The 72089-nt window shown below is 35.9% G+C and overlaps 6 protein-coding genes and 1 pseudogene across 6 annotated transcripts in view; all 7 read left to right on the plus strand.

Annotated features, from left to right (window-relative positions):
- Nucleotides 1-8421: 8421 nt before the first annotated feature.
- On the plus strand, nucleotides 8422-9360 carry LOC125131716 (olfactory receptor 6C2-like; annotated as a pseudogene).
- Nucleotides 9361-19198: 9838 nt separating this feature from the next.
- Nucleotides 19199-20143, plus strand: LOC125130367 (olfactory receptor 6C2-like). The gene has a single exon (XM_047785736.1). The coding sequence runs from the start codon at nucleotides 19199-19201 to the stop codon at nucleotides 20141-20143; it is 945 nt and encodes a 314-aa protein (XP_047641692.1).
- Nucleotides 20144-27907: 7764 nt separating this feature from the next.
- LOC125131715 (olfactory receptor 6C2-like) lies at nucleotides 27908-28846 on the plus strand. The gene has a single exon (XM_047788485.1). The coding sequence runs from the start codon at nucleotides 27908-27910 to the stop codon at nucleotides 28844-28846; it is 939 nt and encodes a 312-aa protein (XP_047644441.1).
- An 8580-nt stretch (nucleotides 28847-37426) lies between these two features.
- On the plus strand, nucleotides 37427-38361 carry LOC125131717 (olfactory receptor 6C2-like). Its single transcript, XM_047788486.1, is given in 2 exon segments — nucleotides 37427-37757; nucleotides 37760-38361. Coding segments are annotated over 2 exon segments (933 nt in total).
- A 9331-nt stretch (nucleotides 38362-47692) lies between these two features.
- Nucleotides 47693-48216, plus strand: LOC125130369 (olfactory receptor 6C2-like). Its single transcript, XM_047785737.1, is given in 2 exon segments — nucleotides 47693-47771; nucleotides 47774-48216. Coding segments are annotated over 2 exon segments (522 nt in total).
- A 9033-nt stretch (nucleotides 48217-57249) lies between these two features.
- On the plus strand, nucleotides 57250-58184 carry LOC125131755 (olfactory receptor 6C2-like). The gene is given in 2 exon segments (XM_047788524.1): nucleotides 57250-57541; nucleotides 57544-58184. Coding segments are annotated over 2 exon segments (933 nt in total).
- Nucleotides 58185-71911: 13727 nt separating this feature from the next.
- The window catches only part of LOC125130370 (olfactory receptor 6C2-like), a 924-nt gene continuing 746 nt past the window's right edge, over nucleotides 71912-72089 (plus strand). The window contains exon 1 of the mRNA XM_047785738.1: nucleotides 71912-72089. This exon is cut by the window's right edge and continues 746 nt beyond it. Coding sequence (XP_047641694.1) covers nucleotides 71912-72089 — 178 coding nt within the window.

A 72089-nucleotide genomic window follows, 5' to 3' on the forward strand; every position in this document is an offset into this window, starting at 1 on the left:
CTGGGATAATGTAAAGAGGCCTACTCTATACATAATAGGGATTCCTAGAGGAGATGAAAAATAAAAGGGTAGTGAAAATATATTTGGGGATTTCCCTTTGTGGCTCAGCAGAAACAAATCTGACCAGCATCCATGAGGACACAGGTTTGATCCCTGGCCTTGCTCAGTGGGGTCAGGATCTGGCATTTCTGTGAGTTGTGGTGGTGTAAGTGGCAGGTGTGGCTCAGATCCATCTTTGCTGTGGCTGTGGTGTAGGGTAGCGGCTATAGCTGTGATTCAGCCCCTAGCCTGGGAACCTCCATATGCTGCAGATATGGTCCTAACAGATGGACAAAGAAGAAGGAAGGAAGGAAGGAAGGAAGGAAGGAAGGAAGGAAGGAAAGAAAGAAAGAAAGAAAGAAAGAAAGAAAGAGAAAGAAAGAAAGAAAATATATTTGAAGAAATTATGGCTGAAAACTTGCCAAATCTAAAGGAAACAGATAGGAAGGTCTAGGAAGCACGGACGGCCCCAAGCAAGTTGAACCCAAACAGGCCAACATCAAGATATATTATAATAAAAATGCCAAACGTTAAATACAAAGAGAGGATTCTAAAGGCAAAAAGAGAAAAACAACGAGTTAATTATAAGGGGGCCCCCCATAAGGCAATCAGGTGATTTCTCTACAGAAACACTACAGCCCAGAAGAGAGTGGCAAGATATTTTCAAAGTTCTAAAATGGAAAACTTTGCAGCCTAGAATACTCTGCCCCGCATGAATATCATTTAAAATAGAAGGAGAAATGAAGAATTTCTCCAACAAACAAACAAACAAACTAAAAGAACACCAATACTAACTCATGCTAAAAGATACCGAAAGGGGTGCTCTGAATATAAAAGAAGGAAGAAGAAATGACATGGAGGAAATCACAACGGGAAAGCAATCACTTCAAGAAACCAGTATACAGATCTAAAAGAAAAAAAAAACAAAACACCTATTGTAAAGGTGAAAGTAAACACAGGGGAACAGCAAAGGGACAAACATAGACATGTTAAATAAGGACTTCAAAATCATAAAATTTGGGGAAGGAAGGCAAGAACATCTACACTCTTTTTTTTTTTTTTTCAGAATGTGTCTGAGCCTATGTGACTATCAGACTAAAGGAAGCAGATATAAGAAGGGGTTAACATACTTGACAAACAGAACAACCACAAATCAAAACCAAACACTACATTCATGAAACCTAAAAAGAAGAGGACACAAACAGAAAATAAAAGGAAATCATCCAACCAAAACAAGAAAGGAACGAAGGAGGCCAACAGGTCAAAGAGGAAATGAACATGGAAATTAAAAAATACCTAGAGACAAATGATAATGAAAACACAACCATTCAAAGTCCATAGGAGGCTGCAAAAGAGGGAATTCAGAGCAATACAAACCTTCTCCACAAAAGAAAAAACTCTCAAATCAACAACTTAATCTACCACCAAAAAGAATTAGAAAAAGAACAACAAACAAAACCTAGAGTCAGCAGAAGGAAATCATAAAGATTAGAGAGGAAATCAATAAAATAGAGGTTCGAAACACAATAGAAAAAAAAATCAATACAACCAAGAGCTGTGTCTTTGGAAGGAAAAGCAAAATTGATAAACCTCTGGACAGACTCAACACCAAGAACAGGAGAGAAAGAACTCAAATAAGAATGAAAAAGGAGAAATCACAATGGATACTGCAGAAATACAAAAAAAAAATATATATATACTATGAAGAATTCTATGCCAACAAATTTGACAACCTAGAAGCAATGGACAACTTTCTAGAGAATTACGGCCCACCAAAATTGAATCAAGAAGAAGTAGATCAACTGAACATAGCAATCAATAAATGAAATTGAATATGTTATAAAAGCACACCCTACAAAAGTCTAGGGCCAGATGGCTTCACAGAAAAATTCCACAAAACACACAAAGAACTTATACCCATCCTTCTAAAACTTTCCCAAAAGGCTGAAGAAGAAGGAACACTCCCAAACCCTAGCCAAAGATGCTGGCTGTCAAGCCACCACCACTCTAATACCAAAACCAGACAAAGACACTACCAACAAGGAAAATTACAGGCCAATATCTTTGATGAAAATGATGCAAAGATTCTCAATTCCATTTTAGTCAAATGAATCCAACAACATATCAAAAGATCCTATACCACCACCACGTGGGATTCATCCCAAATTCACAAGGATGGTTCGACTCAGGCAAATCAATCAATGCCATACACCACATTAACAAGAGAAAAGTCAAAAACCACATGATCATCTCCGTAGATGCAGAAAAAGCACTTGACCAAATCCAACATCCATTTATGATAAAAATTCTTATCAAAGTGTGTATAGCGGGAAACATACCTTAACCTAATCAAAGCCATTCTGGCCAAACCCACAGCTAGAATTACACTCAATGGAGAAAAGCTGAAAGCCTTCCTGCCAAAATCCAGAACAAGACAAGGATACCCACTCTCACCACTTTTGTTCAACATAATATTGTTAGTCCTAGCCACAGCAGTCACACAAACAAAATAAATAAAATGTATCCAAATTGGAAGAAGAGGTAAGAGGTAGTTCTATGCAGATGATATGCTATTATATATACAAAATCCTAAGGACTCCACACCATAAGTACTCAAGCTGATCAATGAATTCAGCAAAGTAGCAGGATACAAGATTATCATTCAAAAATCGGCTGCATTTCTGTATACTAATAATGAAATACTAGAAAAGAAAGATAAAAATACAACACCTTTTAAAATCGCACCCCCAAAAATTAAATACCTAGAAGTTAACTGACTAAGCTTGTGAAACACTTATATGCTGAGCAGTAGAAAACATTAATCAAGGCAATTAAAGAAGATTCAAAGAAATGGAAAGATAGTCCATGCTCTTGAGTTGGTAGAATTAATACTGTTAAAATGGCCATATTCCTAAAGCAATCTACAGATTAGATGTGACCCCTATCAAATTACCCATATCTTTCACAGAACTAGAACAAACAATCCAAACATTTATATGGAACCATAAATGATCCAGAACTGCCAAAGCTATCCCAAGGAACAACAACAAAAAAATAGAAGCCATAATTCTCCCAAACCCCAGGCACTATTACAAAGCTACAATAATCAAAGCAGGGTGGCACTGGTACCCAAACAGACCTACAGACCAAAAGAACAGAATAGACAACCCAGAAATTGACCCAGATACCTATGGTCAATTAATCTTCGACAAAGAGGCAAGAACATAAAATGGCAAAAAAGACGATCTCTTCAACAAGTGGTGCTGGGAACACTGCACAGCTGCATGTAAATGAATGAAACTGGAACACATCGTCACACCATGCACAAACATAAACTCAAAATGGCCTGAAGACTTAAACATAAGCAAGAAACCATATAGAATATATATGAGTGGGTCACTCTATGTACAGCAGAAATTGACAGAACATTGTAAATTAACTAGAATAGAAACAATAAAAATCTTATAAAAAAAATCCTATTAACACCCCCACCAAAAAATACGAAAACTCCACATAGACATACTGAAATCAAGTCAAAGAAAAAGCATCTAAACCCGTGCGTATAAAACAAATAAATATACGAACATGAATAAATATAAAATATATGTAAATATAAATGCAAAAATACATGTTAACATTTTAATGTAATAGAATAGGATCATATATAAATTTAGCAATAAAAAGGCCCATGAAATATACAAACCGAAGGGATGTAAAAATCTGGGCGGTATTTCTGAAAAATATCAACATTAAGTTATCACTTTGCCTGTTCTTTGGATAAAGTCTTTTTCCTCTACTATTATTGGAATATGTTATGTTTATACTAAGCGTGAATTATACATTTTACAGGATTAACAAATTTGACAAATTGTCTTTATCTTCCTACAAATGCCTAACATGATACTGAAATACAAGAAGCGAAGTTTGATTTCGGCCTGGTCACCTGATAGTTATTATTGCCTGGCCTGATTCTGATGCTAGTATTTACAGCTGGGTCCCTGAGGACATTTTCCCCAGTTCTCTCTTTCTCTATCCCCAAGGTCCATTACACAAGGGATTCATTCGTTATTTTAAGTCAGGGCCATGGCACCAAGGTCATGTTTGTTTGTTTCACTTAACTGAAAACGGGGTCAATTCTTTTTCAAAAGGGAAATTCTGTCAGTTTAGAAATATGGCCCTCTGCCAGAAGTAGCAGAACAGCAATTTTCCCAGCAACAGAGAGAGATGCCTACCTGGCCATTTTAACTACTGTTAGCTTTGCAGTTACAGAGTAAAGAAAAGAGCACTTGGGCTCAGGAGGAGGAAGGCTTTGTGTTGGAAAACTCTTTATTTTGTATGGGTGGTGGAAGACTTGGTGAAAATTCTCCAACTGCAGGGCCCTCTGTGAGTATGCATTTGCTCCTAAAAACAAGCAGCCCCCCTGCCCCTCTGCCACCTCTCCCCACCAGAAGAAGACATTCCTGAATGACTTTTTTCTCCCTTTGCAACTTTGTGGTTCAGCAAACAGCTGAGGCTACAACTACCAGAGAAGTATTTTTTACCACTTTTTTTTTTTCATTCTCTGAGGTCTAGAATGATGCTCTCCTCTGATGAAAGTGTCTATAGCAAAATAACTGATTGTTTTTATATTTTATGAAATGTTCCAACAACTGCTTATGATGTGTGTCTTTACAATATGAGTGGCAAGTACATGGCAGTCACTGATAAGCTGTTGTTAACGTATCACTACATTGAAATTCAACTAAATGTAGTGGAATGTTAGAGGGACACTCCTGCGTATTCTATACCATAACCTCACCCTCACTTGAAACAAAAACTGGGTATAAAATAAGTCAATTATATCTCCATTCAGTGACCCACTTGCTCACGTTTTATCAGTTGGAGACCCCATCCTCTAACAGTCTTTTGCATTTTAATGGAAACTCAATTTTTTCATCTCTGTATCATATCGAGGTCAATTAATTTCATGACAGTATCCTGGAGACTGTGGAATATGAAGGACTGGAGAAAACAGTGGTATTTTGGGAAGAAAAAATGCTCTCCTCAGTACATACAAGCTGCTTGAGGTGCTTGAGAGGGAGTCAGATATCTGGAGCTGTGGTGACGACCTGAAGGGACGTATCAGGGCTGCACATACAATTCATTTTTACCCCCACGGGAAATGCCGGGTTATCCCTTTATGACCTTGAACCTGGTGTTGAGGTGGGGAGGCTAACTTTCAAGCAAACCATTCCCTGTTCTTCCCTTCTGCTCTTCTATAAACGCTTTAGCCTAAACTATGAGACTAGGCACAAAGGTGGAGCAGATATCTGCCTTTCCTAAGGATTAGCAAGGAAATTTTTAAACCAAGGGAAACTTCATGTAACTATTGAGCTGAAGCCTCTAAGGCAAATGCCTTTTGATTCAACAACTCAGGAAAGTGACAAAGACTGAAGGACAGGAAATACTTGAGCTAGCTGTTATGTAAGTAATCAGAGAAAAGACCAAATATATTACACTTTTGGACCCAAGCAAAACATTTCAAATGACGGGTTTTTTTTTTTCATTCTAGGGCTATATCAGACATGTAGCCTTTTTTTTCTACCGCCAGGGAGCAAAGCATGATTTTTATGTTTTAAAGAGCTCATTAAAAAAAAAAAAAATGAAGGAGAATAGGTAAAAGAGACAATATATGGCATATATGTTAAATATGTGCAATTCTGATGTCAATTACACCTCAATAAAGCTAGGACAGAATTGATAAAATTGGGGACCCCATCTAGGATTACATATTTATATTGTAGAATGCGACATTCTCTCTTCCATAAAACAGAATTGAAATTTCACTAAATGAGAAACAGACTGCTTGGTCTGAGTCTGGAGAATACACACATTTTTTTTTCTTTTTTTCCCTCTTTTGTCTTTTTAGGGCCGGCACTGCAGGCATATGGAGGTTTCCAAGCTAGGGGTGGAACATGAGCTACAGCTGCTGGCCTACACCACAGTCACCGCAATTCAGGATCTTAGCTGTGCCTGAGACCTTTACCACACCTCACCAGCAACACAGGATGCTTCACCTACACAGCAAGGCCAGGGATCGAACCCGCTTCCTCCTGGATCCTAGGTGGGTTCATTCACCGCTGAGCCACGTTGGGAACTCCAATTTTTTCACTTTAAAACATCATGTTTATCGAGCTCTTAGCAAACTTTGACTAGGGCCAGCTGCTGTGGAATCTCAGGGAACAAGACTATGAACGGCCCGGTGTTAACAAAATTACACGCACAGATTTAGTGATAGAGAGATGAGCACTATGCGCTGGAGAGGCAAAAACGAGAGGCATGTAATTTAGACAATGAAGTCTCAAGAAAATGTTTACTCAGGAAGTGACATCAGCCCAAACTTAGTATCTCCGCAGGGGTGGGAAGCTCCTCAAGAGCAGAGGAACAGGAAAGAGACTCCACCCAAAGTACAAACATTTTGCTCTGCTTGGTGGAAAGCGAATGTCCCTCTTCGGTGGACACTTTCTGAAGAGCTGTTTCACAGGGAACATTCTTTCTAAATACAGACACCTTCCTCACACGAGTGTATCCTCAGGGGTCAAAAGCCTCATGCACTTCGCGTCTTAGGAGTCGATGCTACAATTTGACTTGGCGGTAGAGGCCGAATCCATGAAACAACTCAGGTGTTTCTCATTAGTATCAATCCACATTTTCAACTGTAAACGTTAACTTCAAATAATATCCCACCTACTCATAAACAGAATAAAATCGACATCACTGCAAAAACACAGCTGAGGCACAGACAAGTGGATTATAAAGTGTAAATCCTAGACAAATAACCCATGTGAAGACTTGCCCCCAGCAAACCGCCTGGCACACACAACGTGCTCAGCAACTGCGGTCAGCTTTTCCGGTTTTCTTTTTTTTTTTAAAGAAACTTCGAGTTGGTAATTTTTTAATCGGGAAGTAATTTTGTACTTACAGAGGAGTTGACAAAACGGTGCAGCTAGTTCTCAGAGAGCCTTCCCCGGGCTCCTCCGAACGGTAGCATCCTGCATAATCATAGTGTGATTATTAACTGTCAGGAATGAAACCTGTACACAAATACTAATAACTAAAATACGCATTTAAGGACGGCTCGGTGTCCTGGCCAGGCCCGGGCAGGCGGGGAGAAGGCTTCTTCCATCGCTGGTGCTGCGCCTGCTACTGCCTCCCGGGCAAGGAGCGTCGCGCGCTCTCTTAGCGCCACCTGCCGGTTCGGCGGCATCAGGCCACACACACATTTCCGGACTCGATCTGGCGCCCAGGGGCTGAGCAGGCACAGCGCCTGGTCTGACCGCCAGGAGGTCTGTGAGCCCCCAGAGGTCCAGGAGGGCTAGGCTTGCGGCTTAGGCTTGGGTTGGCCCTGGGGGGAAGGCTCCTTGAGGAGCGAAAGAGTAATTGAAAAATTAATTTAATTAAGTGCACACGTTATTTGGATTTTTCCCAGTTTTTCCACTAACGTCTCTTTTCTGTTGCAGGATCCCCAACAAGTTACTACTTGACAAGAAAGGGTCATGAGTGGTTGGTCTCCTCCTCCAACTCCTGTCTCATTCTTTCTTCCCTTGGCCCTCATGACCTCAGAAGTATAAACAATTAAGGTTAAATTCTTTTTTTTTTCTTCCATTTATACTAATTTCTTTACCCAACACTGTAGTAGGTAACTTCCTATTGCAGTACTTATGAAATAGGATGTTCTGTCAGAGGGAAAATGGAAGGAAAATTGCATATTCATTTAGAAATTTAGAGACAACAGCAAAACTGAAAAACACTGGGTGTTATTTGCATGACAATTGTGACACCAAAGGTTTAAAAAAAACCGAAGTAACTACTTTGGTCAGTGCAGTAAAAGCAAACCTTCCAGTACGGCACACACAGCCTGTAGATAATGTCAAGCTCAGCCGTTTTTGAACATTTAATAGGAACCAACACTTCCAAGGAACTTCTGAGTCCATTCAACCTGATGAGTAGTGAAGAATTATTAGGAGCAAAAGGACATTGTAATATCCACAAAATTGTATCACATGGATAATGCTTTCTAATTCCATAGCTAAAAACACTTCAGAGAATAAATGGCAGGATTTAGATGAATTGAAAAATGGAGATGTAAGAACATACAAGAGGGTATAAAGATATGGACTGCAGTACAAACTGATGTCAGAAAAACACGATCTTGAGGAGACTTATTATGCACAGCAAAGAGAAGAGAATTCCTAACTTTTGATGCATTATCAAGTCAAAGAAGAAAATGACTATCATTATATTGATTGGTTTTTTTACGCAATGGTCATGGCCTCATAATTTCACACAAGTTTTCTCAGTTCAGTCACTTGAGTTGGTGAGGAGTTTGAGAACAAGTCAATGATGAGAAACCATACATCACTATCTTCATTCATACTTCTGGGACTGACAGGTGATCCTCAAATGCAGCTTCGCATTTTTCTATTTCTGTTTGTCTCCTACACGCTGAGTATAACTGGGAACATGACCATCATTATACTCACTTTGGTAGATTCTCGCCTTAAAACTGCCATGTACTTCTTCCTCAAACACTTCTCCTTTTTAGAAACCTTCTTCACTACGGTCTGCATCCCCAGGTTCCTATACAGCTTGTCAACTGGGGACAAAACTATCTCCTATAATGCCTGTATGGCTCAATTATTTTTTGTCTTCCTTTTTGGGGCCACAGAATTTTTTCTTCTGGCCGCCATGTCCTATGACCGCTACGTGGCCATCTGCAAACCCTTACATTATGCGACCATCATGAACAGCAGAGTCTGTGGATGGCTTGTCAGCTGCTGCTGGATAGCGGGTTGGTTGGTCATATTTCCACCACTGTGCCTGGGCTTAAACCTGGAATTCTGTGACTCTAATATCATGATCATTTTGCCTGTGATGCTTCTCCTCTGCTGAAGAAAATCTTGTTCAGACACACGGTTCTTAGGACAGATGGCTGTGGCCCCTGCTGTGCTGACTGACATCATGACACTTCTGTGTGTAGTTATGTCCTACACCTGCATCATCAAGACCATCACAAAGTTCCCTTCTGCCCAGCAAAAGACGAAGGCCTTCTCTACCTGCTCTTCTCACTTGATAGTGGTTTCTCTCACCTATGGCAGTTGTATCTTCATCTATGCCTAACCTTCAGCAAAGGATGAAGTCGCAATTAATAAGTGTGTGTCCGTGCTCACTACTTCAGTTTCCCCCATGTTAAACCCATTTATTTATACCCTGAGGAACAAGCAAGTGAAACGAGCTTTCACAGACTTAATCAAAAGAATTTCATTGATCTCAAAGAAATAAAGTTGAAAGTCTCATAAAATATAAATATAAATATATGAGTAGTACACCTTAAAGTCATAATTTTCATTTTTTTTTCTTTTTCAGTCACACTTGCAGCCTATGGAAGTTCCCAGGCCAGGCATTGAATCCAGGCTGCGGCTGAAGCCTAAAGCAGTTGCAGCAATGCTGGATCTTAAACCTGCTGCACCACAGCAGGAACTCCATAATCTTCAATCTTAACCATTATACTCTGTTCTATTATCTGTTCATAGCGAAAGCTTATAACACTGTTACTCCTAAATCTTTACTAGCAAGTCATCATTTCAATGCTTGTCAAAATAAACAAGATGAGTCATTTCAAGTCTTATTGTAAATAAATTTTCTCCAAAATAACATCTCATATCAAGAGAGCATGAAATTAAATTTCCAGGAAAAGGGCCTTACCTAAACTCTAACCTGGCTCCGATCAGTAAAAGAACTATTAAATCTTATGTGTAAAAAAAGCAAATTGAACTCTTGAACTAACAGGAATATAATGGAGCTATAGCATCCATTGCTTTCTTTAAAACCAAACATCCAAAAAGTTTATGTACGATTACAGCTACTCTTCTCAAGAAGGAATAAGATAATTTTTCAAAATATTAATGAGTTAGTTTGAGCAAAAAGGAATGGATACTTTTAACACTATCAGTTTAGACAGCTGGCGATCCATGTCTACCTTGTAAAAGAAACTTTAAAACCCAAAGATTTCCAGTTTAGAGTCTCTGGATTCTCCCTAAAGTGAAAGAACAGAGCCTCTACAGTAATTCATCACCTAGGTGGCCGTGATCTGATAAAACCTGCTGAGACATTAAAACCATCTTTATGATGACAAAGCAAGACCTAGTGCTGAAAAACAATACAATGCAAGTTCTAAAAACAGCTAAGTTAAGCCAACAGGAGCCAGCAAATCTCAGCGAATTAAAGTGCTAAACATCAGTAAAAGTAAACCAGCAAAATACATGGAAGCCTTGGGTTATAGGCAAGGGATCCCATATGAAGTCATAACTGTTTCCTCAAAGATTTTCTTCAACATTGAGAAAACCTGAAGTGTGACCTTCACTAATATTTCCCAAAGAAAAATTCTCTACATGTGGTTATTTTATTCCTTACAGTCTTTCACACTTCTCACCATAAACCTCAGTGGTCCAGACTGGAGTGTTTTTGACTGTCATTTCTAGACCTGTGCACAGGGTGTCACCTCTTATAAAGTTTTTCTTCCCTGCATCCCCCTCTAACCCACTTAGTACTTTAGTCCTGTGTTTGGAACCCCGCATGTATGTACCTGTCAAATGCTACAGTTAGTTCTTTTGAAATAACTAATCATCACAAAACCAGTGGTTTAAAACTTGAGTTTCTGGGCCCACGGGGTGTTTCTGCCTATTTGAGGAGACATCATCTGATCTTAGCCGAGGTTTGTTCATAGGATTGTGACTGTGGATGATTGGGTCTTGCTGTCCAGTAAGGCCTCATTCACAGCTGTAGATGCTGAATGTCTCCTTACTAATATAACTGAACTCTCTTCCAGATAGTTTTATCCTTTGGTTAACACTTGGTCACATGGTAGGATCCTGGGGCTCCAGGAGAGACAGTGGAAGCACACACGGGCTCTGACGTCCTAGACACAACATCCCTTCCACCCACAGTTCAATGAGCCAAGCAGGTCACAGGACCAGTCGAGGTTCAAGGGAGAGAAATGAAATTACTTACGTGTGAATGAGTCTAGAGAGACACGTTGCAGAGGGTGTGGCTGGGGAGAGAGGTAGCCATTTTTGCCCCCCCTCTTCCACAGACACTGTGTCCCCCTTATATTTCATAATTCCCTAACATTTTCTCTCAAGTATACTACTATGTCTTTAGTGTGCTTATGATGCCCTGGGAAGTCAACGATGATTAATGCTGCTTTTCAAATTAATCTTTAATAAATAACAGTTGAATAAATCCCATAGGAAACAATAAGAGTAATCTTGTAGAGAGGTAATACCTATAATAACTCTTAAGTGATCCGGAACCATACAGAGAGAAATAAGGTGGGTGTAATTTATGTGGAATTAAAAGGAATTTGATTCTTAACAAAGTGCTCTGAAAATCTTTTACTTTAATTTTAAAATATTTTCACATTTTTCACTCATTATAGCAGTGATAATCATATAAGGAGAGCAATAACCTTTTCTACCAGAAAAATGTACTTGCTAATTCTGCAACAACTCCCCAAAGGAAATTTTTGAAGAAGGGCAAAATTGAAATTTTATGATTCCCATTTCCTTCTCATACGTAAAGCATTGATAATCATATCTCTTGGTCCTTGCTTTATTACAATTATGTTTAATTGTTCTGACTCCTTTATTTTGCTTTTTTATTTTTCTCTTGTATCTCCATTTCTCATTCCCATTCCTCACACCTCCATAGTGTTTTTAAAGTTTTGGTTTTATTTGTGCTTTTTTGTACAAAATATATTTGAATAGATCTAGCAAAGCTATGTATTGCTAGTAATTGCTAAAAAATATTATTTGCTCCCAGCAACACTTACCTCCAAGATGTATGTCCATTCCAGTATATGGTACAGCCTTCCAGTATAATAGCAGTGTGACTTCAAGGAATCCCTTTAAAAAATATGCATGTATTATTTTTTAAAGCATCAGTTAAGACACTAATGCATAAAAATCTTCAAGAGTGATAAATCATTTTATTAACAATGACAAAATTTAATTCTATAATATAGTAGAGAATTTTCATGGAAAAGGGTACAATGCATTATTTAGCAATACATGATTACACCATGAATATACAGAAATTATCATGAACTTTTGTTTTAGGGCTGCACCTGCAGTATATGGAAATTACAAGGCTACGGTCTATTTGGAAATACAGCTGTCAGACTACACCACAGCCACAGCAACACCAGATCTGAGCCGCGTCTCTGACCTACACCACAGCTCATGGCAACACAGGATCCTTAACCCACTGAGAGAGGCCAGGGATCAAACCCACAACCTCATGGTTCAGGGTCGGATTTGTTTCCACTGCGCCACAATGGGAACTCCTATCACGAACTTCTAAAACATACAAGAATGCTTCAGAAAAAAAATAAGGCAATACAAATTGAGTGGAAATAGAGAACATGAAGCCAGTCATATATCACCACTCTCTTACATTTTATGTCAAATTGGAATTTACTCAAAGTTGATTTAAGATATATGGACATTCAATTTGAGGTTATGTTTTTCCCAAGCCCAGCCTATAAGTTATAGATTTAGAAGAGAAAAAAAATTTTTTAAATCACCCATGGGTGATTGATTCTAAAGATGGCAGAACTCTGTGGTACCTCTTCAGATTAACTCACTAGTGTCTTTTAATTAGTTCTTAAGTTTTTGCTATTGCTTATTTATTTCATTTTTTCCCCTCTACTTAGCCCAAGCACAGATTGACCAAGGTTCTATAAATCTGACTTGCTCTTACTCTTTTCTTTCCTTAACAGCAGCATTCAAACCCTTGCTTGTTAAATTTCAATTATGTTTTACTCTTAAGCCTGTGTAGATGCTGACTGAATAAAAATAGACGTGAAAAAAACACATTTTTTCACATTGAAGTTAAAAAATGACAAAACAGATCTAGACATAGGGACTATCAAGATTGCAGTAAATCTTTCTCACTTGCGAAGCTCACACAAACCTCTAGACAAGTCCAGTGTCTTTGGTCAAACTGGGAAGGAATTATACAAAGAAGAAATAAGTCATTTTTCTGGGCAGGTATAAATTGTGAAATGATGTAAACTGAGAAAAATAACAAAACTCCCAAAGGTAAGTGTTTTTGTATAAAATAGATTTTAAAAACAGCTGAAAGAGGGAACAAATTGAGAAACAGAGTCATCAATAGCAGTAGAAGATTTCACAGACCAAGTTAAACATAAAGAAGGGAAAAGAGTTTGGGATTTTTTTTTTTTCTAATGAAGCACTCTTATAAAGAAAAAATCTCGTTATAGGTCTTAAAAACAAGGCAGCTTATTTCTACAATCTGTTTGGGAGACTGAAAGCTATTGTTTCATATACGGTTGTAATAGTTTGCATGTTTTTTGTATTCGCAGAAAGATGTCATTCTTAAGTTTACCTCCTCAAATTTATTTTCTTCCCAAGTAATACTAATTATTAATTCAATCTTAAAGTGCTAGATAAATAGACATCTAAATTTTGTGGAGGAGACTTTAGCTTTGTGTAAAAGATTGGACTAAATTGTCCGAAATCTTTTACCTGTAAGCTACTGCGATTATGTTCTACCATTTGTAGATCTTGTCTTCAGCTTCCAGATGGACCCTGGTATTGTCGTGGGCTACGAATATTGTTGTTATCATTGTGATTCTCGAAGTGACATCTATTCATGTATGTAGATATGTGGTTATCAATTCTTAAACACTTTGGGTTCATGTGCCTTTATTAAAAAAATAGAGAAGGAGAAGTAAAGAGTGGATTGGTCAGAATAGGTACTAACTGTAAGAAGAAATACAGTTCAAGAAGAGGAAAAATGGGGTAAACACAGAAAAGTAGGCTTATGGACCCTATTTCAACATTCCTCTAATTCCTTGAATACAGTATAACATTTTGTCAATGACTGTCAGTGCACCTGAGGTCTTCCAGGCAGTGCTTTCATTCACTCTGTTCCCTCTCTTTCTAAGATATTCTCCTAAATAATGTGACTTCAAACAGTCTGATTATTCTCACATTTATATATATGTAGGGTAAATCCATTTACAGTTTTCTGACTTCAATAATCCACTTACCCTGGGACATCAAGGTCAAATTTACAGTGTACAAATTCAAATCTGCCGTCATCTACCTGAGTGTTCTTGGGCAATTTGCCTGAATTCTCTACTTTTCTCATGTGCAAAATTCAGGAAAAAATAGTATGTACATCTTATGACTGTAGTGATTAATTTAGATAACTGAGGTTAAGTATCTAAAACTCTATCTGTAGAAGAATAATATCCACCACTATTTACTTTATTGAATATTCTTATTTTCTTATCTAATCATTTTCCCTTGAGGATAAACTAGATATGTGTATAGAGTTTTTATTTTATTTTTTTTGTCTTTTTGCCAATTCTTGGGCTGCTCCCCCACGGCATATGGAGGTTCCCAGGCTAGGGGTCGAATTGGAGCTGTAGCCACCGGCCTATGCCAGAGCCACAGCAACGCGGGATCCGAGCCGAATCTGCAACCTATACCACAGCTCACGGCAACGCCGGATCGTTAACCCACTGAGCAAGGGCAGGGATCGAACCCGCAACCTCATGGTTCCTAGTTGGATTCGTTAACCACTGTGCCACGATGGGAACTCTTGTATAGAGATTTAAAATGTGGCACCACTATTTTCACTCCCTCCCTGTTAATCCTAAATTTCTTAGAGTCACATTCTATATTTCTTCTTTTTCTCCCCCATTTTTCTTTATCACCAGGTTCTGTCATATTTGTATCCCTAACACCTTATTAATTTAATCCTTTTCTACTCTCACAGCACTGATTTACTTTGAATGTCTTTATCTCATTGTTGAAATATTGAAAAAGCCTATTGATATACTCAACATATATCTTTCCTGCCCCCACTCAGCCTTTTAAAATCAATGCCATCAAAATAATTTTCAGAAAGCCCAGATATGGTTAATACATCCCAATGTTTTGGGAGAGGGGGACAAAAGTTTTTAAAATATTTATAACTAACCTTCTTTCCATGCTTGATCTTTCCTCGAACCCCTGATACCATCCCTCATTTAGACAGAGATAAATTTTAGCTTTCCTTGATGAATAGAGGAAAGAGCACATTCTTGGGCTTTGTGTTTCAAATTCATGAAGCAATAAGATTATATTATACATAAGATTGTGTTTGTGTGTGTACATATGTATACAATGGAATATTAGCCATAAAACAGAATGAAATCTTGCCATTTGTGACAACATGCATGGACTTAGGTAGAAGACATTATGCTAAGTGAAACAAAACAGATAAAGACACATATTGTATGATTTCATTTATATTTGGAATCTAAAAAAAAAGGAACAATCATAACAGAATAGAACAGACTCACAGAAAACAAACAGGTGTTTACCAGAGAGATAGGAGATGAAAAGGAAAAAACAAACAAACAAACAAAAAACCAAATGGTGACTGTTTGAGGTAATGAAGTCTAATGAGCTTCCCTGTGGTGGCTATTTCTCAATGTACATTTATACAAACCATATGATTTTACACCTTAAATACATTTAATTTTTGTCATTTGTACCTCAGTAAAGGTGAAAAAAAAATTTTAAATGAATAGATACTGTATAATTCCATTCAAAGAATATTCTAGAGAAGGCAAACTAGTCTCTAATGACAGAGAACAGGTGGGTGATTGGCTGTGAGCAGCACCAGTAAGGGATGGACAGGAAGGAGGGAGTAAAAAGGAAACTTCATGAAACAATGGATATTTATTAGTGTGACTGTGGTGTTACTTTCTTGGGCATATACATATAAAAACATCAACTGTACTCCTTAAATAGTGCAGTTCATTGAATGTTGATTGTATCTCAATACTACAGTTAAAAATTAAAGAGCAAAAACATTAGACTTGACTGCATGAAACTCTGAATTATATGCCAAAAATCAGTCATGACACTTTTAAAGACTGCTAATCTTAAAAAACATATATAACATATTTAAAAGAACAAGATATGAATAGGTATAAGATAATTTCTATTAAAATTTAATTATACTGGCAAATGTTTGATATAAAACAATTTTATGGTTAATATACAAATTTTCAAAGTGAAATTACACTTCTACAAATATTCTCACACTTGAAAAAATATTTCTATGAACATAATTTCGATAGAAAGGTTGGTAATTTTGAAAAATAAAAATAATTATACATTTAATTAGGATATTTGTTTTAAAATTTTAAAAATATTCATAGAGCCAATGTTATTATCAGTGAATAATTGGAAAAAAAATCATAAATTTAAGATATGCTTAAATATATAGGTATTTTTTTCTTGTGGTGAAGTGTACATAACAAAATTTAGCATTTTGACAGTTTTTAAGTGTAAAATTCAGTGACTGTAGGTAAATTCATATTGTTATGCAACCATGAAAGCATATTTTGTATCCAATTACAAGATATGATTGCATATTTTTATGTATTCAGTAATAACATTTATGCAATAGTGTATTCAGAGAAAGAAATGTCAGGAAAGACAGGATCTATAATGTAAGCAGTACTCTCGTGTAATTATAAACTTCCTTTTTGTTGTCTGATTAAAATGGTCCAATGATAACAAAACTACTATAATAAAGCAATTTATTAATATAAAAAGAATTACAATCTTCAAAATGTCTTTCTAGATGTGAAAGATTTTTTTTTTCTCTTTTTAGGGCCACACCCGTGGCATACAGAGGTTCCCAGACTAGGGGTCTAATCCGAGCTACAGCTGCCAGCCTACACCCCAGCCACAGCAACACCAGATCCAAGCTTTGTCTGCAACCTACACCACAGCTCACGGCAATGTCAGATCCTTAACCCACAGAGCGAGGCCAGGGACCAAACCCACAACCTCATGATTCCTAGTTGGATTCCTATCCACTGTACCACTAGGGAACGCTAAGATGTGAAAGTTTTATTTTAATGAGCCGTGTAACTGAAATGACACAGTTGCCCTCCTGACCTGTGTCAAGTGCTGCTATAACATCCTCCTCTCTCCAAGGACACTGTCCCCATTGAAATCTGTGTTCCTTGTTTTTCCCAAACTTCATTACTCATGAAACTAAGTAACAACTCTTAATTATAGGTCAGCAAGGACCATTTGCTTTTTTTCACTAAGCGGCATTTTCTGCAAATTAAAAAGGAGATTCACATTTGGCACTATAAAAGCATTTCTTTCTGTCCTGATGATTTAAAATTTATCCCCTCCACCAATGGAGAGAGCTCCAAAACTCTTATTAGAATTTATTTTTGTTTCAATGATGGAGATAGTAAAGAAATATTTGGAGGTTTATAGAAGTGCTAAAACCGGCATCATAAGCAAGTCTTCCCAATTTGTTGCAGAGGGTGAACAAAGGAAGTTCTGTGCACTCCCAGACATGCCAATGAACGTGAAGACATAAATAGCTTTATTAAAATATAATATTTAACATTATAGTTGTAATGTTGCTCTGTTCCAACAACCAACAGAAGCTCTGATTTACAAACAGAAGAGTAAGTGTGATAAAGTTTGTCTCTTTGATTGTAATTCCCTTTGTAGGATCTAGGTTACATTTTCTTCCAGAAAGAAAAAAATGGGTTGTAATAATTTATATTTTTAATGTATTTAAGGTATATTTTCAGATGTCAATTTTTAGAACAAATTTCCCTTATATAGATAAATGTCATTTCCTGGGAGTTTTCTACGCATAAGATATGTAAAAAAAATCTGTATCTAACTTACTGTAAGAAATATTCAGGGTAACTTTGAATAGCTATCCAAACTCGAATTAAAAATACTGTCTTCCTGTATATTGAGGTATATAAGCCTATCCTTGCATTCCTCTCCCTATACCCCCCCAAAATAACATAATGACTGAAATGACTCATCACATCACAGATCCCTGTGTTCATACCGAACATTTGTTTAAAAGACAGAATAATCAGAAATCATGTACTTAAACTTTACTGTCAACCTGTTTTTTTCTAGTATAAAATACATTGTAATGTCTGTGATGAAAACAGATATATTTGGAGAATTGTGTAATGGTCAAAGTTTGAAGGGCAGAGTGAGATTTCATAACGATGCATACAACATCTGAGAGATCAGGAGAAAAGATGAAAGGAAGGTAGGTGGGCTGCAATTATATATGTATGTATGCGTATCCCTTCTATATCTTAATGTGATATAAATACGTGATAGTTGTTGAATGGGAGGGTAAATTTCCTAAGAAGATTTTTAACTTTTGAGTAAGCCATAATCCTCTGTTCATGATTTTTTTTTTTTTGTATGCTGGAAACAGTCACAGTCAACCCTGCCCAACGTCAGCAAGAAGAGCATGTGATAAATTAAACAAGAAAGTAAATATACTGATAAAACATGAGGGGGGAATATTTAATTAATTGATGTCAGGAAATCTCAAGACATGAAATAATATACACTAACTTTATATTAGAAAATTTGAGTTCCTACTGGGGTAGCATCAATGAAGATGATTCCGCGACTGGAAGATGCTGGAGGGAAGAGAAGGCAGTCATCACTGTATCAGCAGTAAAAAGTAACACAGAAAAGAGCATGTGGACTGTGAAACGGGGGGTTGTGGGCAAGCAACAGTGTGTGGGTTGTTTGTGAGAATTATGCACACTGAAACTAAAAGCAAACCGGCAAGTGAAATTTTATTTTGAAACAAAGACCTCAACTTTTGCTCTTGAGTCTATAGAGTGAATCCAAGTTCTATTAGCACACTTTACTCAAAAGTGTCAAGAAAATACATGAAATAAGAATGCAAATTTTTTCCCTTTCCCTTTTTTCTTTACAGAAGTATTATTGACTTCATGATATCATTTCTGAATAGGGAAAAATTCTTAAGAGTCAAAAGACACTATTACTACCCATAAAAGTGCACCTCCTCAGCATCTCCTTAGTCACAATGGAAAATTCTAAGGACGTGATAGACATAAAACGTAAGTGTTCATATTTACATATAATATTATATATAATTAAATATAAAAGCTCAAATACATTAAATTTGAAGTCAGTTAAAATGGTCTGTAATCTCTAAGCAAACTTCTCTGAATTTCATCTACAGACTGAAGAGAAGTCAGAAGTCAGTGATGAGAAACCGAACAATAACAACATTCATCCTGCTGGGACTGACAGACGACCCCAAGCTACAGGTTCTGATTTTTATCTTTCTATTTGTAGCCTACATGCTGAGTGTAACCGGAAACATGACCATCATCGCACTCACCTTTGTGGATTCCCACCTGAAAACACCCATGTACTTTTTCTTAAAAAATTTCTCCTTCTTGGAGATCTCATTCATATCTTCTTGCATCCCCAGATACCTATATAGCATAGCAACAGGTGACAAGGTCATTACCTATAATGCTTGTGTCATTCAAGTGTGTTTCACTGACCTCTGTGGAGTAACAGAGTTTTTTCTCCTGGCCGCCATGTCCTATGACCGCTACGTGGCCATCTGCAAACCCCTGCATTATGTGACCATCATGAGCAGCAGAGTCTGTGGGATTCTCATCAGCTCTTGTTGGATGGCTGGTCTGTGTGTTTTAATCCCACCACTTAGCCTGGGTTTAAATCTGAAATTCTGTGACTCTAACAGGCTTGATCATTTTGGCTGTGATGCGTTTCCCTTAGTGAAAATCTCATGCTCAGACACATGGCTCATGGAACAGACGGTTATAATCTGTGCTGTGCTGACCCTGAATATGACTCTCACTTGTGTAGTTCTGTCCTATGCCTACATCATCAAGACAATTTTTAGGTTCCCTTCTGTTCAGCAAAGGAAAAAAGCCTTTTCGACCTGCTCTTCCCACATGATTGTGGTTTCCATCACCTATGGAACGTGCATTTTCATCTACATGAATCCTACAGCAAAGGGAGAAGTGACTATTAAAAAAGTGGTTTCACTGCTCATTTTTTCTGTTTCACCTACTTTGAATCCGTTTATTTATACTTTGAGAAATAATCAAGTTAAGAAAGCCTTTAAGGACTCAATCAAAAGAATTGCCTTGCTCTCAACAAAGCAAAAGAAATAATGTTTTTAAACCATCACCTCAAAACCAAGACCAAACAGTCAAAATGCTTATTTTTGGAGTTTGTAATCTTGTTTGCTTTTTAATAATATACATGTTAGTCACATTAATTTTCTCAGCATTTCTTTAGCCTAGCTTCTATTGAGCCCCAATCAAGCCATTTTTGCGTCTTCTTTTTCAAATCAATATCTAACAGTTTTGCATGTCAACTTCTAAAAAGAATCATTTTGAAAAGATTGCTTTAATATATAATAAAAGCCATTACTCTGGAAAATGGAGGATAAAATTTTTTGTAGATCTTCTCAATATATTCAACGATGATATGAAAGACATATAATAGGAGTAATTTTACATAAATGTCTAAAACAAATGGTCACATAATTTAAAATGAATGTAAAAGAGAATAACAGCACTTCCAATACTGAAAATAAAGAAGAATACATACTATTCAATGAACACACATAAAGAGTGGAAAAATATAATAAATATTCCTTGGAATACATAGCTGAAAGTTGTAAATAGAATGTATCAGAAACAATAATGTAGTTAAAAATAGAGCAACAATCTATGAAAGGAAGGGGTGCTCACAAGAACATAGACTGAAGTTATGGGCGCATGGGTCACACTATGGATCACAGCCACTTAGGTCTGAAGTCTCAGGATTAGTGCTATGGGAGCACCTGGTGACACAAGAGCTGCACATTCAATGAAATTTGAATTGGAAAACCATGCCCGGAGTTCCTGTCCTGGTGCAGAGGAAGTGAATCTGACTAGGAACCATGAGGTTGTGGGTTCAGTCCCTGGCCTCGTTCAGTGGGTTAAGGATCTGGTGTTGCCATGAGCTGCAGTGTAGGTCGCAGACGTGGCTTGGCTCTGATGTTGCTGTGGCTGAGGTGTAGACAGGCAGCTACAGCTCCAGTTCGACCCCTAGCCTGGGAACCTCCATATGCTACAGGTGCAGCCCTAAAAAGACAGAAAAAAAAAAAGGAAAGGAAAAGAAAACCATGCTCATTTTCACAGAAAGATTACATTTTTTTCTGGTAAGTATTGTCTGCTGCTTATAGAGCTGTGAGTCAAGGGAAAAACATTCCCTAGTGTGTTTGATACCTGTGCCAACATCTTACACAAATTATGCTTTTATTAGTCTAAATTCTGTCACAATAATCTAAAGTATTACATACAATGAGTTGAGAAACCCACACAAATATAATTCCTTAGAAACAATGGCATTTACACCAAATATACTAACTGCTATCTGGAAGGCAATAAAATGCAAACATATCACAAATTATTTGGAACACCAAAAAAGCTGTTGTCGATAGGAATTCTCTTATCTTAAATGTATTCATTACATACAAAAATGTAAACTAGCCCAAAAGAGAACTTACACTCATCCTAATAAATTTGAAAAAATTAAAAAATTAACAAAGTAAATGGAAATGTAACTTACTGTGGGTAGAAAATGAAATCAATGAAGTCAGCTAAAGAGATTCAAAAGGCAGTTCTTTGAAAAGTCCAACAGCGTAGAAAAACCCCACCCCAATGATGAGTAAGAAAATGAAAATGTTCAATATTTTACTGGAAGATCTGATATGAGAAAAACATCATCAGGATAAATCTGAGTGAGAAGAAATAAAACTATTGCATTTAATTGATTTCAAAGTCTCATTCACATTTTGCTTCTCCGAAATGGAGTTATGTCATACAAATGAATGATATCTACAATTGCTCACAGTTTATTCAACAATAATCTAGAGATAGAAAATAATCTAGAGATAGAAAATGATCTAGAGAAAGAAAACTCAGGAAACCTCCACCTGCGAGTGTGAGTGTGGACTTATAAAAATGGGTGATTGGCAGTGCACCCGCTATTTCCATGGACACATTTGTGGTCGCTTTTTGTCACACTCAGGAATTTGGGGTGAAATGAGTCTCTGAAGCTATGATGACCAAAGAGTAAGTATGTTCACCTTGGTCACTTGCCTCACCTTGACACAGAGATAGAATGATGCTTGCCTCTGAAAACTAAGATGATTTGATTTTTTATGAAAGGGTCTTTTTAAGAAATTAAAGAAGGCAATTTTTTATAGTGATGAAATAAACCCATTACATTCAAATGTCAGCCTGCTTAGGCATTAGTAAAATTATCCCAGTGTAGCATGATCTTTTGAACATCCAGAAGCAACCTTTCTCAATATCTCATTCACTCATGCAAATGATAAATATATAGACACACGCATTGCAGAGAGATGTGTGTGTATTTATGTCCAATAGTAATTACCCCACCCACTTGTAAATTTTACAACAAAAAGCATGTCTTAAGAATAATTAAAGATTATGACCCTGTCCTTCACTATAAATTAGTTTGTTAAACTTGTATCTAGGCACGATAATGATCATACTGGGAGAAAAAAAAAATATGTTTGCAACAAAGAACACTGCTCTGCCAACAGTGTGCCAGCAGAGGGAGGATACGTGTGAACAGGTACATTTCATTCCTATAACTTCAGGTGATCTATGATGTTTGGTCCCTTTATGGTCTTTAAATACCACCTCTCAGGAATTAACTTAGTTCCATTTCTTTAATATGGTGTTTTACACATGAGGTGCTGAACAGTAGAATCTGGGCACAAAGTGGGGGCTGCTTCCTGCCTTCACCTCAGTAGGGAAAAAAGGAAAGACCCAGATGAAACTATTCATAAGGCCTCCAAGGGATGCTTTTCAGTTAGCAATGTAGGAAAATGACAGCCTTTGAGATACACTTGCCAATTGGAAATATTTGAGTAGCATCAGGGGTAAGTGATTTAGGTCCAAAGAGGAAACAGCTAGAAATGGACATAGAGAATTACAAATTATTGATCTCAGTTTGTAATTTCTCAGTGAGGTGTGTTGAGAGGTAGTAAGTGACATCAAAAAAGAGAAAACTCTGAATAGCAAATTGGACAGAAAGAGGAAGGCAGCTATCACTGTGGTCATCAGTATGAGCTCTCTCAACAACAACAACAACAAAAAAGACAAAAAAAAAAGAAGAAAAAAAAAGTATGAGCTCTCAGCATCCACAGGTCATGGCCTAGAGTAATGCCAGAGGGATTAGCAGTAACTCCTCCACCAAAATGAGCTATAGCAATAGCTCCCATGTTCAAAGTTATGGGAAACATCTGTTAAAGACATTTTTAAAAGGAATGCCAATTGCATTGAATGAGGAAGCCAAAAGTGTGTTTGAGGTTAGTAGGTTAAATGTGGGATGTGTACGTTTTAGAGTGAAATTTTTTTTGAATATTTGATTATAAATCTGAAATTCCACTGATTGCATGATATAATTTGAATGAAGCATAGTCTTGAATCTCAACAAAATTATTTCCTCCTTCTGAATGCTAAGATAGTAATAAGCAGAGGGTTGCTAGGGGAACGAAAGGCATTTAACCCAGACAAAGGTGGCTCAAGATAATTTCTCAAAGGAATTCATGTTGAAATGGAGTTTTAACTAAAGAACAACCCCCCTTGACTAAGAAGGCAGCTGCAAGTCTTTCCAGCTGTGCTAGTCACTATGCCACCCTTCTTGTAATAATGTAACAACTGTGTGCTCTCTGTCCAAGCCAGCAGCCCTGCTAATTAGGTACCCGGCATTGCTTATCAGTTCTGCTTCTGTAACCTTGCCTGCTCAGTTTCTTAGGGAGGAACACTGTCTGCTTGGGGATGGGGGAGGTTCGAGATGCTTACATGGGAAAATCAAGACCTTGTAGAGTATAAAAGTTACTGAGAACAAAGACCTGGTGCTCAGACTCTGGAGGTGACTCCTCTGAGCCCGCACCAGTGCTGAATAAACCTTGCTTTTCCATATCTCCGAGTGCTGTTTGTCTCCTTCCGTTCCCACAGTTTTTGCGATTTCCGCAACAATGTAACCCCCTACATGAGTGAAGGATATGTCAGTTAGCCACTGGAGACAGTAGAAGGGAATCTAACCAGACAAACCACTGCAGTGAGATGTACCAATAAATCATTTCAGTTTATGGCAAGCAAATGCTATCACTAGTGGAATGATCACAAAACATTGAGGCACATGTCATCTTCGATATGAGATATTCCACTTAGAAACATAAAAGTAGTGTATTGTTGGGGATCAAATGTTCATATAAACTCTTCTATACATCATTACTGCATGGCCAGTTTTGACTTTTAGAAAGATTGCCTGAAATTTGATGAAATTCCATGCAAACTCATCCTTGAATCTGGTTATACACATTTCGAATAAGGGTTTCTCCAAGGGTAAATGGTTACAAAGCAGGAGTGATGATATATTCATAAGATAAGATCGAGAAGGAAACACAAACAATTGAAGGAGAGAGAGTTCCAGACAAGAATCCATATAAGGCATGTTACAATGCTCAATAATTATTAGTGTTTTTTTATTATTTTTAATTTTTAACAGCCGCATGTGTGGCATATGACAGATCCCAGGCTAGGGGTCGGATTGGAGCTGCAACCAGTGGCCTACACGATAGCCATAGCAACCACAGGATCTGAGCTGCATCTGTGACCTGCACCACAGCTCAAGGCTACTCTGGATACTTAACCCATTGAACCTGGCTGGAAACCGAACCTGCACCCTCCTGGTTACTTGTCGGGTTCGTTATCGCTGAGCCAAAACTGGAACTCAGTATTAGCTGTTTTTTTAGGAAATACACATGAACACTCTAAAATAGGCTATGAAAACTTTTGAGCCATTCAAACAGGTGCCGAGTAGCCATTTGGCCCTGTGCCTAGAAATACAAGGACATAGTTATAATTAGAGATAGAGACTTAGAAATCAGAAGCATATAGATGTTAATTGATGTCAGGGGGTTTGATAAATGAGGATAGCAAGCAAAGAAGTGCTTACTTCTTTAAAGATTTCTAAATGTATCAACGCTATTAAGCAGACAGCAGAATAAATTCCAGAGAATGTGATCTTTGAAAGAAGAAATTCAAAATTTTGTCTTGAAAGACAGGTATGTGACTTAAGCATTGTGAATTGTGTTTACATGCAACAAGATTCATAGCAAACATTATTTATAATAATCCAAATTGGAAGCACAGATAACAATCAATAGAGGAGCACATTAATAAATTAGGGTGTATTCATAATGCAATTCTCAGATTCCAAAAAAGAAAAGAACCACTTCTACAAATAAAAACATGAATGAATTTCTAGAATGTAAAGTTGACAAAAGCTAGACAGAAAAGACTATATTGAGCACACTTCTATTTTTTTTGTCTTATATCTTTTTTTTTTAGGGCCACACCCACGGCATATGGAGGTTCCCAGGCTAGGGGTCCAATCGGAGCTGAAGCCAACAGCCTATGCAATAGCCACAGCAATGCAGGATCCGAGCCACCTCTGCAATCCTACACCACAGCTTATGGCAACGCCGGATCCTTAACTCATTGAGCAAGGCCAGGGATCGAACCTTCATCCTCATGGATGCCAGTTAGGTTTGCTAACTGCTGAGCCACAGTGGGAACTCCTACACTTCCGTTTATATGCAGTTTAAAATAGCTAAAATAAATTGCAAGCATGGGGATAATACTAAAAAGCTCTAAAGAACAGAATGTCATTATCGCATAATTGAAACTTCCCTTAGCTCTAGGAGGCTGAGAGGCAAAAAAAAGGAGGCTAAGAGGCAGTGGTAATCAGGAAACCCCCCCAAGGGCTTCTGGGGTGATCTATTCTTGTTTCTTCAATACATATTATTTAAGCTCCAGCCATTTTTATGTACTCTCCTTTGTTATATTTACTAATAAAAATACTTCCTGACTAAAAACTGCTATAGGGGATTGTGAGCCACAGGGCAGGGCAGTTCTGGGTTTCCTTACCCTGGTGCTCTCTGCCCAGGCGCCCCTGCCCAATACAGTCTCTGGCTTTGTCAGCACCCCTTTCTCCTTGGATTACTCATGTCTGAGGGTTAGGCAAGAGCCCATTCTAGGGGCCTTGAAGGGGTCCCCCTTCCTGCAACAGTAGCATTATTGCCACCATCCATGGTGGATAGTATTGGTAGTTTTTAAACATATTTTTATACTTAACAAATAGTACACAATTGTAAGGAAGACGAAAAGAAGGAAGTAAATTAAAGATGCAGCCCAACAGAAAGGTCAAGCATTAGGTTGATCTGTCCTTTAAATATGTAAAAACAGTAAGTACACACAGTTCAACCCAACAAAAGGAGTATATTGTATTTAGACAGAAGGCCATTAGAGATGACCTCCTTAAAAGCAGTCTCACTAAAACATGCCTGCAGAATCCACATTAGAACTGGCAGAGACTTATTAAGCTCTTATATTTTATGGGAAATCTTGGTGAATGAGAAGAAACAAAGCAGTGAGTTAAAAGCGACAGAGCCCTTGCAGAATGGATTTGTTATTTTAAAGAGAATTTGAACCTGTCACCTAGATATTAAGACAATTGGCAGGATTTCAGCTTTATCACATTGTAAATGTAATAGGAAGTAATAGCAGTTACATTATACGGTATGTATAGATTAATGGCCAAAGAAAGTGGTTCTCAAATTTTGATGTTTCTGAATCACCTAGAGAGATAAAGAATTCAGATGCCAAAGCTCATTAAAGTGGGATAAAGCCTGGGCCTTTGAATTTTTACCACCTTCCCAGGTGGTATATTACTTATATTAGTGCATCAAGACACTGCTTTACTGCAGAATGAACAAGAGTAGAGATTGGGTTCATCTTGGAAATTTATAGATTGTTAGCAGAGAAGATCAGAAAGGTGGTGTCTGTAAGAATCTCTTTTCTTTTTTGTTAAAAATTCTCTTATGAGTTCCCATTGTGGCTCAGCCATAATGAACAGGACTAGCATCTGTGAGGACACAGGTTTGATCCCTGGCCTCATTCAGTGGGTTAAGGTTCTGGCGCTGCTGTGAGCTGAGGTGTGGGTCATAGATGGAGCTCAGATCCTGCGTTGCTGTGGCTGTGGTTATTGTCCAGCAGCTTCAGCCCCCATTCAACCCCTAGCCTGGGAAGTTCCCTATGCCAGGGCTTCGGCCCTAAAAAGACCAAAAAAAAAAATTTTTTTTTACACATAGCAGTGTCAAATTTTACCAACTTCTATTACAAAGACCCATAGAGACAAGATGATTAAGTTCTGTAAGTGCATTAAATAAATAGTAAGAACTCCAAGCAATGAACAGTTGTAATTGTTTTAATTCAACTGGTGATTACCAAAGAATTATTGGAAGAAAAAGGATATCAGACTACCAGTGAAATCACCACTTTGTCAACAATCTCTTCTGCTCTTGTGACTAAAGTTGGATTTAAAAACAAAGGCATTCACAATGTCAAAAGCAATTGGAAAAAAAAATGGAGAAAGGGGGAGAGCTATAAAAATAAGGTCTCTAGGAAGTACCCACTGTGGTGCCGTGGATTAAGAATCTGGCATTGCCATAGCTGTAGCTTAGGTCATAGTTGCAGCTCAGAGTTGACCCCAGACCAGGGAACTCCATATGTCCTGGATGCAGCTAGGGGGAAAAAAAAAAAAAAGATCCCTAGTGCAGTAAAAACAATTTTGAGAAAACATCCCTCAGCCAACCGTGGAATACACTTCCAGCTGAGGACAGCTACCTATTGATGGTTCACTGTTAAGTCCAAGATGAAAATCTATGAGAACTGCATTCAGTGAAGTTTTTTGCTAGTATCCATTGACAACATGATTTTGGTACCACTTTTTTCAGTATCGATCTCAATTTTCTAAACAGATTGGGCTGAAGTCCGCAGCCCATGATGAGAAACCATACAAGACTCACGACATTCATTCTGCTGGGACTGACTGATGACCCACAACTTCAAGCTCTCCTATTTATCTTCCTGCTTGTCACCTACATGCTGAGTGTGACTGGCAATCTGACGATCATCTCCCTCACCCTAGTGAATTCTCAGCTTAAATCTGCCATGTACTTTTTCCTCCAAAATTTCTCCTTCTTAGAGATCTCATTCACTACAGTCTGTATTCCCAGATTCCTTTATAGCATGTCTACTGGAGACAAGACCATTACTTATAATGCCTGTACTAGTCAGCTATTCTTTTTCATCTTTTTTGGATCAACAGAATTTTTTCTCTTGGCCATCATGTCCTATGACCGCTATGTGGCCATCTGCAAACCCCTGCATTATGTGACCATCATGAACAGCCGAGTCTGCAGAAGGTTTGTCCTCTCCTGTTGGGCTGGAGGCTTGTTCATAATCCCTCTACTTAGCCTAGGCTTAAATCTGGAGTTCTGTGACTCTAACGTCATTGATCATTTTCTCTGCGATGCATCACCTACCCTCAAGATCTCTTGTTCAGACACATGGTTCATAGACCAGATGGTTATAGCCTGCGCCGTGATGACCTTCATCATGACCCTTGTGTGTGTGGTTCTTTCCTATGTATACATCATCAAGACAATCCTAAGATTCCTCTCCGCCCAGCAAAGGGAAAAGGCTTTTTCCACCTGTTCGTCCCACATGCTTGTTGTATCCATCACCTATGGAAGCTGCATCTTCATTTACATTAAGCCCTCAGCAAAGGAAGAAGTGGACATTAATAAGGATGTGTCAGTGCTCACCACTTCCATTGCCCCAATGCTAAACCCCTTTATAAATACCCTGAGGAACAAGCAAGTGAAGCAGGCATTCAGTTATTCAGTCAAAAGAATGGCATTTTTCTCAAAGAAATAGGAAAATACTGAAATTGTGGATCCAAATTATTATGACAGCTTGGTATGAACTTTTTTTGTCTTTTTGCCTTTTCTAGGGCCGCTCCTGTGGCATATGGAGAATCCCAGGCTAGGGGTCGAATTGGAGCTGAAGCCACTGGCCTACACCAGAGCGTAGCATGGGATCTGAGCCACGTCTGCGACCTACATCAGCAACCTCATGGTTCCTAGTCAGATTTGTTGACCACTGTGCCATAATGGGAACTCCCAGTTTGGTATGGTCTTTAGCACAGGAACAAAGAAGATCAGCAAACTATTTTTGATGAACAATAAATAGAGGAAGAGAAAGTAAGCATTATATACTGTAAGAGCAATGTGACAAAGTTAATATTTGGTGAACGAAGCAATAAAAAAAAATTGAACTTTAAACTTATGCCTTTTTTGATTCTTTTTAAAGTAATTCATCTGTACTGTATTTACAAAAATATGAGTATGCAATAAATTGAAAGTAGTTAAATGCTAATTCTGCACCATAAACACTTTGGGAAAGACTAGATTAAAGGGCCTTAGGTTTTTAAATGATTTCGTATCTTTGAAATCATCACGATAGTCAGACAAAGTGTCTAAAAACATTTTTGTTCTTGGAGCTAAAACAGATACTAACTGGTTTATTTTTTCCCCTCCTTGCAAAACAAATGGGCTATGGTACCATCTGCCATTAAAAGAGATTGTCCAGGAGGCCAAGAGAAATTACACTTTGAAACCGGTGTCACCTATTCAGCAAACAGCTCAACTGTGCAAGTACGTGAAAGATGATGATGACGATGGTGACGACAGAGATGCTGGCATCCACATACCCGGCAGGATCATTCTCCAGATGTTAGTACCAAAAAAAACTTTCTAAAATCTTGAAAATTCTCATCACATAAAGGAAAGTTCTATATCTAGATAAGCTGACCGATGTTAACAATACTTATTGTGGTAATCATTTCACAATATATACAAGTGTCAAATCATCATACCAGAAACTGATATAATTCTTTATTTCAATTACACCTCAATAAAAAGGGATTAGCAGATATCAATTCCTATATGTAAAATAGGGAAACAACTAGATCCTCTATATAACAGGATACTATATTCAATATCTTGTAATAAACTATAATGGAAAAGAATGTGAAAAGGATATATACATTTTATTATATATATTATATATATGTGACTGAATCACTTTGTTGTACACCTGAAACTAATACAACATAGCATTTCAATTTAAAAATTTTTTAAATACTTTCTAAAAATCAGAAAATGTACTCCACGCAAAAAGAAGTATATTGTATCATCAAAGAGGAAGACTAACATTACAGAGCTGGAGATAAATCTTCAATGGGAGTTTATAATAGATAGGAAAATTAAAAAAAAATCTCTTAGGAAGAAGCAGGCTAAACACTGAAACAGACAGAGAGAGAGAGAGAGAGAGAGAGAGAGAAAGCAGCTAGGTTTTGCACAAATACAAGAACAAATTCCAGTAAACTCAACTGGAAAAGTGTATGGAAAACTCAGGTTCATACTGATCAGATCAGTAGCATAAAGTGAGAAAGAACAAAAAAAGTCTGAACCTCTGTTCTGTATCAGTTCTCAAGGAAAACTCTTGAGAGTATGAAACTCTTCATACTCATTATCAAAATCTTTCTATATTTCTCTCCCTAGTCCTCTGTGTCTGGGCATGTGGAATACATTTGTCTCTCTAATATTTTATTTCTAGATTCTTGTTCATTCCTGAAATATTGTTCTTTTCCTTCTTTAGCTTGTCCTTTAGATAAATCCCATTCATCCTTTGGATCTCAGCATAGTGGCAATGCCTTGGGGACTTCGCCTGTGGCTCACATCATAATGTCAACACCTTGGGAAATCTTTCCCTGGCCTCTTCCCAAAGCGCACTTTCTTCCCATTTTCCCAAACCCTCCACCCCCATTGCAATAATCCTTTTGCATAAAGTCTGTCCATACTAAGTCTGTATTTATTTATTCTGGTTATGGCAAAATATAACAGTATGGATACTTTCTGAGTTTATTGCCTCTTTAATCCTATTAAAAAGTAGACATTGAAAGTTCCTATGTGGCACAGTGGGTTAAAGATCTGGCATTGCCACAGCTGTGGCACTGGTTGCAACTGTGGTGCTAGTTCAGCCCCAGGCCTGAGAGCTTCCACGTGACATGGGTGTGGCCAAAAAAAAGTACACAAAATTATCCTTCCAAACAATACTTTTGAGACTTTATGAGATCACATAGCAACAGATAACTTCTCCTGTGGTTGTGAAGAAAAAGAAAAACAGAACCTAGTCATAGAGGATATATGAAGTCAGGTGGAATTTTATCAGAGTCATTCACTCTACTCCTATAAACTGAATTGCTCCTCCTGCTTTCAGGGAAGACAAAGGAAGGTCAAACTATCTCCTCACCTCTGCTCCTGTTTTGCTCTGTGTACCCAACAGGATTTTCATTCATCACTTTACATATACAGTAATTGAAATACAATCATACAATTATGAAAAATAACCATAACCACTAGAATCAGGGTGCCTTGATTTTAATCCTAACCTTACCAATTACTGGTTGCAGGACATTAAGCGAGTTGTGCAACTATAGGAATTTGATTTCTTGGTCTGCAAAGTGAAAACAATGGTAGCTGCAGCATATATAGAGCTGTGAAGACATGAGATCATGCACATAAAGAGCGCTGAAAAGTTTCTGGTGCTTAGCAGACATTACTGTTATTATTAATCCTTAAATTGGACAATATCATGCCAGTGTTCTCCCAGCAGCACAACATCTAATGAGAATTGTATTAATTTACAGCCTGGTCCCTTTTCAGTGTAGCTCAGCTTTAAAGATATTTTTCTCCCTATCTTCTAGCTTGAATCATTTTTAATGAGGAATCTGAGATTATCTGTCCCTAGACCTGCTTTATTGAGATTTTCATGTCACTTGTCTGAGGAATATTTTTATTATTATTATTGATTTACAATGTTTCATCAAGTTCTGTTGTACCAAAAAGTGACCCAATCACATACATTTCCCTGTGCTGTACAGTAGGATCCCATTCCCCATCCATTCCAAATATAACGGTTTGCATCCAAAATACCCCCAAAATGCCCATCCATCCCACTCCCTCCACTTCCCCCCTTGGGAACCCCGAGTCTGCTCTTCTTGACCATGATCTTTTCTGCTGTTTGTTTGTTTGTTTTTAGATAGGATCATCTGTTTCATATTTTAGATTCCACAAACAAGTGATATCATATGGTATTTGCCTTATTCTTCCTGGCTTACTTCATTTAGTTTGAGAGTCTCTAGATCCATCCATGTTGTTGCAAATTGCATTAGTTTGTCTTTTTATGGGTGAGTAATATTCCACTGGATACATGTGTCACATCTTCTTAATCCATTCATCTGTGAAAGGACATTTAGGTTGTTTCCATGATTTGACTATTGTGAATAGAGCTCCTATGAACACAGGGGTACATGTACTTTTTTTTTTTTGGTCTTTTTTTTGTTGTTGTTGTTGTTGTTGCTATTTCTTGGGCCGCTCCCGCGGCATATGGAGGTTCCCAGGCTAGGGGTTGAATTGGAGCTGTAGCCACCGGCCTACGCCAGAGCCACAGCAACGCGGGATCCGAGCCACGTCTGCAACCTACACCACAGCTCACGGCAATGCCGGATCGTTAACCCACTGAGCAGGGGCAGGGGCCGAACCTGCAACCTCATGGTTCCTAGTCAGATTCGTTAACCATTGTGCCACGATGGGAACTCCCCATGTACACTTTTTAATGAAAGTTTTATCTGGGTATATGCCCAGCAGTGGAATTGCTGGATCATACGTTAGCTCTATATTTAGTTTCCTGAAGTATCTCCATAGTGTTTTACATAATGGTTGTACCAATTTACATTCCCACCAACATTGGAGGAGAGTATTTTTTCTCCACACCTTCTCCAGCATTTGTTATCTGTGGACTTAATGATGGGCATTCTGACTGATGTGAGGTGGTACCTCATTGTAGTTTTGGTTTTCATTTCTCTAATAATTAGTGATATTGAGCATTTTTTCATATTCCTATTGGTCATCCATATGTATTCTTTGGAGAAATGTCTGTTTAGGTGCTCTGCCCACTTTTCCATTGGATTGTTCGTTTTTTTGTTGATGAGTTGGATGGGTTGTTTGTATATTTTAGAGATTAGGTCCTCGTCTGTTGTATTGTTTTGGCAAAGATTTTCTCCCCTTCTGTGGGTTGTCCTTCATTTTTTTTTTTTTAATGGTTTCCTTTGCTGTGCAAAAGCTTTTGAGCTTGATTAGGTCCCACTTGCTTTATTTGTGTCTTAATTGTTATTATTCTAGGAGATGGATCAAACAAGATATTCCTGTGATTTATGTCAAAGAGCATTCTGGCTATGTTTTCCTCTAGGAATTGTATACTGTCTGGCCTTATATTTAGGTCTTTAATCCATTTGAGTTTATTTTCGTATATGGTGTGAGATAGTGTTCTACTTTCATTCTTTTACATGTAGGTTTCCAGTTTTCTCAGCACCATTTATTGAAGTGGGTATCCTTCTTCCATTTTATGTTCTGCCTCCTTTGCCATAGATTAGTTGACCATAGGTACTAGGGTTTATATTTGGCTTTCTCTCCTGTTCCATTGGAATATATTTCTGGTTTTGTGCCAGTACCATTTTGTTTTGATGACCACAGCTTTATAGTATTGTCTAAAGTTAGGAAGTTTGATTCCTCCATTTTCATTTTTCTTTTTTGATACTGCTTTGGCTATTTGGGGTCTCTTGTGTTTCCATACAGATTTTAAAATATTCTGTTCTAGTTCTGTGAAGAATGTCTTGGGAAACTTGATAGGGATTGCATTGAATCTGTAGATTGCCTTGGGCAGTATAGTCATTTTGACAATATGGATTCTTCCAATCCAAGAGATGGTATATATTTTTCTCTGTTTGAGGAATTTAACTCAAATTATGATAAGGATTATTATGGTCATTGGTGTCATTTCCTTTGTTTTTATCCCTCTTGGTGATTATTGACCTGTTTTGTTTATCATCAATTTTGTACATTTTCATACATTTTTATTTTTTTAGGGCCACACCTGTATCATAAAGAAGTTCCCAGCCTAGGATTGAATCAGGGCTGCAGCTGCTAGGCTATGACACAGCCACAAGCAAGGCTGTATCCGAGCCATATCTGTGACCTACACCATGGCTCGTGGCAATGCCAGATCCTTAACACTGAGCAAGACCAAGGATTGAACCCACATCCTCATGGATCCTAGTCAGGTTCTTGACCCACTGAGCCACAACAAGAATTCCCTTTTTCATATATTTTTATTTCTTCCAATACTTTTCTGTCTTTCCTGCCCAGCCCCTGCCATGTATAATTCTTAACTCCAATTGATCTAACATGTTAGATCACATAATATCATCCTGTAGGTTTTTAATCTACTTCTGTCTTCAATATACTTTTTTATAATAACTAAAAAGCCTTTTGACATTATTTATAATGCTATTAAAGTCATTCAGTAAATTTAATTCAGGTATTATATTTCATTTCTCAGTTAACAATTTGGTTTGTGTGTTTTTGTTTGTTTTTTTTAGGGCCAGACCTGCAGCATAAGAAATTCCCAGGCTTGGGGTCGAATTGGACGTGCAGCTGCAGGCCTGTGCCACAGCCACAGCAATGCAAGATCTGAGCTGCATCTGGGACCTATGCTGCAGCTTGTGGCAACACTGGACCTTTAATCCACTGAGCAAGGCCAGGGATCAAACCAGCATCCTCACAAACAGTATTATAGGTTCATAACCTGATAAGCCACAATGGGAACTCCTGGTTTGTATGTATTTCTTAAGTAGGAATTTCTCTTCTGTAATCCAGCTAGAATACAAAAATATTCTCACTAAAATAATACAGACTCTTCAAAAAATTATAAACATGGAATCCTCAAAAAATTACATGTAATATCAATTTATTGTATTAAATATATATTATATACATATATTCATTTAATAATTGCAAAAATATAAAATTATCTATACACTGAACTTTTTTGTTTTAATCCACTATTATAGTGACAAAATATAATGGAACTAAATTTAATTAAATTTGAGATGTTAAATGGGTCCCTAAAAAAGATTTATATTTATCTTTATAATTTATTAAGCAAATTAGTCGTTATGATTATTGTTTATATTTTTAAATATTAAATATAATATCTTTTGATAAAGTTGCTGATTTATAATCTGAAAATATTTTTCCAAAGTATATTAGTTATCTCTAGATTATGATATCATATAGATTTTATCTGATTAATTCTTGGAATAGTTTTATTTATTCACATAAAAAGTAAATGCAAGAGAAAAGCTGGGCTCTTTGATCCTCAGAGTGATTTGGATGATACAAATATAAATAAAAATTATTTAGAATTGCACCTTATCTCATTCTTATTGTCTGTGCTCCAGTCCCTAAGCTGTTCCTTCTGCTTTCCCTTGCGGCTCCTACTCCTCAGAACTGCATGTTTTAGGCTTTTGGCGAACATTATGACACAAAGATGCCATAGTGATTTTATTGAACCTGGGTCTCTGAGCACCCTTCTGTTGATTCATTAAGTTGTAAGTGTGCTAAAAAAAAAAAAATCAATCTTATTAATGTATCAACTTCTCTCTGCCAAGGAAGTCAGGATATCAAGATCTCCAAAATCTGAGAGAATTCTTGGTAATTCTCAGTCTCAGAGCTGTTTTTATTTTCAGCAAGACAAAGTATTTCTTTGACTTGTAAGAGCCACTCTTATGAGGAAAATTTTATACTATTTGGTGATGAATAATAGAATTACACATTCCAAATGGAACATGAATACAGAGTGAGATTATGAGCAATAGAGATCAGAAAGACACAACAAATAAAGGTTATCTTTAAGTAATGTTGCTAAACAACTACTTGAAGTTATGACTGACTGGCAAAAAAGTAAGTACACTGAAGGCTTTATTTTCATTGTCCTTTGTAAGAAACAGCCATAAATTCCTATGCTAAAAGATGCATAATATCCATCTTTACCAACTCAAAGCTTTTAGTGTAAATTGCAACATATGGTAAGGAACTAAAAATTATGTTAGATGTCATTTTAAAAAATAATTAATTTGAATAGATAAAAACAATGGGGCAGGTTGATTTTAAAGCATTAGCTGGAGTTCCCATTGTGGCACAGCGGAAATGAATCCGACTAGGAACCATGAGGTTGCAGGTTCGATCCCTGGCCTTGCTTAGTGGGTTAAGGATCTGGCATTGCTGTGGGTCTGGTGTAGGTCAGCAGCAGCAACAGCTCTGATTAGACCCCTACCCTGGGAACCTCCGTATGCCATGGGTGCAGCTCTTAAAGGACCAAAGACAAAAAAAAAAAAAAGCATTAGTTAGTATAGTATAGTTTGAGAAATATCAAGACAGTAAATGCCTACCTTATTTTCACTCACAACTTAACAAAAACAAAAAATACAAATACACATGGACACATACACACAAATGAGGTCATCACTCCCATGTAAAACAAGGTCATACAGACTCATGATTTATCATCTCATTTGGCCTCTCTCCCTTCACTACAAATTCTGGTTCTTGAGGAAGTCTAAATAAACAGAAATGAATGCATTGCATCCTAAGTTTAACATCCTTGATGTGTAATATTGAGGAGAAACTGAGTCTCATGGATGAACCTCATTAATTTTGAGAAAAAAATATTTACTTCTAGAACCCTGAAAACGCACTGCAGTGTGAAAGGCTGAGTTCAGGGTCACAGTGATGCCCTAAGTGCCCATGACTAGGACAAGGAGAAGAAGTTGAGCTGCGGAGTGCTTTTCACAACATCCCAGATTCACTTGCCTATGGTTGTACCCTGGGTTGCCCTTAATTTGAGGGAAGCTTTCAAAAGTCCTCAAGCAAAGAAAAACCAAAGCCATTTCCTTCCCATAGTAGTATCTGCAAACCCTGAAGCTTTACTGAGGACACAATTTGTGTGTGTGAAAGTTGAGCCTGCTACATGTCAGTAGGAAGAGTATATTTTGAAGGAAGACAATAAAATGTATAATGACATAAAATAATTTCCATTCTGTGAGGGGAATTTCCTATTTGTTCAGTGACATCGGGAGGCACTGAATGAAGGCCGAAAATAATTGAAGGCGATGTCTGTAATTAATTGGAGCAAGCTGAGGAAAAATTTTTAGAAAATTCTCTCAGAATTACAAGGTATTCGACCACTAGCTTATATAACTCATGGCTAGAAATGCTAAGCCATAAGCATTGTGAACAAAAATAAAACCATATGATCAGAGACCAAGGCAAGGATTAGAATACAGTTACTACTTGTATCCGCAATAAAAATACTACTCATAAACAAGATGTTCACTTCAAGACAGTCAAGCCAGTTTTTTTTTGTTTGTTTTTTTGTTTTTTTTTTGGGGGGGGGCATTTCTAGCCATTGCTGAGTCCTCATTTTGGCTTCATGCACTCTTTTCAAGTATCTCTGAATTCTTCCTGCAGATTGGGCAGAAAGCGAGAATCCATGATGAGAAACCACACAATAACAACATTCATCCTTCTGGGACTGACTGATGACCCACGAATGAAAGTTCTGATTTTCATCTTCCTTTTCTTTACCTACATGTTGAGTGCAGCTGGGAATCTGACCATTATCTCCCTCACCTTCATAGATTGCCGCCTTAGGACAGCCATGTACTTTTTTCTCCAAAATTTCTCTTTCTTGGAAATCTCATTCACAACGGCTTGTATTCCCAGATTTTTGTACAACATAGCAATGGGTGACAAAATCATTACTTATGCAGCTTGTGCTGCTCAAATATTTTTTACTTACCTTTTTGGGATAACGGAATTTTTTCTTCTGCCATCATGTCCTTTGACCGCTATGTAGCCATCTGCAAACCCTTGCACTATGTAACCATCATGAACAACAGAGTCTGCAATAGGTTAATCATCAGCTGTTGGATGGCTGGTTTGTGCATCATAATCCCCCCACTAAGCCTGGGCCTCAATCTGGAATTCTGTGACTCTAACGTCATCGACCATTTTTTCTGTGATGCCACTCCTCTGCTAAAGATATCATGCTCAGACACACGGTTCATAGAGAGAATGATTTTAGTGTGTGCTGTGCTGACATTCATCTTGACCCTTGTGTGTGTAGTTCTGTCCTACATTTATATCATCATGACAATTCTAAGATTCTCTTCCTCTCAGCAAAGGACAAAAGCCTTTTCGACCTGTTCTTCCCACATGATTGTGGTTTCCATCACTTACGGCAGCTGTATATTCATCTACATCAAACCTTCAGCCAGGAAAGAGGTGGCTCTTAATAAGGGAGTTTCCCTGCTCATTTCTTCTATTTCACCCACGTTGAACCCTTTTATTTATACCCTGAGAAACGAGCAAGTGAAGAAAGCCTTGAATGACTTGATCAAAAGGATTACGTTCTTCTTCAAAAAGTAAGAAAAAAGGTACTTGATGCATCATGATGAAAGCATGAATATTCCTTCAACATTTCTGGTAAAATTCTAATCATATTAGAGTCTTCAATAATCTTTTTTCCAGTTTTATTAACATTTTGCAACTTCTTTAACTTTACTGATGGGCAACTATTACCATTTGACTCTTCTCTTCCATATCTATTTAACAATTCCATCCACATGGATATGTTTATAATAAAATTTGAGTTAAAAGTTATAAACGGGTAATGCAGTAATAAAAAGCACAAATTTTTGTAAGAATATGTTATAATTCCAGAACTAAGAAAAATATGATTGATTGAAATACTGTAAAAATTCTAACTGGAGCAAATACCTGAGAAATTGTCAGTACAAATTTATCATTTTCAGTGTTTTGTTATCTTATAGCAAATAACAGAAATCCCTGGGTGAGAGAGAGAAAACAAAACAGCTTGAGCCTGACACTAAGTATGGCATAGATTGGAGAAGAGTGAATAAAGATACTTTAAAATATATCCGAACAGAGTGAATTTAAATAGAAATGGAATATAGGATCGCAACAGTCACATGATGAAAAAATTTAGAAATGGCACAATAAAGTGAAACTTCAATTAATGAATTGATGCACATTCAATGGAACGTAGAATTATAATACAATCTACCCAACCACAAATTCAGAAAAACTTGAGTGTTTTTGTCCACCAGCTTAAAAAAAAAGAAAAAGAAGAGAAACGGATCCCCTAACATAACTTAAATCCTGATTGTAGATGCATGCAAGTGGAGTTTTTAAAGTCTACAAATCAGACATAAAATTCAAAATGTAAATAGTTAAAATAAATCCTTTAAAATTAAGTGCATAATACCAATTAAATATCAATTAAAAATTTGGGGCTGAAATTACAGCATATCTAACAAGACACAACACACTAAAAATCCATTTTTAAAGCATATATATCTATAAAAATCTGTAGTATAAAGTACATTTGTGTATATAAATTTTTACTTGAGAGTAATTTATGTACCTACACATATTTTATATTATTTTTTAAGTAGGTTGAAAGCAAAGAGACTCATACTCATCTGAAACAATTCAAAAATACCATAATGAAACAGAGAAGAGTGAACAACGAACATTTAAAATAAAAAGCAAAAGCAGTTAACTGTAAAATTTAAAGTGTACACATCAGAGACTGATTTTCTTAAAACTGTGGAAAAAATAATTTTACATCCCAAATATCGGGAAAAAGGCAGAAAGCAACATATTCAAGATGAATAATTAGAAAAAAGATATAAATATCAATACTTAAGAAATTCAAATACATATAAATACATGCTGCATTCAATTTGACAACAAAAGACAGAAAAATTGGAAGCAATAACAAATTCTTAGCAAGACATGAAAAAAAGAAATTACAAATGAATAAAGCAATACTGATAAAATATACTGGGAAAGTGAATAAATTTCTGCCTTTAATGTGGAAACAGGATAAATTTGTTTTTTAAAAACTCTCATTAACTTTAAAAAAATATCCTAATTAGTTTCGGCTTAAATTGATCCATTCCAAATCATAGAAAAGGAAAACAACACAATTGCATTTTTAAGTGTAAAAATAGAATTTTTTTATATAAAATATCTGTAAGTACATTTTAGGAAAATATTAAAAGAAAAAAAGATTATGAACAACTATATTTTAATCTACCATGAAAAGTTAGATCTCTGTAAAATCTATCCACACACTTTATCATATGAATTTTTAAAGTTAGACATCATAAGAATAGATAAGTAGATGCTTAAAAACCTTTAATAAAATTTAATAGTCATGAAATAATCACAAGTAAACTAGGAATATGTTAAAAAAACTATTTATAAAAATATTTAAAAAAATAAAATACCAATAGATTATAAATGTAAATCAGGAAATAAATATGGATGCTGAGTCTCCTCCTTGTTATTCAACATTGTTTTGTATGATCTTAAAAAGTCATAAAAAAATAAAAGTCATTATAAATACTAGACAAAAATACAAAAGTAACTTTTTGCAATTTGAATATGCATGTTTTAAGTATTGCTAATTCTGAATACAAAAGGTGTTTATAATGTATGACAGCTAAGCATTTACATGGTAAGTTAATTGGCAACATCTTTTATGTCTGTATCAGTAAAAGAAATCATTCTTATGGATTAATATTTTAATTTCATAGAAAGACATACAAACTCTTCTGCTAACACTGAAGAGGGTATAAATGCAAGAAACTAATAGACAATAGAATTTAGAAAAGCATTTAAGTTGGATAAGTAAGGACTATATTTTTAAAAAAAGTGGCCTACTTCTATATACCAATAAAACCTGAAAAGCAAAATAAGTAACTAATTTAAATCATAACAATAACAAAGGGACTTCACTAAGAAGTGAAACACGGTTTTCTAAATGAAGAAAGAGATAAAATCCATTTAAAAACATAAAATCATGAAAATATATAATTTTTAAAGTTATCTCATTCTTGGATGCAAAGCAATAGACCAAAAGTATTATAACTCACCTAAAACTAACATAAAATTTAATGCAATTCTCATTAAATTCCAACAGTTATGCTATTAATTCACATAATTATTTCCAGATGCACTTGGAAAAATAAAACTCACAAATATCCCACAAATGTACAAATAAGATCCATTGAAATACATTTAAAATATGTTTTGGTGGAGGAATAGTTAATGCACAGAACAAAAAATATGGAAAAAGGAGTATCCACAGTGGCACAATGGGATCAGCAGCATCTTGGAAGTGCTAGGACCCAGGCTCCGTCCCTGGCCCAGTGCAGTAGATTAGGGATCTGGGTTAGGTCTCAACTATGGCTGGGAGCTGATCCCTGGCCTGGGAACTCCATATGCCATGGGGTGTCCTAAAAAACATAAAACAAAAAAACAAACAAAAAACCAGAAAAAGATTTGTATAGTAAGGTAATATGTTCAATTACAAAGATGGAATTTAAATTCAGTGTGAAAAGAATTATGTAATGAATGTTGTGACTACAACTTCTTCTGTAAGTAAATATGTTAGACCTATTTTTTTACAACATGCACAATGGCTTAAATGACTGATACTATCTATAGATGGATCTATCCATGGATCAGTAGATGGATCATGTATACACATCATATACCGCGTGTATTTTCTGGAAGAAAATACATGATGCACGGTTAAAACACTTCTCAATGGAAAAAGAACATTAAAATAAAGGAAAGAAGTTGCCTGCAGTAGCACAACAGTTAATGAAACCTAGTATCAATGAGGACATGGGTTCTATCCCTGGCCTTGTTCAGTGGGTTAGGGATTCTGCGTTGCCATGGGCTGTGGTATAGGTAGCTGACCCGCCTCAGATCCAGCCTTGCTGCTGCTCTGCGTAGGCCGGCGGCTGCAGTGCCAATTTGAACCCCAGCCTAGGAACTTCCATATACTGCATGTGAGGCCCTAAAAAGCAAAAAATAAAATAAATAAATAAAATAAAGAGTGTTATACTTTTGAGTATATGTAATTTAAAACATTTCTTGTACACAATGTTATATGTCAATTTATTTCAATAAAAATGGGGAAAAAGGAAAACGATCTTGTCTACCCAGAGGAAATACAGTTAGTAAAAAAATACATGGAAAAAATTATTTACCCTTGAGAGTAAACAAAGAAATACAAGAGAAAAATCTTTAAAATAGCATTTTATATCTACTAAAATAGCAAAATCACAGCTTTTTTTTTTGTCTTTTTGTTGTTGTTGTTGTTGTTATTGTTGTTGCTATTTCTTGGGCCGCTCCCTCGGCATATGGAGGTTCCCAGGCTAGGGGTCGAATCCGAGCTGTAGCCACCGGCCTATGCCAGAGCCACAGCAACGCGGGATCCGAGCCACGTCTGCAAACTACACCACAGCTCACGGCAACGCCGGATCGTTAACCCACTGAGCAAGGGTAGGGACCGAACCCGCAACCTCATGGTTCCTAGTCGGATTCATTAACCACTGCGCCACGACGGGATCTCCCACAGCTTTTTAATAGAGTAATTTTCAACATTGAAATGGAATTATCAAGTAGTCATACTTGATGGCACTGTAAATTAATAAAATACTTTTGGAAAGGAATACAGCAATAAAGAACAATAGCCATAAATACAGTAAAAAATAAAAATTAAACATTTTATAAATCAAAATACATTGTACAGTAAATCCAAAAAAACATGTGCTAGATTAATATCTAAATTATAAAAAGAGCTCTTACATATAGAAATAGGATATACAAATAATTCAAAAGGAAGTGAAGAATAGGAATAGATAATTTGCCTATGAGCAAATCAAATTTAGAGACAAAAACATAAATATATAAAAATTTAGTCAAACTCATTTGCAGCCCATGCCAAAATGAAGTGATATTGAGATAGTGGGGCTGTTGAAAAGACCTCTTACCCTTCCTACTTATTAGAACCTGTGGGAAATGGCTTTTCTTCACTGCGTCTGTTGAAATGTAAATTGCAGGTAAATACAGTTGTAATGGTAACTGTAAGTGAAATGTAGGTCTAAATGTAATTGTAAATGAAATGGAAGTTACAATATTGCATCGCTGTATTCACTTAAGAAAACAAACTAGTGCACAGAGACAGACAACTTATCAGTGGTTGCCTGAGTGGGGAAGGGCAGGAAGGAGAGGGCACAGGGAAGAACAGAGATGCCCATGGACCCTTGGGGCTGATGGGCATTTTCACTCTTTTTATGGTATTAATGTTTTCACAGGAATGTATATATGTCAAATTTTAAAATTGTACACTCTAAATATGTGCAATTTATTGTGTGTTGATTTTCCTTTGTAAAACTATAAAGAAAAGTAAGAAAATGAACAAAATAACCTGATACTTGTTATCCTCTTTGTCCCCAAGGACACTGGAGCCAAAGCACTTTTTTTGTTAGTTATTTTGCTTTTGCCAAATAAAATTACTCCAAAGAGTCATTAGTGACTTCTGAGGGTAACTCACCAAGGACCTTTTTAAAATTCATTTATTTGAAGAGACAGCAAACTGGAGAAAAAGAAAAAGGAAGAAAAGATAAGGTTGGTATTGTTCAAACCTTTTTCTCTGTCCAAAGATATTGAAATACCAACTCTTTCAAAAGAGGAGAGAGTCTCTGCCACTGGGATCACTTTTTTTTAACCTTTTAAATGTTAATTTATATATAAAAATATTCTTTAGGCCTTTCCTGAGAAAGTCAATCCTTTTATTTATTTATTTATTTCTTGGTGACAACAATCTCAGGGAGTTTTCTACACAGTCAAAAATCATGTGAAGGTGAAAAATGATGCATGAGCAAAAGCGAACAGAAGTTCACATGAAAATCTTCATAAAACCAACCATTTTCACATATGTGGCTTTAGGAATTACTCACTTGAATCAACTTAAGGAAGCTATGATTGACTGACAAAAAAGTAAGTATAATAAGTTTTTCAACATTAGTAATATTTCCCTTTGTTTAATTTTGGTCATATTTTTCTCTTAGAAAAAAATAGTTCACCTGCTTGCATTAAATTCAGATATATAAGCTATCATTTATACCTAAAGACTTCAAAAATATATGTGAGATGTCTTAATATAAGTAGGTGGATATATAAATGAGAATCCTAATATAATATATATCTAGAAATGACATAAGCCATACCATCAACCTCAAAATGAAAAATATACAAGCTCTGTGTAGCAATGTGTGAGCATGGGTACTTCTCCCTTCATCACTCATTAGCAATCCCTGCCTCCTTCCACATGTTTACTGAAAGATGGATGAACCAAAATCTATTGGTTACATGTCAGTGTCAATTAGTTTATTGAATTATATCTTATAATACTGTATAATATCTTGTAAGAAAAAAATACCGTTTTTGAACACTGAGTAATGTCAATAGCATGCTGAGTTGTTACATAGTGATGCATATGTAGCCTGAGAGATAAAGAGAAAGGATGACCCCCAAGACTTGGTAGACTGCAACCATCATTCTCTACTACTTCTGAAATTAATCTAATATATATATATATATATATATATATATATATATATATATATATTGCATATGTCCCAGAATTCTCTGGGAGGGTTCTAGTTTTCAGGCAAACTATGAGCCATAGGTCAACACTTCGTCCCCACACTGGTGTCTGCCAATGTGTGTTTAATATTATGAACTGGGCAAACTAGAAGATATGGCCCTTCTCCTACTTCAGTATGAATAAAATACAGTTGAAAAACAATGAAGAGAAAGTCTTTGTGAACAAATAAATTGTGGTTTCAAAGGGAAACTTTTTCAAAAATTGGCATAGGATAACAAGCATTAAGATGTAGTGAAAACTGAGAACTTTCAATTACCCCACCACAATAGTTAATTCTGAAAGCCCCAGCAAATTACTGTGCAGTAGTACTGGGCATAAACTTAGCATCAGAAAACCCAGGGTATCTCTGGAATTAGCACTGCATTAATAGATAACAGTGAAGAAGGAAACAGTGTCAATGAAAATACAGTTACTTAATTGAAAAACCAGGGAGGGAAGAGAAGGCTGTTATAGCTTTTGTCATAGTTGTAAAGATTATTTCAGGAGTTCCCATTGTGGCTCAGTGGTTAACAAATCGATTAGGAACGCTGAGGTTGTGGGTTCGATTCCTGGCCTTGCTCAGTGGGTTAAGGATCCAGTGTTGCTGTGGGCTGTGGTGTAGGTCACCGACACAGCTTGGATCTTGGCGTTGTTGTGACTGTGGCATAAGCCAGCGGCTGCAGCTCCAATGAGACCCCCTAGCCTGGGAACCTACATATGCTGCGGGTGCGGCCCTAAAAAGACAAAAAGACCAAAAATAAATAAATAAATAAAGATTATTTCATCATGTGCCTTAATAAAAACAACTCTTCTTTAAAAGAAAAAGCTTTTACCGTAGCACAGGGAACTATATCCACTCTCTTATGATAGAACATGATGGACGATAACATGAGAAAATAATGTATATGTATATGACTGGGTTACTTTGCTGTACAGCAGAAACTGATACAACATTGTAAATCAACCATAATACAATTTTTTTAATGAAAAATATAAAAAAATGAGTGCCAGGATAAATAGAAGTCACCTGAAAGCATGCTTACCCAAATTTCAAATTTTATTGCACATTTTTAACTTAACTCATTTATCGTTTTCTCTCTGTCTTAGAATATTTGTGTCTTGAGATTAGGAAAATGTTGTTTAAATGATATTAAAAGGAAATTTGTTTTCTTATAAATAAAATCTAGCCACAGAAATAAATAAATAAATGGAAAAGCAAAATAACTATAAAATTTCCTAGTCATAGACTCAGATTTACAAAAAATTAATAAAAATATTCATTATCAGAATTTAAGCGTAAATATGAAGAAATATTTTTGTTGGTGTGTACTTGATAAATTTGGGGTATATAACTTTATTCAGAAAATATTCTTTAGACATTGACAGTACATGTGGAACCACGTTCATTGTTGCTGCTCTCAGGGTAAGAGGGACATGATCCCAGCAAACACGTTCTCTGGCAAAGTACTAGCAGAGTGGTAAGTTTTGTTGTTTATGGGGGCACAAAAATGGGTGTACAGGGTAAAGTATTTATGAGAATTGCACAAAACATATCAGAGGAAGTTTTACTTCAAATGAAAACCAGTGATTAGGTTTACTCAGTTAAGTTGCAAAATACAGGGCAAAATATACAAGATAAGTGCTTACTATAACAACTGGCACAGAATACATGGTTAATACTATAATAACTGGCACAGAATACATGGTTAATATGAGAAGAGGGAGGAAAACACCCAACCACATGGATGATCAGGGCTTCTGTTTTAGTGACATTGAAACAGACATGAGTGGTATGTACAAGCAGGTGTTTGTGAGTCAGTTCAATACATAAGAAGATGTGCTTGGTATTCAAGTCAATAGTATTGAGTCAGAAAAATTCATTGCTGGAAACAGAAATTTAGTCTTCCTTAGGTGAAAGATGTTATATTAAATGGTAGGAATTGTGGATTAAACGGAGAGAGGTGTTTAGTCAGAAGGGAAGAGCAACTAAGAGGTCCAAGCAATCCAAGCAGGCACAAAGATAACTTAGAGAAGTCATATGTGTAAGATTACAGTTCCTTTATCAAAGTAGTTCTTTTCAGAATACAACAAAATTGTGTTTACTGTATGGTATTTTAAGTAACAGTTTATACATTGATAGAGAAATGTGGAAGGAAGTCAAAGGAGGGAAGCTTATACATAGCCTTCTGTGTAATGTCTCCCTTTGTTCATAGGAGAAAACAACTTATCTACAAAAAAAAAAAAGTCTTAGCTGGAGCAGAGATTTAATGTCCCAATCAAGATTCTTTAGAGTAAGTCCAAGTTATACATGACATATTAGCATTTTGACAAGGACAAAACTGTTAACCAGAAGCATAATTTAATGATTTTTTTTTTTTACATAGCTCTGAATATGGAAGAATGTGGGGAGGCAAACAGCATTTTGCTATTCATGAAATCGCACTATATTAGCGATATATCCAGGCATACGCCTCTATGTATATTGGGTTTTTTTTGTTTGTTTGTTTTTTGGCTTTTTAGGGCCGCACCCATGGCATATGTAATTTCCCAGGCTAGGGGTGAAATCAGAGCTGCAGCTGCCAGCCTACGCCACAACCACAGCAATGCAGTTTCCAAGATGCATCTGTGACATTCACCACAGCTCATAGCAACACTGGATCCTTAACCCACTGAGTGAGGCCTGGGATCAAACCTGCATCCTCACAGATACTAGCCAGGCTCATTAACCACTGAGACGTGACGCGAACTACAGCATAAGCATACTGTGATTTAAATATAATATGAAAATATACTGAATATCAAGCTGATTAAATTAGATTTTACACAAGTTAGATACCCTAAGTAATAACCTCTGAATTATTGGGCATGCAGGCTGGACAGAAGTCATCAGTGATGAGAAACTATACAATAACCACCTTCATTCTGCTGGGACTGACAGATGACCCTGAGCTGCAGGTTCTCAGATTTTTTTCTTTCTATGTCTCACCTACACGATGAGTGTAACTGGGAACCTGACCATCATCACACTCACCTTTGTGGATTCCCACCTGTAAACACCCATGTACTTTTTTTTACAAAATTTCTCCTTCTTAGAAATCTCATGCACAATGGCCTGTATTCCCAGATATTTGCATAATATAGCAACAGGTGACAATACCATCACATATAATGCTTGTGTTTTTTACTGACCTCGGTGCAGTAACAGAATTTTTTCTCCTGGCCACCATGTCCTATGACCGCTATGTGGCCATCTGCAAACCCCTGCATTATGTGGCCATCGTGAGCAGCAGAGTCTGTTAGAGGCTTGTTTTTGCTCTTGGGTGGCGGGATTGTTGGTCATAATCTCCCCACTCAGCCTGGGGCTAAATCTGAAATTCTGCGACTCAAACGTTGTTGATCATTTTCTCTGTGATGCTTCTCCTCTCCTCAAGATATCATGTTCCGACACCTGGTTCATGGAACAAACTGTTTTCATCTGTGCTGTGCTGACCCTCATTTTGACTCTTATGTGTGTGATTCTATCCTATACGTATATCATGAAGACAATTTTAGGATTTCCATCTGCCCAACAAAGAAGAAAGGCCTTTTCCACCTGTTCTTCCCACATGACTGTGGTTTCCATCACTTATGGCACATGCATGTTCGTCTATACGAATCCTACAGCCAAGGAAGAAGTGACTATTAATAAAGTGGTTTCACTACTCATTTCTTCCATTTCACCTACGTTAAATCCTTTATTTATACACTGAGAAATAAGCAAGTGAAGAAAGCCTTCAATGACTCGATAAAAAGAATTGCATCATTATTTAAAAAGTAAAAGAAAATAGTAATCAATAAAATAAAAGATAAATGGCTGCTAAACCTTTCTATTGAAACTTATAATTTTCTTTATCATTTAATAATCTTATTTCAGTTATGTTTTATTTCTCTGATCCTCTCTAGATTTATTTACATTGTATCTTTGTTTCATTTTGTCTTTTTTTTGTCTTTTTGCCTTTTCTAGGACCACTACCGCAGTATATGGAGGTTCCCAGGCTAGGAGTTGAATCGGAGCTGTAGCCTCCGGCCTACACCACAGCCACAGCAATGCAGGATCCAAGCTGCGTCTGCAACCTACACCACAGTTCATGACAATGCCGGATCCTTAACCCACTGAGCAAGGCCAGGGATCGAACCCACAACCTCATGGTTCCTAGCTGGATTGGTTAACCACTGAGCCACGATGGAAACTCCTAGATTTATTTACATTGTATCTTAATGAACTCAATTATTTCCTTAGGTTTTTACTCATTTTCTTGAAGGAGATTTGTCTCAGTAAAGAAAATAAAAGCACATTTCTCATAAATTTATTTGTGGATAAGTATAATCCCATATAATTAAATTTTATGTTAGTAATAAAAACAATTATTTACTCTTCCATAAAACTGGAAGCATAATATTAGTGATTACTGTACTCAAATGTGCATGAAATTCTACAAAAATTCAACCAAGAACTGAAATTTTATGGTAAGATACCAAATAGGAAGTGTGAAGGCATTTGAGGAAAACAAATTAAAAATAAAAAAATTGGCTAAAATCTCACAAGTATTTTTTTGAATATAGCTAAGAGAGAAAATTAAAATGTGGGAAATCACAAGATATCAAAGATACAAAGTTATCAGAAATTAAGATAAATAATCCCATTTATGGCCCATGGATTCTCAGGAAAGAAAAAAATGAGGATGGAAAGGGGGAGGCTTTTGGATTATGGGTCAGATACTTGGGTTTAAAAGTCCATATGGAGATGGCAGATGAAGTGTCAGGTTCCAAATGGCAAAAGAAATGAAACAGAGTCCAGACTAAAAAATATGACCCAAGAGTAAAAGAAAAAAAAAAAAAGGCCACTCTTGTAAAATTAGCAATTTTCTCTAAGAAATTCTTCTATTTCTTCTTATATTATGTGACATAAATGAGGACATGGGGACTATTATTATGATCCTCTTTCTATCCAAGAGAGAGACTTTACAGCCCAAATTCTATAAAAATAAGCTGCTAATACTATGCATAAATAATTAAATAAAAAATTCTAATTAACTCTTTGGAACTCTCATAAGCAATGAGATGGAGACACTTCATAATAATTAATAGAAATATAAAAAACTATACTCAGAAGAAATCAAATAATTATTCATCAATAAATATATTCATAATTATAAAAAAACAAATGGAACAGAAAACAAAGCAGCTTTTTTCTGCTCATTATAAAATTTTAAATCCATAAAATTAATTCAAAGTGTGTAAACCTGGATCTTACTAAAATAGAAGATTAGGAAAATTTAAATAATTAATAAATCTCTAAGTTGATGCTTTTATAAATGTCAAGAAAACTGACAAACTTCTCAGAAATGTGAATAAATACAAAACAGAGAGAGCAAAATGTGTAAGATTACAAATCTCTCTCTCTCTCTTTTTTTTTTTTGTCTTTTGCCTTTTTAGAGCCGCACCCGTGGCATAGCATATGGAGGTTCCTAGGCTAGGGGTTGAATTGGAGCTACAGCTGCTGGCCTACACCACAGCCATAGCAACACCAGATTGAACCATGTCTGTGGCTTACAACCACAGCTCACGGCAATGCTGGATCCTTAACCTGCTGAGCAAGGCCAAGGATTGAACCTGAAACCTCATGGTTCCTAGTTGGATTCATTTCTGCTGTGCCACGATGGGAACTCCAGGTTATAAATCTTAAAGAAAATATAAATATTGAAGTTCCCGTCGTGGCGCAGTGGTTAACGAATCCGACTAGGAACCATGAGGTCCAGGGTTCGATCCCTGCGCTTGCTCAGTGGGTTAACGATCCGGCGTTGCCGTGAGCTGTGGTGTAGGTTGCAGATGCGGCTCGGATCCCGTGTTTCTGTGGCTCTGGCGTAGGCCAGTGGCTACAGCTCCGATTCAACCCCTAGCCTGGGAACCTCCATATGCCGCGGGAGTGGCCCAAGAAATAGCAACAACAACAACAACAACAAAAAAGAAAATATAAATATTAATGCAGTGCAAATTAGAATAACTTTATGGTTATATTATAGCAATTCAACAACAACAATAAAAATATGTGAAGACCCTGAGTTAATGAATAACATTTTAGCAAAACAGAATTTTAAAAATTAATTCAAAATATGGAAAACAAATATATCAATTTCCATAAAACATATAAGAAGGCAAATAAAATTTACATTTAAAGGGATAAAAGAACCAGAGTACTTCAAAACTAACCATGCCAAAACACTAGATAATCACATTACAATTTCAATTATACAAGCAATAAAAAAAAACTCTCCCTTTGAATTTTATGAAAACATCTTATCTTTGACAAACATCTGGTTATGATGTGATAAGATGAACTATTAAACAAAATCACTGATACTATTTCATATAGAATCTAAAAATGTGCCAAAAAGTATACTATGATCAAGATTTATTTCAATAATATGAAAGTGGAGATAGGTAGATAGAGACAGTAAAAAGTATATAGATAAAGAAATATATATGTATGTATATATTTATATATGAAATATAGCCTAATTTTGTTGTAACAAAAAATTAAGGAAAGGACATTATATATGGGTTTTGAATAACTGATCAAATGACCACTGGATAAAAATCAATAATCCCTAATAAATTTATAGTAAAATGAGAATATGATGGACTATTAAATAAGATAAAATTTTCTAAAAAAATAAAATTTGCGTAATTTTATTGTTTCCTATACTTAATTAAAAACAAACAAATGAGAAATAAAAGATGTAAATGAGGATACTCACTTTCATCACTGATATTCAGCATTTCATTGCCATCTTCAAAATGCCATAAGATAAATCATGAAATATTTGGGATTACCAGAATGAATTTATAAAACTACTGTAGTTAGAAATTAGGAAAGCCACATTTAAAATTTTTACATCTTTGAAAAGTAAATGTGCCTTATCATGACTGCCATCTTAATATCGAGCATATTTTAATTACTAACATATTCTCATTAAATAAAGTACATGAAATAATGACACGGACTTAATTAGAGTCAATGAAATATAATAGAAGAATTACAGGCTTAATAAGAACATTTAGTAACTTAGATGAAGAAGGGATAAAAGGAAACCAAAGACAGTGACAGTATAGCAGCAATAAGCTGTTACATTAAAGCAATCAATATGACTGCCAAGGAATAGGTCTTATTATGGATTTAAAGTGTTACATTCAAAAATACCAATTTGCCCACTCTAAATATTTAGATCTAACACGACTTTAATTAGAATCAGTTTTAAATTTTTCTATTTGCACAAATTATCTCAAAGCTGTTATGGAAGAATTACATTTTATGAAAGTACAACACATATATAAAAAAATATACTAGTGAACAGAAACTTACTTTATATAATATCAAAACATAGATCAATGGTCAAATTAATATGGCATTGACATATGAAAAAATGAACAATAATAAGTCCACAAATAACAAATGCTGGAGAGGGTATGGAGAAAAGGGAACCCTCCTATACTTTTGTTGGAAATGTAAATTGGTACAACCACTATGGAAAACAGTATGGAGGTACCTTAGTAAACTATTCATAGAATTACCTTATGACCCAGCAACCCCACTCTTTGGCATGTACCTGGATAAAACTTTCCTTGAAAAAGATACATGCACTTTTATATATTCATTGCAGCACTATTTACAATAGCCAAGACATGGAAACAACCTAAATGTCCATCGACAGAATAAAGGATTAAGAAGATGCAGTATGTATATACAATGGAATACTACTCAGCCATAAAAAAGAACAAGATAATGCCATTTGCAGCAACATGGTTGGAACTAGAGATTCTCATCCTAAGTGAAGTAAGTCAGAAAGAGAAAGCCAAATACCCTATGATATCACTTATATCTGGAATCTAATATATGGCACAAATGGACCTTTCCACAGAAAAGAAACTCATGGACGTGGAGAACAGACTTGGGGTGCCAAGGGGGAGGGGGAGGGAGTGAGATGGACTGAGAGCTTGGTGTTAATAGATGCAAATTATTGCCTTTGGAATGGATATGCAGTGAGATCCTGCTGTATAGCACTGGGAACTGTATCTAGTCACTTATGATGGAGCATGATAATGTGAGAAAAAAGAATGTATTTATGTATGTGTGACTGGGTCACTTTGCTGTATAGTAGAAATTTGACAGAACACTGTAAACCAACTATAATGGAAAAAATAAAAACTATTAAAAAGGACATTAGATAGGATATTCTACAACTTGAGAACAATGTGATAATGTCATATGTGACTTTTCCAAAAAAGCAGGACTTCCAGATATATTGCAGTATCATTCTTAACTGCATTTCAAAGGTTAGACCCAGGTCCAGTTACTTTTGTACCTGTGTTCCTGTTCTATTCAAAAGATCAGAATTTCACTAGTTATATTATCAATGGTTCAAAACATGTTTTTAGCTACAGAGGTCAAGATAATTCACTTACTTTTTCAGTAGACTGTCATTTGTTCAGAATTGTCAAAAACAGAAATACTCTTTAATTGTACAAATAATAGAAAATATCTTCTTATATGCTCAACTTATTTTTAAAATTACAACAGCTGTGCAAAATTAAAAAAAAAGAAAAAACAAAATGTTCAATAGGACATTTGAGATCATGCAAGTATAGATAATAAGTAGCATTTATTTTTATATAAAGGCTTATTTTGCTTGTTATATAAAGAAGAATTTTCAGGAGTTCCTGTTGTGGCGCAGTGGTTAACGAATCTGACTAGGAACCATGAGGTTGCCGGTTCGATCCCTGGCCTCGCTCAATGGGTTAAGGATTCGGCGTTGCCATGAGCTGTGGTGTAGGTCGCAGACGAGGCTCAGATCCTGCATTGCTGAGGCTCTGGCGTAGGCTGGCGGCTATAGCTCCGATTGGACCCCTAGCCTGGGAACCTCCATATGCCGCGGGAGTGGCCCAAGAAATGGCAAAAAGACAAAAAAAAAAAAAAAAAGAATTTTCAGTTCATTAGGAAAAGCATGGTTTATTCAATAATTACTTCAGTCACATGAAAAAAAATCTCAAAGGAAAAGTTTTTTTTTTATTCACACATCAAACATGTTGTATTCTAAATGGTATTAAAGTACAAAAATAAACCAGTTAAAAAAAAAAGCAGTGGTAACAGAGGCAATGAATGCTAATGAGCTTCATTGTGGTGGGTATTCTTCAATGTATATTCATGAGAAACCATTTGATTTTACTTCTTAATGTGTATAATTGCTGTCATTTGTACCTCAGTAAAGGTGAAAAATGTTTTTTTGAAAAATGAATATATACTGATGATTCTGTTCATATAATATTCTAGAAAAGGCAAACTAATTTCTAATGACAGAGAACAGATGGGTGACTTGCTGTGAGTGGCAGCATTAAGCGATGTGCAGGAAGAAGGGACTAAAAGAGGGCCCATGGAAACTTTGGGAAATGATGGATATTTATTAGCATGATTGTGGCAAGAGTTTCTTGAGCATACACATATGCAAAACATCAAAGTGTACACTTTAAATAGTGCAGTTCATTGTATGCCAATTATATCACAATAACAGTTAAAAATTAAAGAGCAAAAACACTTGATAGACTTGACTATATAAAACTATGAACTATATGCCAGAAATCAATACTGACACTGTTAAAGACTCAAAAACTTAAAATACATGTATAACATGTTTAAAAGAATAAGGTATGAAGAGGTATTGAAGTAAAAATAACATTAAAATTTAATTATAGTAGCAAATGTTTGATTAAACTAATCTTATGGCTTCTATAATATTATACAAATTTTCTAAGTAAAATAATATTTTATCAATAAATTTCACTTCTATAAATTATTTTCACACATGAAAAACATTTGTATGACGTACTTTTGATAGAATGGTTGATAATTTCAGAAAATAAAAGTGGCTGTACATATAATTCAGGTATTGGTTTTAAAATGGCTGAAATATTCATAGAACCAACACTATTAATGGTGAATAATTAGGAAAAGGAAATTGATACTATGTGATAAATTGAGGTATGCTTAAATATATAAAAGTGTATGTTGTTATCATCATGAAATATACATGACAAAATCTACCCTTTTTATAAATTTTAAATATAAAATTCAGTGACAATAAGCAAATTCATATAGTTGTGCCACCATGAAAGCATGTTTTGGATCCAATTACAATATATGATTGCAAATTTTTATGTATTCATAAATAATGTTTATAATATAGTCAGTTTATTCAGAGAAAGAAATATTTGGAAGGATAAGATCTATTATGTATTTAGTAGACGGGTAATTTTATAAACTTTTTCTTATCTGAAGTAAATTTTCCAATGATAATAAAACTGATATAATAAAGGATTTTATTAATATAAAAAATTAAAATCTTCAAAATGCCTTACTATTGTGAAAGTTTTCTTTTAAAATTAGCTATGTAGTTGAAATGACACAGTTGTCCTCCCGACCTGTGTTAAGTGCTGCTATAACATCTTCCTGTCTCCAAGGACACAATCCCCACTGATACCTGTGTTACTTGTGTTTTTCCCAAACGTCATTACTCAGAAAATTAAGTAACAACCCTTGATTGTAGGTCACAAGGACTATTGGCTTTTCGTTACTCAGTGGCATTTTTTGCAAATTATAAAGGAAAGTCATATTTACAGTGTAAAAGCGCTTCTCTCTGTCCTGATGCTTTAGAATTCATCGCCTCCACCAGTGGAGAGAGTTCCTCGACCCTTACTATAATTTATTTTTGTTTCAATGATGACGATAGTAAGAAAATATTTGGAGATTTTGAATAGAACTAAGTCCATCCCACACAAGTCTCCACTTTGTTGGAGATGGTGAACAAAGAGAGTTCTAGGCATTCCCAGCCATGCCAATGGAAGTAAAGACATATAGACCTTTATTAAAATATGACCTTTTAACATTGTAGTCTTAATTGTGCTATGTTTCGATAACCAACAGACACTGATTTATGAACAGAAGAGTGAGTATGATGAAGTTGTCTCTTTGATTGTGATTCCCTTCATAGGTTCTAGCTTATATTTTACTCTGGAAAGAAAAAAAATGGATTGCAGTAATAATTCACATTTTTTATGTATTTAAGATTATATTTTGAGATGTCAATTTTTAGAATGAATTTCCCTTGTGTAGATAAATGTCATAGCCTGGGAGTTGTCTATGAATAAGGTATGTTTTAAAAAATCTGTATCTAACTGAATGTAGAAACATTCAAGGTAACTTTGACTAGCTATCAACCTCAAATTAAAAATAGTGTCTTCCTGTATATAGAAGTAGATCAGAATGCCCTCTCATACACTTAAAATGACAACTTTTCATTAGCGATTCCTGTGTTCATTTTGAGCATTGGTTTGAAAGATGGGACAATCAGGAAACAAATGCTCACACTTTTTGATAGTCTGTTTACTGTCTTCCATTATAGAATAAGTCGTAATATCTCGGACAGAAACAGATACAATCTGAAATTTTTACTCAAAGTTTGAAGTTCTGAGTACGATTTCACAGTGAAGCACCTATCACCCGAGAGATTAGGAGAAAAGATGAAAGGAAGGTAGGTGGGCTGGAAATGTATATGTATGTATATCCCTGCTACATCTCAATTTGATACAAATACTTGATAGTTGTTGAAAAAGAGAATAAATGTCTTAAGAAAATTCTAACTTTTGAGTGAGGCATAATCCTCAGCTAGTGATTTTTCTCTCTATTGGAAACATTGTGACCTGGGTAAATAGTCATAGTCAATTCTGCCCCAAGGTCAGTGAGAAGAGAATGCAATATGTGAAACAATAAAGTGAATCAGTTCATGAAACCAACAAACTAGGTATACAAAGGGGAACTATATTTCATTCACTGAGGTCACAAAACCTCAAGATCTGAAATACTGATTGTATGCTAGGAGCCTTTGAGTCCTTATTATGCAGCATCAGTGAAGGTAGTTCCTTGATTGAAAGAAGGAAGAGAAGTAGAGGTAACACATGAACTCAACAAAAGTATTGCACATATTCAGGAAAAAATGTGGGGATGACTGTGTAACAGGGAGTAGAGGATGAGTAGCAGGGTTTATGTCTTTAATAAGAATAAAGCACACTTAACTGAAAAACAAACCAACGAAAAAAAAATTTTTTGGAACAAAGATCTCAACTTTTGCTCTAGAGTCTGTATGGTGAGCCCGAGTTATACTGTCACTGCTTTTTTGAAAAAGACCCAAAATTTCAAGAAAAAAGACATGAAATCAAGGTCGAAATTTCATGATTTAGTATTTGAGTAGAAGATTCTTTTTTTGTTTTTGTTTTTTTTATGGCTGTGCCTATGGCATATGGAAGTTCCCAGGCTAGGGGTGCAATTGGAGCTGCAGCTGCCAGCCTATGCCACAGCCACAGGAACGCCATATCTGAGCCATGTCTCCCACCTACACAACAGCTCATGGCAACGCCAGATCCTTAACCCACTGAGAGAGGCCAGGGATCTCAATTCTTGAGAGTAAAAAGACATTTGTGCTACTCATAAAATTATACCTCCCCAAAAATCTGCTTACTCATATGGGAAAACCCTAAGCACAGGATAGACATAAAATGTAAATATATACATTTATATGTAACAAAGTATAAAACCTGGAATATGTTAAATTTTAAATCAGTAAAAATGATCTGTAATCTCTAAGCAAATTTCTCTGAATATCATCTACAGACTGGGGAGAAGTCAGAAGTCAGTGATGAGAAACCGAACAATAACAACATTCATCCTGCTGGGACTGACAGATGACCCTGAGCTACAGGTTCTGATTTTTATCTTTCTATTTGTAGCCTACATGCTGAGTTTGACTGGAAACCTGACCATCATCACACTCACCTTTGTGGATTCCCACCTGAAAACACCCATGTACTTTTTCTTAAAAAATTTCTCCTTCTTGGAGATCTCCTTCACAACTGCCTGTGTTCCTAGATATTTGTATAGCATAGCAACAGGTGACAAGGTCATTACCTATAATGCTTGTGTCATTCAAGTGTTTTCACTGACCTCTGTGGAGTAACAGAGTTTTTTCTCCTGGCCGCCATGTCCTATGACCGCTACGTGGCCATCTGCAAACCCCTGCATTATGTGACCATCATGAGCAGCAGAGTCTGTGGGATTCTCATCAGCTCTTGTTGGATGGCTGGTCTGTGTGTTTTAATCCCACCACTTAGCCTGGGTTTAAATCTGAAATTCTGTGACTCTAACAGGCTTGATCATTTTGGCTGTGATGCGTTTCCCTTAGTGAAAATCTCATGCTCAGACACATGGCTCATGGAACAGACGGTTATAATCTGTGCTGTGCTGACCCTGAATATGACTCTCACTTGTGTAGTTCTGTCCTATGCCTACATCATCATGACAATTTTTAGGTTCCCTTCTGTGCAGCAAAGGAAAAAGGCTTTTTCGACCTGCTCTTCCCACATGATTGTGGTTTCCATCACCTATGGAACGTGCATTTTCATCTACATGAATCCTACAGCAAAGGGAGAAGTGACCATTAACAAAGTTGTTTCACTGCTTGTTACTTCTCTTTCACCTACTTTGAATCCGTTTATTTATACTTTGAGAAACAATCAAGTTAAGAAAGCCTTTAAGGACTCAATCAAAAGAATTGCCTTGGTCTCAACTAAGTAAAAGAAAGAGTATTTTTAAAATACCATCTCAAGTCAAGAATAAATGGCCACTAATATTCTACTTTTTTTTTTTTTGGCTTTTTGCATTTTCTTGAGCTGTTCCCATGGCATATGTAGGTTCCGGGGCTAGGGGTTGAATCAGAGCTGCAGCCACTGGCCTACACCAGAGCCACAGCAACACCAGATCTGGCTGCATCTGTGACCTACACCACAGGTCACAGCAATGCCGGATCATTAACCCACCGAGCAAGGCCAGGGATCGAACCCGCAACCTCATGGTTCCTAGTCGGATTCGTTAACCACTGCGCCATGACGGGAACTCCATAATATTCTATTTTTGAAGTTTGTAATCTTTGAATATTTTTGAAGTTTGAATCTTTTTTTAATCTTTTGAAGTTATTTTTTAATAATTACACTTGTCATATCAATTTTCTCAATACTTCTTATCCCTAGATTCTATTAAGCATTGCTAAAGCCATTTTTGTATTTTCATTATTCAAATCAGTATCCAATAGTTTATATGTCAATTTCTTTAAAAAACATTTTGGAAAGAATTTAAATTCATAATATTAGTTAAACAATAAAATCACAACTCATTAAAATATAGGGTAAAAATTTGTGCAGCTCTTCTCAAATATACACACAAATGATATCTAAACACATGTAATAAGAGGAATTTTATGTAAATGTTTAAAGTAGGTGAACAAGCTTATAATTTAAAATACTTAGAAAAGATAACAGCATTTCTCAATACTGAGAAAATAGATGAAAATCTATATATCTATTATGAACACACAAATACTGAATAAATTTTTAAAAAATATCCCTTTGTGTACATAGCTGAAATCATTGAAAAGTTGTAAATTGAAGATTTCAGAAATAAAGATGCAATGAAAAGTAGAGCAATAATTATGAAAGGAAAGGGTGCTCAGGAGAGTATAGACAGGGGTTACGGGAGCTTGGATTGCACTACAGTTCACAGAGACTTAGGTCTGAAGTCTCAGGATTAGTGCGGTTGGAGCACTTGGTGAAATAAGAGCTGCATATTCAATGAAATTTGGATTGGAAAACCAGGCCCATTTTCACAGAAAGATTACCTTTTTTTTTTTTTTTGGAAAGTATTTTCTGCTGTGAGTCAAGAGAAAAACATTCCCCAGTGTATTTTAGAGCCCATGACAATATCTAACACAAATTAAGCTTTTGTAATCCAAATTCTGTTATAAGCATTGAAATGATAGATAGACATAAAGAGCTGAAAAAAATACACAAATGTGATTTTTGAGATATTAAGTTATTTTTATCAAATTAACTAATTGCTGGAAAGGATTCACTGATTAACAAATTAACTAATATCTGGAAAGCACTTCAGTGAAGGCATGCCATCACAAATTATCTGAAATACTGGAAAAGCTGTAGTAAAAGAAGTCTGTGGTTTTTTTAAATTTTTTTATTAGAGTATATATAGTTGATTTATAATGTTCTGTCAATTTCTGCTCTACAGCAAAGTGACCCAGTCATAAATATACATATTCATTCTTTTTCTCTTATTATCTTCCATCATGTTCTATCACAGATGACTGGATATATGGTTCCCTGTGTTGTGCAGTAGGACCTCATTGCTTACCCATTCTGAATGTAATAGTTTGCATCTAGTAACCCCAACCCCCAGTCTATCCCTCTCCCTCCCTCTTCCCCTTGTCAACCACAAAACTGTTCTCCACATCTGTGTGTCTGTTTCTATTCTGTACATAGGTTTTTCTGTGCCATATTTTAGATTCCAGATATAAGTGATAAATCATAGGGTATTTGTCTTTCTCTTTCTGACTTACTTCTCTTAGTATGAGAGTCTCTAATTTCATCCATGCTGCTGCAAATGACATTACTGTGTTCTTTTTATGGCTGAGTAGTATTCCATTGTGTATATGTACCACACCTTCTTAATCCAGTCATCTGTCAGTGGACATTTAGGTTGTTTCCATGTCTGGGCTCTTGGGACTAGTGCTTTTATGAACATAGGAGTTCATATATCTTTTAAAATGAAAGTTTTGTCCGGATATATGCCCAGGAGTGGGATTGCTGGATCTATCGTAGTTCTGTATTTAGTTTTCTGAGGTACCTCCATTCTATTTTTCATACTAGTTATACCAGTTTACATTCCCACAAAAATTTCAGCAAGTTTTATTTTAGACATGATAGTCAAAATTTTAATAACATTGGAACAAATTTAACATAAAAGTAAATGTACTATAAAGAATGCATGGAATCTCAAAAGAATATAAAATATAAAAACAAAAGAAAGGCCATTAATATTCTTGGTTGGAAAATTTTAACATGAGAATGTGTATGTGTTTAACTACAGATTACTTATGTATTGTAGAAACATTTATTTATTTGTAGATAGTTACTAAGCAAGTAGAATATTAAAGGAAGACAAGTTTTAATTCAGTTTATCTGAAACAGAAAGTAAGTGATGCAATCATCAATAATCACATGTAGAATGAGACAAAGGGAAAAAAATCAAAATCAAACACTGATTATACAATCCCACTTTTATGTGAGAGTGTGATATAGGTGTGTAAATAAAGAAACTTTTTTTCAAATGCATTTCTATCTACAAAACGATAGAATACCAAACGTCTATTGTCAAGTGAAAAAAAAATAAATTGCCCTTTATTTTGTTAAAACTAGTTCACTGAAAATAAAAACATGCAAAGAAGAAAACCCCTTGAAGGTGTACATGTTACACATTATTCAATGGAATATTATTCAGCCATAGAAAAGGAGAAAATCATGCCATTTGCAACAACATGGATGGACCCTGAGGAAATTATGCTAAGAGAAGTTGTCAGACAGTGAAACTCAAATACTGTATAATCTTACTTATATGTGAAATCTAAAAAACAAAAGCAAAAAACAAACAAAAATCTCAGAGATAAAGAGACAAGATTTGTAGTGGTTTGGATGAAGGTTGTCAAAAAGTATAACTATAGGTTATGTAAACAGTAAGTGCTGGGGATGGAAGGTAGAACATGGCAATTATAGTTAACCCTGCTATATGCTGTGCTTGAAACTTGTTAAGAGAGTAAACTCATCACAAGGAATGAATTCCCTTTTCTATTTATGTATTCGTTTATGAGATGAGAACACATTTATTTATATTTATGTGATGAGAATGAGAATGAGTTCTCATCACAAGGAACAAATATCTCTTTTCTATTTATTTAATTTTGTATCTATATGAAATGATGGGTGCTCACTGAACTTATTGTGGTAATCATTTCACAGCATACATAACTCAAGTCATTATGCTGAACACCAACACTTGTAGTCATTAAGGACATGCAAATCAAAAGCACAATGAGACGCCACTTCACACACACTAGGATGACAAAAGCAAACTGAAAAAAACCCCAGACAGACAGGAAGTTCCTGCTATGGCTCAGGGGTAAAAAGCCCAACCAGTATGCCTGAGGATGCTGGTTCCATACCTGGCCTAGCTCAGTGGGTTAAAGGATCTGGTGTTGCCGTGAGTTGTGGCGCAGGTCACAGATGTGGCTTGGATCCCTCCTTACTGAGCTGTGGCATAGGCCAGCAGCTGTCGCTCTGATTCAACCCCTAGCCAGTGAATTTCCTTATGCCACAGGTGCAGCCGTAAAAGAAAAAAAAATTGTAAAGGATATTAAGATATTGGAACAATCTTTAATGGCTCACTATTCATAATATAGTACTGCAATTTTGGAAAAAATTTTTGTAATTTTGGGATGGTAATTTTTCCTCAAAAATTAAACATAGAGTAACCAAAATGACGTACTACTACTCTTTAGTACATACCAAAGAGAATTGAAAATATATATATATATATATAAAATATATATATGTATATACACTCAAAAACTTGAACCTGAATGTTCAGAGTAGTAGTATTCATAATATTAGCCAGAAAATGAAAAAAATGCCTATCACTGGATGAATGGATAAACTGTGTGATATATCAACACAGTGGGATATTCTTTGTCTAAAAAAAAAATGAAGATTGATACATACTACAACATGAATGATCCTTGAAAGCATTATGCTAGGTAAAAGTGCCAGTCACAGGAGACTGCATATCTTATTTCATTCATGAAAAAATTCCAGAATTGACAATTCTGTAGAGACAGCATATAGATTATTGGTTACCAGCAACTAGAAGTAAGGAAAATGGAAGTGACTGTTAATGGTTTTCTTTGAGGAGTGATAAAAATATCCTAAAACATTTTATAATGATGATTTTAAAAATGCTATCAATGTACTAAAACCCACCAAATTATATATTTTAAAAGAATAAATTTTATGTTATTCACCTATTTATTTATTTATTTATTGGTCTTTATGTCTTTTTTAGGGCCGTACCCACAGTATTTGAAGATTCCCAGACTAGGGGTCTAATTGGAGCTGTTGTTGCTGCCCTATGCCACAGCCACAGCAACACCAGATCTGAGCCGCGTCTGCAACCTACACCACAGTTCATGGCAATGCCAGATCCTTAACCCACTGCAAGGGGTTAAGGCCAGGGATCAAACCCTCAACCTCATGGTTCCTAGTCGGATTCATTTCCGCTGTGCCACAACGGGAACTCCTCACCCTTTTAAATAAAGCTTTAATTTAAAAATGAGTTACAGATACATGCAATAACAAGGAGGAATTTCAAAAAACTTTATGCTAAGTGAAAGTTCAGGCTCAAAAGCATATGTATTATATAATTTAACAGTATAAAACTCCAGAAAACACAGTAGGCTTTTTGTAAACTGACTCCATAATGACAGAAAGTACATGAGTGTTTGCCTGAGATAGGAGCTATGGGGAATGATAAGAAAAAAAACGTATTAGAGAAACTTTTGAGGGAGACAGAAATGTTCTGTTCTTAACGTGGTTCTGATTACAGAGGTGTGTGCATTTGCTAAAATTCATCAAACTGTACAACTAAAATAGGCATACTCTATGCAAATTACACCATCAAAAATCCTGCCACTCAGTCCTGATTCAGATCACACTTTGGTCAAATTGATGATCCTCATGCTCTGTAAAGGACATCTTAACAGCTAATAACAACAGGAGTGTATATCCAAAAGTTCTCTCATATTCTTGTCTTAAAGGTAAGTTTTTATTACTTTTCCCTATGGGACTCGTACATTGTAATTCCAAAGAGAAATGTCCAATTTACTGAAGAAATTTTACATCTATCAATTATTCTGACAATATTCCCAAAATTTGTTTGTATAATTATTATTCTTTTAAATATTTTTGTAATTGTAAAAATGAAAAGAATGTAAACTGATTCATAAGGGACAAAATAAACTGGTGGATAACCATAGAAATGCATTTTTAAATGGTGAAAAATGATAAAAGAGTATAAATTCATAACAACAAAGTTTGATTTAAACTCAGATGTTACACTAATACAATGGACTGAAATGAGACAAAATTTAAATGATTCAGGTCAATATTATTAGGTTAAAAATAGATTCCTGTATATCAAAGTTGAAAACAGCATGGGACAAGCTATGTATCTCAATGCATGTTTTTTGAATTAATGTTCGTATATTTGTAAAGACTGCATGTGATACATAGTGGTATATTTGTAGGAGGAAAAATATGTAAGGATATACTCCAAAGTACCTTACTGTTATCTTTATCGCTAACTTTATTTATTTGTTATCTTATTGCTATCTTTTGTAAAAAGCTTTTTTCCTTATTGGTCAGCCTGGTATTTTTTTTTCATTATTTTATCAAATGTCTTAGGAATATGTAATTATTAATTTTATTAAAATTGATAAAGAAAAGAGAGATCTAGTATGATAGTGATTAATTACAAGAAATTGAACTTTTAAAAAATCAGATTCTTCTTGTTTTCCTACCAGTCTCTTTCAAATGATTCCAAAGTCTGTCTCCAACGACTGTCTCCCCAAGTTACTGTGCTGTCTGATTTTTTTCCCCCAAAGTTTATTTACACAAATGATTCATTAATAGTTTTTGAACCTGGTCACCGAGGACTCTTTTGTTCATAAGTTACTTTTTTCCAGCTTTGGCAAATAAACAAACACTGAGCTTGAAACTAGAAAAACCTCTTTCAGAGCAAAGATAATTCATGACATCAACTCTTCCAAAACTGCTGGAGGTTCCTTTGTATTAGTATTTCTTGTTAGTGATAAAGAGAAAAGAAAACATTTCCTGGATTTATGACAGCACATCTATCTTGAAGTTTACTCAAAGATTGAAGACACAAACTCGAATCATTCAAGGTTTCCATAACTGTGGGCATGGACTCAATGAGGAGTGAGCAGGAACTCTCATGCAAGTTTTCAACGTGACTTTCATTTTCAAACTGGTAGCCGTAAATATAATTAAACAACTCTTCAAGGGAGGCTATGATTATCTGCTAAAGTATGAATATGATGTCTGTCTCTTCAGTTATATTCTCTCTTGGTGGGATTGAGTGATATTTTTCTCTGAGAATGGGTGTTCTCTGTGTAAAAGTGAGAAATGCAAATTTTAATATGGGTAGTAAATAAATGTTTTTAGAGTGTACTATTATTGGAAAGTTTGTTATCACTGATGTGATCATTTTTATTCAACAATTAGTAGAAAGTCATGTAAAGGTAGTACAGAAGCAATAATCCCCCCAAAATAACAACAAAAAAAAAAGTCAATTGACAACTTGATTCATGTTCTATTATCTCATTAGATACCAAATTTCTAAATCTCTTAAATATAATATAAACATTAATCAGTCAATAACAATTCAGATGACTTCATTACTCAACATCTGCATTGTTAAGAGGAGAATTCTCATGGTAGTGAAGGTTTTTTGTTTGTTTTGTTTTTTGATTTTTTTTTTCCTTTTTCTTAGGGTGGCACCCAAGGCATATGGATGGAGGTTCCCAGGCTTGGGGTTGAATCAGAGTTGCAGCTACCACCCTATGCCACAGCCACAGCAATGCCAGATGTGAGCCATGTCTGCGACCTACACCACAACTCATGGCAATGCCAGATCCTTAACCCAATGGGTGAGGCCAGGGATCGAACCTGCAACCTCATGGTTCCTAGTTGGATTCATTTCTGCTGTACTACAATGGGAACTCCAGGAAATAAAATTTTAATAACTGGAAGGAAAAATGGTTTTATAACTGAATATGACTCAGATTCAGTTGGGCTGCATTAGTTGCCACCGATAAGCAAAGGTCTCTGTACACTGAGAAGAAGAAAAGTCAGTGAGGAGGGTGGGCTGCAGAAATGATTCCTCACTGCATCTCAAGATGACCTCTTGTAAGTGTGGTCCAACATTCATGCAAACCATGAGCAAGTCCAGGCTACTTCTCTATGATATTGACGCTCACTCCTAAGATTTAACTCTGGAACTTAGCCACATGATCAGAACCGACACTACCCCACCTTAATATGGAGGGAACGTTATAAGTAGTACACCAAAACTTTTCACATAACAAATGAAACGAAGGCTATAGCACAAATTGTAGGAAAATTTCCATTGGGCGAGCATTGATTCAATTTTGAAAACATTTGAAGCACACCTCTAGTATTTAGCTTGTGTTAATTGAGAGGGGGAAATTCTGTAGACATATATTACCAAAATTTAGAGAAACGAAGTGTCTGGCTTCTGGTTATAATACCCTACTGAGAGATGCATCAGGAAGGCAAAAGTGGAATCAATGAAATACAACTATTCCTCTTTGCAGGGAGCCAAGAAGATACAAGGAGCCGAGCAAAGGAGGGCTAGCTCCTGATCGGGATAAAGGCCTGTCTGAATGGTACAATCCCGAGGGCAGGTTCCTGAACAAGGAAATGCCTGCCTGTACGGCCCAATTCCGAGGACAGGCCCTAGAAGACAATAAGGTTCACCTGCTGACCTTACAACAACAAAACGAAGGGGCTGCTTAGCAGCGCAAGAATGGAAACTATTTCTTGGATAATTCAGTCTCTCCTGTTATTTTGTTTGTTATTTTTATTTTCCTATATTGACTTGTGACTCAATAAACTGGAACAATAATAGAATGAGTTTTACCCTGGTAGAATTCCCCCCATTCAAATCTAATTTAGTTAAAGTAAGAAATTATATTCATTAGCTTGTTATAAGTAACAACAGGTCTTAGAGTTAGGTATTTTGGGGTACACAATAGGTCAAAAATAGGTTAGGTATGCATTATTCATGGTGAAAAACATAATAATAATAAATCTTGTTTTTAATTTCCTGGTAAGCTTTTAAGTTTTAATAGATTGGTTGATTTAGAAATAAAAATAACTTCTTATTCTGTCCCCTTGCCATAATACTTTGAAGTTTTTACCCTAGGTTTTAATTTAAAAATGAACTTTGTTAATGTCAGATTCTTATGTCTGTGACCTTTCTGGCTGTTAACAATTAACCTAACGTAATAATAGGTAGTAACCACAAGATGCTTTGTACCGAATCTCCTTATTTTCACATGACGTTTTTTCCACATGATGTTTTGTATCCATTTACACATGATGTTTTATGCCCATTAATTTTGGTTTGTTAAAAAAATTCTTAGAACATAATGTATATCTACTGTGCCATAAAATCTGGAAACTATGATGTAATCCACAACTAAACTATATAAACAATCACCTATGCCAGTAAAATTCGAGCAGTTCAGTGCCCTGAAAGAAGGGACAAAGAGGCTGTCTCCATGTGGACACTGTCCATCCCCAGCAGGGTGTGCACTCCCTGGCTGCTGGAGCTGGTCTCCGGCAAGTGGTGCTGGGACAGGGACCTGAGGGGTGAGCATTTAAAGTAAGTATTGGGACGGTTAGGTTCTCACCTGGGGTGCCCGGGACCCCTCTGCAGGTCTAGACAGGGAGAGTAGGGGTGAGTAATTTTGCAAGAATATAAAAGATGGGTCATATGGAATCTAAGGAGAGACGGTTATTCATTGACATCTTACTTCGTATGTTGAATAAAAGAGGTGTAAAAGTTACTAACTCTCAGATTGCTAGATTTTTACATTTTGTGCAGGAACAATGTCCATGGTTTCCAAAAGAAGGCACTGTCATGAACTAAGTGCTCCTCGAGGAAACCAAGGATTTGGATCAAGTGATCTAGCCTTTTGGGTCCATGAAATTTCTACCCGAAGGCCCTTTGAGATCTAAAAGTTCAAGGGGTTGTCATTAAAGGACTTACAGACCCGGGGGCTGATGTGTCCTGCATTGCTGAAGACCACATCACCCATGTGGATACCAGACCAGTTGATTAGACATGTAACCTTCACGACCAACAAAAATGAAATGCTATCCTAATGAGACAGAAAGAAGGAGACTCCAAAAAGAACGAATACAAAGATATCTTTCCACAGGGCTGAGAGCTTTAAACCTCAACCACCACCGCCAACGACCAGGTCGCCCTGCAAGAGTGGCACGTACCGTTCAACCACCTACTGGAGAACAAATAGAAAGACTTGTTGAGGAGGCTGAGGGGCTGGTGAGAGCTCAAAATCAACAGTTAAACCCTACAACTATGTTTCTTGCTATGCTCCTAATTCTCGCTTGGCAAACAAATAATGTTTCTGCTCACTCATATTGGGCCTTTTTTCCCAACCCGCCTAGCTTCCAGCCTGTTACTTGGGATAATGAAATGATTCAAGTACATACAAACCAGTCTGACCTGTTAGGGGGACCGGGGCTTCCTCCCCCTCCTTCTGAAATTACTATGGCTAGTTCCTCTAATTACTTATTTTTTGGAAGCTCTCATGCATTGCCGATTTGTTTTGCTTTACCATTAACTCCTAATGGTCTTGGACCTACTAACATCCCGGGCTGTATACCTACTCAAACAGCAGGTATGGTTGCTATAGGTGCACTGCCTGTTGCTAAAGGTCCCAAAACTCATCCTTGCCGGTCACTGGTATTTCTCAGCCCTGGAACTGAACCTAATAGTGTTTATAGTTATCCTATCCAAATTTCAAATTATGAGCCCCTTCATAATCGTCATCCTTTAAATGATCCTGATTGTATACCATGGTCTGAGGACTCTAGGTCTCAAAGAGTTTGGGATGGAATTGATTTCAATACTTGGTTTCCACCTTGGAAACAGTGTATGTATAATTCTACTAGGCCTAATCTTCATCGTCCAGAAACAGATGCCGTGGCACCTTGGTCTTTAGGTTATTGGCAAGTACAAGGATGGTATATTTCAGATCTGCAAGTAGACTATTGTGGATATTTAAACAAAAATAAAGTTAAATGTGGATGGAATGACAACAGTGTACCTAAACCCATCGCTTTAAATAAAATCACTAATGATGGATGGGTGCCTCCCATTCTTACTGCTCCGTTTGGAAATCAGCATAAAATTCAACCTCACTTATGGAAAGCGATTGCTGTTCTTAAACCTGTGATTTTACACAGACCTGATAATAAAGATGATTATTTTGTAAAAGCTTGTTTACAAGCTCCTTATGCTTTTCTTTTTTCAAAATCTTTTGATGTAAAAATTCGTAAAAAAGAAAATATTTATACTACTCAATGTGATAATTGTACTTTGACAAATTGTATTGGTCCTAATATTGGTAATTATAAGTTTATGCTTATTGTAAGACAGCCTCCATATGTAATGGTTCCTGTAAATATTACTGGTGATTGGTATGATAATCAGGGATTAAGGGCATTACAGCTACTTAATAAGCAGTTAACACGAACCAAACGATTTGTTGCTGCTCTTATATTAGGAATTACTGCCTTAATTTCTATAATTACTTCCTTAACAGTATCGGCTGTTGCTCTAACAAAACAAGCACATACTGTGACTTTTGCCGATCAATTGTCTAGAAATATTACTTTGGCTCTAACTACACAAGAAATTATTGATAAAAAATTAAATGATAAGGTTGATGCTTTAGAAGAGGCAGTTATGGCAATGGGACAGGATAATTTCTCTTAAATTGGCTCTTCGTTGTCACATGGATTTTCAATGGATTTGTGTTACTCCTCTCCAGGTAAATACATCTCGCTACACCTGGGATAAAATTAAAAATCATCTTGAGGGAGTTTGGAATCATTCTGACCTTGGATTGGATATTTCTAAATTACATCAAGAAATATTGGATATAAATCAGGGGGAACAAGCCTTCGGTGCTCAAAATAGAGCATCTGATTTGTTTTCTAGTACTGATAGTTTTGTGGGTCACAAATCTCTTTCTTCTATGCTAATTAATCTTGCTGTGTCTGCTCTACTTCTGATTCTGCTTTTATTGTCTTTCCCAGTCCTCTTTAAACTTAACGGTTGAAACGTTTGGCAACTCTCGACTGAAGTTCATGCCTTTGTTTTAAAAAATAAGAAAGGGGGAGATTTAAAAAATTATTTAAAATTTAAAAATAAAAAATTATTTAAAAAATAAAAAAGGTGTCTCTGGCACCTCTTGAATATACAACTATTCCTAAAGTGGAAATTTTGACTTAATATTTTTGCCATTAAATCCTTTTTTTGGCATTGGATACATACAGAGCTGAGTGATTTATAAATGCTATTCTAGTTTAAAAGTACTTTAATCTCCAAACAGTGTACCATCTCAGGGTAGAACTTATCTTTCTCAACTTACAAGAGGGTTGCATAAAACCCATCATAAATTGAATATATCCTAAGTTGAAAATGCACTTAATACACCTAACCTATGGAATTTCATAGCTTGGTCTAGCCCACCTTAAACACACTCAGAGCACTTACATTAGCCTACACTTGGGCAAAATCACCCCACAAAGTCTATTTTATAATTAAGTGTTGAATATATTATGTAATCTATTAAAAACTGTAATGAAAGTGAAAGAGAGACTGGTTATACGGGTACAGAATGGTTCTGAGTGCACTGGTTGTTTACCCTTGTGATTGGGTGGCTAAACATTGTAGCTGTGACTGCCCTGCATGGCAAAAGATATCCCTTGTTTAGGAATTGATTGCTCCAAATGACAACCAGCCCTTATATTAGAGTTTCATGAAGTTCCAAAATAGATAATTAATCTAAAAACCAATGACCAATTATTTGCATCCCAAGTGAAAGTGGGCTTTGAATAGAGAAAAGTGAATAAGCACTCTCAGAAGGAAATTTTCTCCAGATAGATAAAGTAATTAGTTTAATAGTCGGCCAAATCTATTAGCTTGACTATAAGAAATTCAAGGAAAAATATAGGAGGGAAAGGTAGACATTTTTATGTTTCAGGGGCATCTGCCTACAGTCCCAAGATTACAAAGAACAATTATTTTTTGGAAATTAAGCAATTAGGAGTTTAAGAATATATCCTCCAAGTGTACTTGTTAAATTAAAGGAACTAAAAGACTGAGAAATAGAAACATAAAAGAGACAATCAAGAAGATAAACAACCAGAAAACATAAATAAGAAGGTAGGAAGAAAACAATGGGTGTAATGTAAAGATAAGTTATGAGAAAATATTATGAGTAGTTTGTGGTCAAAGGTACACATTTCATGTATAAATCTGCCACTATTTCATTCCAAAAAAAGAGTTTTTGATAAACTTGGTCAAAAATTGTTTCATTAGAATGGTGGGGATAAAAGTGTGTTTACAAAGTGGTGAAGAATGAATACATGGTGAATAACAAAAGGAAAATCACTGTGAATCAGGACATTGAAGGAATGATAATATGTTTATTATTTATTATTAAGCACTTCTAAAAGTGTTTATATAATTCAGATGTTTATAGATTTCAATTTTAATAGCATATAAAGGGTAATGTTATTATTTCCACTTCGTAGATGAAAAACTGAATCACAGGGAACACAAACAGTGATTGCGGAATCTAATTTGTATTCCAAATCTGAACTTTTTGTACCTAATGACATTGGTACCAAGATGTTGGAATGTTTAAAACTTAACCCAACAGGTCACTGTGCTGTACAGCAGAAATTTATAGAGCATTGTGAATAAACTATAATAAAAAATTTTTAAAGACAAAAAAATAAAGCTTAACCCAACAGGTCAAAAGTTATAAACAATTATGATTATGACATATAATCTTATCATACCCAATGTATCTTAACACTGTAAACAACTAATTTCTTGCTGAAACACTGTGTTCTGCACAATAATAACAAAGATTATAAATTTTAGTGAGAAAGTCATGAGGGAGAGACAATGGAAGAGGTGAATGAAGAGAAAGATTTTAGAGAAGAAAACATACGTTTAAAAAATTGTAATAATGCTAGCACTCAGATCTCAAGCAATGAATATGGAAAGCCTATTTAGTAAGCCCCAAACTATCTATATTACGCTTGCACTTTGAGAAGAACCAAAATACCATGAAAAAAAAATTGAAAGATTTAGGAAGTTTAAGAACGGTTTTTAGGATTTTGCATCAGTTAGCTGTAAAATATAACTAAATAAGCAATTCCAATCCTATGTGCCAATAAAAATGAACCATAACTTCGGAATAAAAAGCAATGAAAAAGAAGATTCATGTTGGAGTGTGATATAGATAAAGAAACCTGATTTTTTAAAACATATACCTTGAAATTACCAGAACATACCTTGATGGAACCTAGGAATAATTACTATTATAATATTTACAACCAAATTTTAAGTTGCATATTAGATGGTTTTGTGTAGTTTGTTGAGCAATTAATTACTGCTATGTGATATTAGCATCGCTCTCCTCATATCAAATGTCTCTGAATCATAAATGCAGACTGAGTAGAAGGCAGGCCTCAATGATGAGAAACCACACAGTAACAACTTTTGTCCTGCTGGGACTCACAGATGATCCACAGCTGGAGACTCTGGTTTTCATCTTCCTGTTTCTCACCTACATGCTGAGCGTCACTGGGAACCTGACCATCATCTCCCTCACCTCCATAGACTCTCACCTCAAAACTGCCATGTACTTTTTCC

This window comes from Phacochoerus africanus, chromosome 7, assembly GCF_016906955.1.
Source record: "Phacochoerus africanus isolate WHEZ1 chromosome 7, ROS_Pafr_v1, whole genome shotgun sequence".
Taxonomy (NCBI): Eukaryota; Metazoa; Chordata; class Mammalia; order Artiodactyla; family Suidae; genus Phacochoerus; species Phacochoerus africanus.

What these genes read in the sequence shown, in the direction of transcription:
- LOC125130367 (XM_047785736.1), top strand. Translation starts at nt 19,199, where the DNA reads ATGAGAAACCGAACAATAACAACATTCATCCTGCTGGGACTGACAGAC.
- LOC125131715 (XM_047788485.1), top strand. Translation starts at nt 27,908, where the DNA reads ATGATGAGAAACCATACAAGACTCACGACATTCATTCTGCTGGGACTG.